The sequence below is a fragment of the Salmo salar genome, chromosome ssa16, assembly GCF_905237065.1.
Source record: "Salmo salar chromosome ssa16, Ssal_v3.1, whole genome shotgun sequence".
Classification (NCBI taxonomy): domain Eukaryota; kingdom Metazoa; phylum Chordata; class Actinopteri; order Salmoniformes; family Salmonidae; genus Salmo; species Salmo salar.
Window position 1 is genome coordinate 75311495 of NC_059457.1, and position 70273 is coordinate 75381767.

The 70273-nt window shown below is 43.6% G+C and overlaps 2 protein-coding genes and 1 pseudogene across 2 annotated transcripts; all 3 read left to right on the forward strand.

Moving 5' to 3' along the window:
* The first annotated feature begins 531 nt into the window (after nt 1–531).
* Nucleotides 532–25248, forward strand: LOC106574725 (uncharacterized). The gene is made up of 8 exons (XM_045697846.1): nt 532–758; nt 11505–11792; nt 11914–12180; nt 15918–16187; nt 16332–16406; nt 16718–16744; nt 16858–16914; nt 23595–25248. Exons 1-8 carry the CDS (start codon nt 533–535, stop codon nt 23642–23644), a joined length of 1260 nt encoding a protein of 419 aa, XP_045553802.1. The 5' UTR covers nt 532; the 3' UTR covers nt 23645–25248.
* Nucleotides 25249–30800: 5552 nt separating this feature from the next.
* On the forward strand, nt 30801–34591 carry LOC123723872 (uncharacterized; annotated as a pseudogene).
* A 1424-nt stretch (nt 34592–36015) lies between these two features.
* On the forward strand, nt 36016–41689 carry LOC106574726 (CD48 antigen). The gene is made up of 11 exons (XM_014150741.2): nt 36016–36368; nt 37090–37377; nt 37464–37715; nt 37884–37982; nt 38083–38103; nt 38452–38472; nt 38665–38697; nt 38772–38807; nt 39085–39141; nt 39388–39441; nt 39567–41689. The coding sequence occupies exons 1-10, from the start codon at nt 36311–36313 to the stop codon at nt 39435–39437; spliced, it is 915 nt and encodes a 304-aa protein (XP_014006216.1). The 5' UTR covers nt 36016–36310; the 3' UTR covers nt 39438–39441; nt 39567–41689.
* Nucleotides 41690–70273: the final 28584 nt, after the last annotated feature.

The window sequence follows — 70273 nt, forward strand, 5'->3', positions numbered from 1 at the left end:
CAGGCTCTTAAACATCCTAATGTTGAGATGATACTGTCAATCAGTAAAGCAGAAGCCAGGGGATTAATAAGAACAGTGGTTAAAAATAAGTGGCAAGAGTTGTGGAACAGGGAGAGTAAGGGAAGACACCAGAATAAGATCCAGGAAAAGGTGGGGGCAGGGAGGTCCTCAGGCCGAGAGAGAAGGGAGGAAAGTTTAGTCACAAGGCTAAGTCTGGGACACACAAGGCCAAATAGTACATTGAAAGTGGTGGGGAAACATCTGACTGGGAGGTGTGATCATTGTCAGAAGGACATGGAGACAGTGGAAGATGTTCTATTTCAGTGCCAGAAAGATGTGAGAGAAAGGGAGCGATTGTTATTAGATTTGAGGAGTAATGCGGTTGAAGAGAGAGGATTAAGTTAACTTTTGGGGAAATCTTCAGGGGATGTAGTATTTAATTATGTATTTCGTTTCCTTAGGGAGACGAGATTGTGTAAGATTTAGACCTTCACTGTCTCTGGTCCACACTCCAGTCCAGTTGGTGGCGGTAATGCACTTAAAGTTGGTTGCCAACCGCTATATAAAATCCACAGAACAAGAAGTTACTTTATTTTCAACCAAGCGGTCACGACGCATGCAGAGGGAAGAACTAAACCACATTTCACTTTCACAGCCTTTGGAAATAAAGATCAGAAGTAGGCTAGCGCATATGCCTAAACTAACGCTCATCAGATTGTGTTTCTGGCTTTGTCTGGCGCGAACGGTGGTCTCCCGAGGTAAGTTGAGTCCACTGCCGCACTGAAAAAATAACATGGCACTCTGAAATCAAACTTGTACAGCGAAATTATGGATGGACAACAGCCTTAACACGCTCTTCATATTGATTTTCAACATGGAAAGTTAGAATGCTTTTAAACGAAGCACCCTTCTTATTCCGTTTAGCTACGCACACACAGGCCCTTCTTCAGGAAGCGATAGAATACTTAAGACACACCCTCTCAGTGTTGCCAACTAATTTTCTGGGTAGGCTGCTAGAGGCAGGAAGATTTGTTGTTAAAAGTTGCTCATTGCGTGAGAACGTAAATCTGCGTCATTACGTAGAATACACAATAACGTTACTCAAATTGACTGGCCATCTCGGCAAAAAATATGATTTGACATTTGTTCAGGTACAGACACCCACTCTTTTCTGTACATTTTTGATTGAGACATGTTTGATGTTGTAAGGTCTGTTCAAGATCAAACATTCGTGACCAACTATATTCATTGGGTTTGACTCGTCGAGCCCGTGCTGCTGCAGTCAGCCAACAATGATTTGCAATTTGCTGAAATTTCTACTGGCCTGCTGCTGACGTCACTCACAACGCACTTTTGCAGCCAGGCACGTGTGTTGTGACTGTGTGACAGAGAAAATCGTTTTTGTGTCATTTAGAGGGAAAATGCGTGCATTTTAGCGTTTGAGTCACTTTTCAAAAGTTGCTAAAAGTTCCAAATACATTTTTTAAAGTAGCTAAATGTGTTGCTAGATGCTGTTTGAAAAAAAAGTTGCCAGGGTAGTCTGAAAAGTTGCTAAATCTAGCAACAAAATTGCTAAATTGGCGTCACTGCAGCAGCTACGTTTGGCTACATACAGACCGTTAGTGGAATTCCCGCGAGATAGTAACGGTTAATGTGATTGGAGGTTAATTGTTTGACTAGGCTACCTGTATTTGACATTGTGTTGTTATTCCGCTGAACACTAGATGGTTTAATTTTATTTGGCAGTGAAACGAGGCTACTCAGGCGAGAAAAAAACCTCACCCAAATGTATAGCACCATGGGAAAATCTAAATGAACTGTTTGAAAATGTACCAAAAAAAAGTGGTTAATTTAACATCTTTAAAAAAAATGTGAATCACATTTTTATTTGGCATACCCCAGTTTGGGAATACCTGAGCTACAGTATGTGTAGATCATGTATCTGATGCTGTCTGGACCAAAAGAGTATGGCGCCAGAAGCAAAACATTTATTAACTTTACTTTGTCATTTAGAGCAGCGCTCCCCAACCTTTTTTGGGCCACGGACCGGTTTAATATCAAACAATATTTTCACGGACCGGCCTTTAAGGTGTGGCGGACAAATACACAAAATAAAATGATACGACCGGCATAAAAACTGGTATTTTTTTTCAATATAATAATAAACGTGAATCCACTGTGTACTCGTATGCAACTTTATTAGCAGCGTCCTCGTAACATCGCACCAACAACATAACATGAGTAACATCCTCTCTGCCCCCTAAACACTCTCTGGTCGCTATGGTAACGGTTAAACAGGCCTTAAAAATAAGATGCAACACAAAAACAAATATAAAGTGCATGGAAAATACAACTCACCATAACGCTAAATCAGTGGGAGCCCTGAGCTTGTTTCTCTGCAACGAGAGGTAATGGGAGACAATAACATCCGAAGTGTGTTGCTTATGTCCAGTCTACTCCGTAATTTTGTTTTGGTTGCTGTCACTGCAGAAAATCCCGCATCACACAAATAGGATGTCGGAAATGGCAACAGGGTTTTCAGTGCTGTTGTGGCGATCTCAGGGTATTCTGCCGTGACTTTAATCCAGAACACCGGCAGAGTTGTTGTCTCGAACATACTGTAGCGACCCGCACAGACAGTTGTGGGTTATGTGTTAGGCTATTAGTGGGTTGTGTCGTACTCGCCAGTGTTCGCGGGGTCATGCCAATCAACCTGCTATCTGCCAATCACGGGATTGCCTGGAATGTTCTGATGCCGGGCAGCCTGGTGGTTGGCGGAGTGGCGTGGAGGGGGGTTGGGCAGGGGGATGGAGCATTGGAAGTTAAGACCGGGTTTAGCCATTGTTCTCTCTCTTACGTCTGGGCTTCACAAGAGAAGGTCACGGTTGGTTTGTAGTGTACCTTTAAATTATTTGGCGTGGGCTACGGCCAAACAGTAGCCTGTGTTAAGTTGGGTTAATAAACCGTCCATTCGTTAACTCCATCCTCTGTCTGGACAATTGTTCCTTCATGATCTAGTCAGGTCATTACACTGGTGTCAGAAGTAAAAACGTGTATAAAAGTTAGCCAGCTAGCTGACTTCGGTGGCTAGCTAACATAGGTGAGAACGGGGTTGAAAATGCTTCAAGGGAATCCAAAAGTGAAGGTGGAGGTAGGGGACGATTATGGCCAAGGAGGTGCGTGTGCATGGACGTCGGAGGATCTGGCTGAGGAGATCGCCAGGGCGTCGGATCCCAGAGGCCGCTTGAGGGAGGACGTTAGAGTGATGGCGGCTGAAGCGGGCATGATTGCTTCGTCTAATGTGTTTCGCGCGGATTCTGGTGGGCGGACCGAAGGGGTGACGTCGAGGCGGCGGGACGAGGAATCTGGGGCTCAGGATGTAAACAAACATGGCGGCGCCCAGCCCCCGGCTGCGTCCGTATCCGTTAAGACCCCAAAGTATTCCGGTAAGGCGGATTGGGAAGCTTTTCATGCTCAGTTTGAACTGTTAGCTCATTTTAGGGGGTGGTCGAATGAAGATGGGGCACTGCAGTTGGCTTTATGCCTGACGGATGATGCTCTGGCCTGTTTGATATTGATTAGCCCCGAGGACAGACGCGATTATGGTGCCTTAGTGGGAGCACTGAGGAGGCGCTATGGACAGTGTGTACAGCCCGGGCTGCTGCGCTCCGAACTGAGTAATAGACGCAGGCAGCCTGGAGAGCCTCTACGGGTGCTAGCTAATGACATTGAGAGCCTCTCTCGGCGGGCATATGCTCACATGCCCCCCTACGTGCAGAGCGAGCTAGCACGGGACCAGTTCATACAGGCGCTTTCTCCTACGGAGCTGCGCATACAGACCCAGCTGGTTCATCCTGAGTCATTGCAGATAGCCTTGGAGATGGCTTTGGAGAGGGAGCTGGTGTGGGCTGGGGCTTCAGCTGGGTCTTTGGTGGGGGCGCAGGGAGGCAGAGCAGCCCAGAGCCGGAAAAGCCTGCATGCGTGGCTGATATGACAGAACTCATTCGTGCTGTGTCGCTACAGGTGGAACGAAACACACGCCGTGGTCCCCGGGTCTGCTGGGGTTGTGGCCAGACAGGCCATCTGCGCCGAGATTGCCCCAAGTCCCCCGGAGCTCAGGGAAACGGCTCGGGGTCCGCATTGACCGGGTAGTGCGGACCCCTGGCTTTCTATCCCAACCACCACCATCTTCTTCAGGAGGAGCACACCGGCCCAGACGGGGAAGCAAGGCTCCACTTCCCCCAGAAGCAGACGTGGGCAAGCGGACGGAGCCTGTTGTCATGGTGGGCCGGACCTGTGTTGGGGACTTTTGTCATGTCCCTGTCACTGTGGAGGGGGTGCCCTGCTCTGCCCTGGTGGACACTGGGTCCACAGTAACCCTGGTGAGGCCAGATATTGTACCAGGTTGGATTCAGTGTGAGCCCACAACTGTGCAGCTCCGCACAGTCACAGGTGAGCTGGCACCCATGAAAGGGAAGGGAATAATGACTCTGACATTAGGGGGCAGGACTGTGCGTCATCCTGTGTGGGTGGCGGCTGTGCAGGAACCTTGTATCCTGGGGTTGGACTTTCTTAGGAGCACAAGCTGCCAGTTAGACCTAAATGGGGGCACACTGAGCTTCCAGGGAGGGCCTGCAGTCATGGCCCCCCCTAATATCACATACACTCAACCCAACAAACCCTTTACTCCAACAGTTAAAGCAGCAGAGACTCATGGCTGCCCCCCCTCCTCCACATCTGTGTGTGACTTTTCCCCAGCCCCCCTGTCACCTACAGCTGTGTGTTACATTCCCCCAGCTACCCCCACGACACAGCCCTCCGTGAGCCCGGGCCGCACCCCCCCAGCCCAGCTACCCCAGATGGGAGAGGAGAGGACACTGTCTGCAGTGAGGGAGATATGGGGGAGGAACTGTGTTGGTCTTGACCCTGAGCAGCAGGAACGGTTGTGGCAGTTGCTGTTTGAATTCAGAGACAGCTTTGCGCTGAGTGAGGGAGAGGTGGGTCAGACTCATCTGGTGCAGCATGAGATCGACACAGGTGATGCTCGACCCATCAAGATGCATCCCCGCCGTATCCCGCTGGCACGCCAGGAGGCGGCAGACAAGGCTGTGTTGGAGATGCAGTGGGCAGACTTCATCGAGCCCTCAGACAGCCCCTGGGCGGCGCCGGTTGTCATGGTTCCTAAGAAGGGGGGCAAGCTGAGGTTCTGTGCGGACTACAGGCGGCTGAATGAGGTAACCAGGAAGGACTCATACCCCATACCACGTATCGATGAGTCGCTGGACCTGGTTAGGGGGTCCTCCTGGTTCTCCTCACTAGACCTCCGCAGTGGCTACTGGCAGGTGCCCCTCTCCCCAGAGGCCAGAGCCAAAACTGCGTTCTCCACTAACAGAGGACACTGGCAGTTCAAGGTCCTGTGCTTCGGCCTGTGCAACGCTCCAGCTACTTTTGAGCGTTTGATGGACAGGGTGCTGGATGGCATCCCCCGACAGCAGTGTCTGGTATACCTCGATGACATCCTGGCCCATAGCAGCTCCTTCCAGTCAGCTCTGGTGGCGCTACGGAGTGTGCTGGAGCGGGTGGCTGCCGCAGGTCTGAAGCTCCACCCCGAGAAGTGCCACTTCATGAGGAGAGAGGTGTCCTTCCTGGGCCACCGAGTGGGGAAGGAGGGGATCAGCACCATGGAGGACAAGGTGGGGGCTGTCCGAGACTGGCCCACCCCCACCGACCAGCGTCAGCTGAAGAGCTTCCTGGGCCTGGCCTCGTACTACAGGAGGTTTGTACGGGGCTTCTCAAGTGTCGCTGCTCCCCTGAACCGCCTGCTGCCGAAGGACAAGGCCTTCACTTGGACAGGGGAGTGTGAGGAGGCCTTCAACACCCTCAAATGTGCACTGATCGAGGCCCCTGTGATCGCCCCCCCCTGACCTCACCTTGCCCTTTATCCTGGACACAGACGCGAGCAATGTGGGCATGGGTGGGGTGCTGGCCCAGGTGGGGCCAGAGGGGGAGAGAGTGGTGGCGTACTTCAGCAGAACATTTAACAAACATGAGCGCCGCTACTGTGTCACCCGGCGGGAGCTCTTGGCTGTTGTGGCTTCCATCAAACACTTCAAGTACTACCTGGGTGGCCTGCCATTTACTGTGAGGACTGACCACTCTGCTCTCCAGTGGCTCATGTCGTTCAGAGAACCAGAGGGGCAGGTGGCACGCTGGTTGGAGGAGCTTCAGCCGTATGACTTCACAGTGGTGCACAGGGCAGGGGCACGCCACTCCAACGCCGACGCCATGTCCCGTCGGCCCTGTACTGCAGATGGCTGCCGCCACTGTGAATAGAGAGCGGGACGGGAGAGAGCGCTGAGTGCAGAGGAGGGGGTCTGTGCCACGGTGTGTCGGGTGAGCGGCCCTGTCTGCTGTGAGCTGCAGACTGTCGACGTGGCTGAATGGGGGCAGCAGCAGGGACGGGACACAGACCTACAGCCAGTGCTACAGTGGGTAGAGGCACAGGTGAGGCCACCATGGGAAGAGGTGACAGCGCTCTCACTCGCGACCAAAGGGTTGTGGTCAAAGTTTGAGAGACTGCGGCTGGCTGATGGCGTGCTACAGCGGGCATGGAAGGAGTCAGCTACGGGAGAGGAGAGGTGGCAGGTGGTGGTCCCAAAAGCACTGCGGGAGGCGGTGCTCCAGAGTACTCATGGGGGGGTGGGGACTGGACACGTTGGGGTCACAAAAACACTCCGCCGCCTCCGTCAGGGCTTTTACTGGGGGCAGCACAAGAGGGATGTGGAGGACTTTTGCCGCCGCTGTGACAACTGCACAGCGAGAAAGGGCCCCCCAGGCCGCTCTCATGCTCAGCTCCAACAGTTCCCGGTGGGGGCTCCCATGGAGAGGGTGGGAGTGGATGTAGTTGGGCCGTTCCCCACCACAGACAGTGGAAACTGGGTGCTCACAGCTATGGACTATTTCACAAAATGGCCTGAGGCCTATGCTCTGCCTGACCAGGAGGCAGAGACCATCGTCGACGCCCTGACAGCGGGGATGTTCAGCAGGTTTGGAGCTGCGGTGTCCATCCACAGCGACCAAGGCAGAAACTTTGAGTCCCGTGTGTTCGCCACCATGTGTGAGAGGCTGGGTATGCACAAGACCCGCACTACTCCTCTCCATCCTCAAAGTAATGGCCTTGTTGTGGAGCGCTTCAACAAAACGCTTGGACAGCAGCTGGCCATCGTCTCTGCCAAACACCAGCGTGACTGGGACAAGCACCTGCCTATGGTCCTCATGGCATGCTGTTCCGCTGTCCAAGACTCCACCTCCTGCACGCCTGCCCTCCTCATGCTGGGGAGAGAGATCCGCACCCCTGCGGAGATGGCGTTTGGTCGTCCCCTGGATAGCCCTCATGTTCCCCCGGGGCCGGAGTATGCCCGGAGACTCCAGGACCGCCTGGAGACAGCCCACAACTTCGCCAGAGAGCAGCTGGTGAATGCAGGTGTGAGGCAGAAGAGGAACTATGACGTGCACACCCGAGGAAGGCACTTTGTGGCTGGGGAGCTGGTCTGGGTCTACAGCCCCCTAAGGAAAAAAGGCAGATGCCCCAAGTTGGACAGTCACTGGGTGGGGCCCTGCAGCATCCTGGAGAGGGTAGGGGAGGTTGTGTACCGGGTGCAGCTTCCTTCCAGGGGGAGAAAGGTGGCACTGCACCGGGAAAGGTTAGCCCCATACAGAGGGGCCGCTTCTCCCCAAACCCCAGGGACCCCCACAATTCCCCTCTCTGGCAAGGACATTCTCCAGGCACCCACCCCCAGGGGCCGTCGACAAGGCTCCAGACGGCCCACTCCCCCTGTCTCCCTCCCTGTGTCACCGCGTGGTTCCCCGGTGCCACGGACTGTATTCCCCGTTCCCGCTTCCTTGTCTCCCATATCCCTTCCTTCATCCCCTGGGTCCCAGAGGGGCAGCCCCCTGCCACGGATGGAGCCCCCTGTTTCACATCTGGACTCTCTGCGACCATCACGGCCACGCAGGCAAAGGAGACCTCAGGGTCGCTTCAGAGACTTTGTTTGTTCCCTTTGTGGTAGGGGGGCTGTGTAGCGACCCGCACAGACAGTTGTGGGTTATGTGTTAGGCTATTAGTGGGTTGTGTCGTACTCACCAGTGTTCGCGGGGTCATGCCAATCAACCTGCTATCTGCCAATCACGGGATTGCCTGGAATGTTCTGATACCGGGCAACCTGGTGGTTGGCGGAGTGGCGTGAAGGGGGGTTGGGCAGTGGGATGGAGCATTGGAAGTTAAGACCGGGTTTAGCCATTGTTCTCTCTCTTACGTCTGGGCTTCACAAGAGAAGGTCACGGTTGGTTTGTAGTGTACCTTTCATTTATTTGGCGTGGGCTACGGCCAAACAGTAGCCTGTGTTAAGTTGGGTTAATAAACCGTCCATTCGTTAACTCCATCCTCTGTCTGGACAATTGTTCCTTCATGATCTAGTCAGGTCATTACAATACTTTTAAGGCCGCCGTCATTTGCGATCTCCAGCAGTTGATCTTCTTCTTGCATAGAGATGCTGGATTCACCTGGTTTGTTGACAAATGGGTTGACAAATCCATTCCTTGGCAGTTCGTGGGTCTTTTGTGGTTGGGAAGTAGCGCTCAAACTCGTTTAAAAGCAAAGACAGGTGATCGTGCACCAGCTGGGACAATGAAGGCTCAGGCTCAGTCTCTTCCAAAATCCCCGCGAATGTTTGAAACATGTCAAATATACCTCTGTTCACGCGCCGTCCCCACAAATCCAGTTTGGCTTTAAATGCAGCTACTTTATCTGCCAACTTGAAGACAGTTGTCATTTTCCCCTGAAGTGACCGATTGAGTTCATTGAGCAGGTTGAATATGTCGCACAAGTAAGCGAGTTTTGCGACCCATTCCCCGTCACTGAAATGTGACTTTTTTTTTTCTGAGAGAAATCTCTGCAGCGGCTTCCAAAGACATTTTGTTTTTTTACTCATTTTGTTAGCTAGTGGGTTTAATATTAGCGGCAACGTATCACGTGACCGAGACAAGCGTCAAGAGTGAGTCATAGACGGATGTAACAGAGGGAATCCGGTCATTTTTCAAAATAAAACATAGTTCAGACTATGATAATAAATAAAACGGAAATAATGTAAGTTATTTATTCCTTCTCTGTGGCCCAGTACCAAATGACCCACGGACCGGTCCGCGGCCCGGGGGTTGGGGACCGCTGATTTAGAGGGAAAATGTGTGCATTTTAGTGTTTGAGTCACTTTTCAAAAGTTGCTAAAAGTTCAATTTTAAGTAGCCAAATCTGTTGCTAGATGCTGTTTTAAAAAAAAGTTGCCAGGGTAGTCTGAAAAGTTGCTAAATCTAGCAACAAAATTACTAAATTGACATCACTGCACCCTCTCCCCACAAATTAAGTGGACACTTCTGATGACATATCATGACGTCTGACGAATCTACACTTGCAGGGGGAGGGAGGAAGGAATGAATTTTAAATGAACCGCCCTTGCCCGGAAATGTGTCACTTTTTCGTCCCGTGATGATGATTATTTTCAGCCACCGGTAGCTTGTGGGTACTTTAAATGCGCTACAGTCAATTATGATTGCATGTCTACCTATTAACTATATAATTAGTAATATAAGCCTACTGTATGATAACTAGCAAATGAATTAGGTAACTAGCATTAGCCTGCCTAGCTGGAATTTCTGAAGAAGGAAAAATGTTTTATTTATACAATTTCCAAAAGCTAACCAAACAAACATCATTACTTTTACGATATGTGTTTGTGCCATCAGGTGCATTAGTAGCACAATTTCTAACTTTACATTAGTTTTTACATATATATATATATATCTCTCAATGATGTCGCTCTTGCTGCGGGTAATTCCCTGATCCACCTCTACGCAGATGATACCATTCTGTCCTTGGACACTGTGCTAACTAACCTCCAAAGGAGCTTCAATGCCATACAACACTCCTTCCGTGGCCTCCAACTGCTCTTAAACGCTAGTAAAACCAAATGCATACTTTTCAACTGTTTGCTGCCCGCACCCGCCCGCCCGACTAGCATCACCACCCTGGACGGTTCTGACCTACAATATGTGGACAACTATAAATACCTAGGTGTCTGGTTAGACTGTAAACTCTCCTTCCAGACTCATATTAAACATCTCCAATCCAAAATTCTCACGCACTGATTTGTATCTGCAACAAGTACATTGGGTGGAAACGCACCACTGGGTGCATTTTTGAATATTTGCATTAAAATCTGTTGCCAATTGGATGGTAACCTAGCCTCTAACCAGGTTTCCATCCAACCTTTTTAATGCGAGTAAAGAAGTGTGATTACAGGCCTGATGGAAACAGAACATTTTTCGGTAAACTTTCCAAATGTCTCCAAAGTACACTAGACAAGGTGGGATCTTTTTGTGTCTGTAAAATGAATTATGCGAGAAATGTCAGCGTAACCGCTTTTATACGCAAATATTGATATAATAACCATATTGAAGTAAACTTGGAGTCACGCGATGATATGCTGTGTGCTCCTCCCACTACGACTCGGGAAAACATGAAGTTTATTAGGCTACAGATGAAATAAATGATGATGAAATTCACAAGGTGGTGAAAGTGCAAGGTGTTGAGTTTGATGCTCCTTTCCAATAAATATTGAGGGTCTTATTCTGGTGACATGATGATTGATGCTTTGCTGCCGTTTGACAAATAAAAATAATATCATGCATATCCATAATAATGTCAATGTAAATAGTTTACCCGCACTGTAGCTGTTGGCTAGAGCGCATGTGTCAAGACCAGATTGGGAACAGTTGCTATATAATGCAACAGTTTTTGTGACAAACCATCAGTAGTGTAAAATTCAATGGAAACCCATTTAAACTTGTATTACTCATTTTAACAGCAAAAGTAATTTTTTATGTTCACTACGTCATCACACACAGCCTTTTGTCCGCAAAAAGTCAGTTTGATGGAAACATCTCTCTGGAGGGAAAACAAATATTGTTTTATGCAGATTTTGAATATTTGCATGAAAATAAGTCGTAAATTGGATGCAAACCTAGCTAGTGATATAATAGTGAACAGGGTGTAGACAAAGACTTTAGTCTATGGTGTAGTCTAGATACATTTCTGCTCCAGTGGTGGTGATGAGGGGGAACATACTAGTCAAAGTGGTTAGACTACATAGACCAGATACACCCAGCAAGCAGAATTCTAGACATTTATTTATTTTATTTTTATTTATCTGTTATTTTACCAGGTAAGTTGATTGAGAACACGTTCTCATTTGCAGCAACAACCTGGGGGAATAGTTACAGGGGAAAGGAGGGGGATGAATGAGCCAACTGGAAACATAAACAGTAAAGGTTGATAATAATGTCAGTTCAATGCCAATAGGGTTAGGACTACATATTTATACCCTAACCATAATGTGTTACCCTGGATACATTGATACTCTGATACATGTATGAAATGTCTGCTTTTCCAGGTGATCCTTATCATGAAGTGGGAGGTGTGCTCGTGTTGAAGCCAGACAAGTCCACAGTGACTGACCCCATCACAAGCATCGTATGGAAGCATGGGAAGAACAAGGTGGCAGAGTGGGACAAGGATTTTGGTGGTCTGGACATCTATGCTGCCTTCAAAAACCGTACAACCCTGGACCAGACTACTGGAGAGCTGAGAATCAGTGGATTGATGAAAACAGACAGTGGAGTTTATTCTGTGGAGTTTAACAGCAAACTGCTTGACAAGACATATAAACTATCTGTTATCAGTAGGTGTTTCTGTGTGTGTATGTATGTGTGTGTGTGTATGCCTCTATATGAAACAGCAGGTTATGTAGTGCCTCACAAGCATTTTCCCAAATGATTCCTGTTTCTTTCCTCTATTTACAGAGCCAGTCCCCAAACCCACAATCACTTCTTCCTGTAACCCAGACAAAACCTCCTGCACTCTGACCTGTGAGGGCAACACCCCTGATGCTGAACCAGTCACCTACAGCTGGAAAGTTGGAGAGAGAGCGTGGGAGGTCTTAGACAAACAGATTAATGTCAATAAGAGCGACACTGGCAAATCAACTAATGGTAACAAGTACATCTGCAACCTGAAGAATGCTGTTAGTGAGGAAGTCAGTGAGCCAGTTGGAGAGGTGTTTGTTTCAAGTGAGTGGACATACATACGTGTGTTAGTCTTATGTATTGATATGTTAGTAACACTGCTAGTGTTGTAGGACATTTTGAATGCTGCACTATGTTGAAAACAGACAGTGGGGTTTATTATGTGGAGTTCAACAGCAAAGTGCTTGAGGACATACAGTTGAAGTCAGAAGTTTACATACACTTAGGTTGGAGTCATTAAAACTAATTTTCCAACCACTCCACAAATGTATTGTTCACTAACTATATTTTTGGCATGTTGGGTAGGACATCTACTTTGTGCATGACACAAGTAATTTTTCCAACAATTGTTTACAAACAGATGATTTCACTTATAATTCACTGTATCACAATTCCATTGGGTCAGAAGTTTACATACACTAGGTTAACTGTGCCTTTAAACAGCTTGGAAAATTCCAGAAAATGATGTCATGGCTTTAAAAGCTTCTGATAGGCTAATTGACATCATTTGAGTCAATTGGAGGTGTAAATTGGAGGTGTACCTGTGGATGTATTTCAAGGCCTACCTTCAAACTCAGTGCCTCTTTGCTTGACATCATGGGAAAATTAAAAGAAATCAGCCAAGACCTCAGGAAAAAAAAAACTGTAGACCTCCACAAGTCTGGTTCATCCTTGGGAGCAATATCCAAATGCCTAACGGTACCACGTTCGTCTGTACAAACAATAGTACGCAGTTATAAACACCATGGGACCACGCAGCCGTCATACCGCTCAGGAAGGAGATGCGTTCTGTCTCCTAGAGATTAACGTACTTTGGTGCGAAAAGTGCAAATCAATCCCAGAACAACAGCAAAGGACCTTGTGAAGATGCTGGAGGAAACGGGTACAAAAGTATCTATATCCACAGTGAAATGAGTCCTATATGGACATAACCTGAAAGACTGCTCAGCAAGGAAGAAGCCACTGCTCCAAAACCGCCATAAAAAAGCCAGACTTCGGTTTGCATCTGCACATGGGGACAAATATTGTACTTTTTGGGGAAATGTCCTCTGGTCTGATGAAACAAAAATAGAACTGTTTGGCCATAATGACCATCGTTATGTTTGGAGGAAAAAGGGGGAGGCTTGCAAGCCGAAGAACACCATCCCAACGGTGAAGCACTGGGGTGGCAGCATCATGTTGTGGGGCTGCTTTGCTGCAGGAGGGACTGGTGCACTTCACAAAATAGATGGCATCATGAGGTAGGGAAATTATGTGGATATGTTGAAGCAACATCTCAAGACATCAGTCAGGAAGTTAAAGCTTGGTCGCAAATGGGTCTTCCAAATGGACAATGACCCCAAGCATACTTCCAAAGTTGTGGCAAAATGGCTTAACCTCTTACATCTAGACGTTCCGCTAGCGGAACACCGCTCCAATATCCAATGATAGGGCGTGGCGCGAAATACAAATTCCTCGAAAATCCGAAAACTTCCATCTTTCAAACATATGACTATTTTACACCATTTTAACCTCTCTAGGGTATGTGGGACGAAATCGTCCCACCTACTCAACAGCCAGTGGAATCCCGTGGCGCGATATTCAAATACCTTAGAAATGCTATTACTTCAATTTCTCAAACATATGACTATTTTACACCATTTTAAAGACAAGACTCTCGTTAATCTAACCACACTGTCCGATTTCAAAAAGGCTTTACAACGAAAGCAAAACATTAGATTATGTCAGCAGAATACCCAGCCAGAAATAATCAGACACCCATTTTTCAAGCTAGCATATAATGTCACATAAACCCAAACCACAGCTAAATGCAGCACTAACCTTTGATGATCTTCATCAGATGACACTCCTAGGACATTATGTTATACAATACATGCATGTTTTGTTCAATCAAGTTCATATTTATATCAAAAACCAGCTTTTTACATTAGCATGTGACGTTCAGAATTAGCATTCCCACCGAACACTTCCGGTGAATTTACTAAATTACTCACGATACCCGTTAACAAAAAAATAACAATTATTTTAAAATTATAGATACAGAACTCCTTTATGCAATCGCGGTGTCCGATTTTAAAATAGCTTTTCGGTGAAAGCACATTTTGCAATATTCTGAGTAGATAGCCCGGCCATCATGGCTAGCTATTTTGACACCCACCAAGTTTGGCACTCACCAAACTCAGATTTACTATAAGAAAAATTGGATTACCTTTGCTTGCTGTTCTTCGTCAGAATGCACTCCCAGGACTTCTACTTCATCACCCAATGTTGTTTTGGTTCCAAATAATCCATAGTTATATCCAAATAGCGGCGTTTTGTTCGTGCGTTCAAGACACTATCCGAAGGGTAACGAAGGGTGACGCGCCCGGCGTGTATCGTGACAAAAAAATTCAAAATATTCCATTACCGTACTTCGAAGGATGTCAAACGCTGTTTAAAATCAATTTTTATGCGATTTTTCTCGTAAAAAAGCGATAATATTCCGACCGGGAAACCCTGTTTTCGTTCAAAGTTGAAAATGGAGTCGTCTCGTGCATGCGCGCCCCCGTCTCATTGTTCTCAGATCGACCACTATCCAAATGCGCTACTGTTTTTCAGCCTAGGACAGCAGAGTCATCATTCAACGTTCTGGCGCCTTCTGAGAGCCTATGGGAGCCTTAGAAAGTGTCACGTTACAGCAGAGATCCTCTGTTTTGGATAGAGATGACAAAGAAGGCCAAGAAATGGTCAGACAGGGTACTTCCTGTACAGAATCTTCTCAGCTTTTGGCCTGCCATTTGAGTTCTGTTATACTCACAGACACCATTCAAACAGATTTAGAAACTTTGGAGTATTTTCTATCCAAAGCTACTAATTATATACATATTTTAGTTTCTGGGCAGGAGTAATAAGCAGATTAAATCGGGTACGTTTTTTTATCCGCCGTGAAAATACTGCTCCCTATCCATAACAAGTTAAGGACATTCATTGCTTTGTTCTTAGGCAAAATTGTGAGTGAGCCCACTCCCTTGGCTGAGACGCAACCCCACACATGAATGGTCTCAGGATGCTTTACTGTTGGCATGACACAGGACTGATGGTAGCGCTCACCTTGTCTTTTCCGGACAAGCTTTTTTCCGGATGCCCCAAACAATCGGAAAGAGGATTCATCAGAGAAAATGACTTTACCCCAGTCCTCAGCAGTCCAATCCCTGTACCTTTTGCAGAATATCAGTCTGTCCCTGATGTTTTTACTGGAGAGAAGTGGCTTCTTTGCTGCCCTTCTTGACACCAGGTCATCCTCCAAAAGTCTTCGCCTCACTGTGCGTGCAGATGCACTCACACCTGCCTGCTGCCATTTCTGAGCAAGCTCTGTACTGGTGGTGCCTCGATCCCACAGCTGAATCAACTTTAGGAGACGGTCCTGGCGCTTGCTGGACTTCCTTGGGCACCCTGAAGCTTTCTGCAGAAATGCAGTGGAAATGTTTTTTGGGGATTCAGTTCATTTGCATGGCAAAGAGGGGCTTTGCAATTCATCTGATCACTCTTCATAACATTCTGGAGTATATGCAAATTGCCATCATACAAACTGAGGCAGCAGACTTCGTGAAAATTAATATTTGTGTCATTCTCAACTTTTTGCCACGACTGTATTTGGCCAAGGTGTATGTAAACTTTAGACTTCAGCTCTATACATTATCAGTAAGTGTGTGTGTGTGTGTGTGTGTATTTTAAATAGAAGATTATGCAGTGCCTCACAAGCATTTTTCCCTGCTTTGTCTTTCTCTCTCCTGGATTTACAGAGCCAGTCCCTAAACCCACAATCACTTATACCTGCAACTCCAACAAAACCTCCTGCATTCTAACCTGTGAAGGTGACACCACTGGTGCTGAACCAGTCACGTACAGCTGGAAAGTGGGAGAGGGGGCCTGGGAGGTCATAGGAAAACAGCTGATTGTCTCTAAGAGTGACACTGGCAAATCAACCAACAGTTACAAGTACTTCTGCAAGATGAAGAACTCTGCTGGAGAAGGGGAAGTCAGTGAGCCAGTTGGAGAGGTGTTTGGTCCAGGTGAGTGGACACTCAAGTGTGTTAGTCTTATGTGTTGATATGTGAGTAACACTGCTAGTATTGTAGGACATTTTGAATGCTGCACTATGTTGAATACCTGATAAACTCCTGTCAAAGTATCAATACAAAATGTTTTCATTTCAGAGCCTTCCAATACCGGTGCTGTTGTTGTTGGTGTTGTCGTTACCATTGTAGTGCTTGTTGTCATCGTCATAATAGGTAAGAACAGCACATCTCTAGTAACAGAACACTGTACATGTACATAGTTCTGAAGCACAGATTGACATAACAGCAGCAACAACAGTGAGCTATACCCCCTGAAGGGGATACCTGTTCTACCTGTATTTACAGTAGTGTTCAGATGTGCAGGTACTGTATGCAGGTTCTTTATTGGTGCTCTCAGAAAAGATGGCTTCTAATTGCAGCTTAAGTGTGTAATTGTCGGTGAAGTCATAATAAGTAGCTGATAGAATATTAAGGCAGACTTGTACTTTAAGAAGTTATAAAATATTAGTATTTTTACTCCCCAGTTTGGTTGGTGTTGAAGAAAATAAAAGGTAGGTTCAACTCTTCATACTCACTGCTTCTCCAAAATGTTACACAATGTGAATTAAATTTGAATGACAGTCTTAATAATGTCTTACATTTGAGTCTCTCTTATTCATTTCAGGATATCCCCAAGACACCTGGATTTACTTTTTGAGAAAGTATTGTGGTGGAATGTTTGGTAAGTTTTACACTAACTTTACTCTGATCCATATTCAACCTGCTAACAGGGTCCCCAAAGTTAAACAAACAGGACCCAGCACAGGACAGTAGTGTTGTTTATGGCCCATCATAGATATGTTTTAATAAAATTAGGGACCTTTACACACTGATGTTTGTTTGTGTGTGTGCATTGGTGGAAAAAATACTAAATTGTCATACTTGAGTAAAAGTACAACGTAAAAGAGAATTTTAAACATAATTCCTTTATATAAAGCAAATCAGACGGCACAGTTTTCTTGTTTATTTTTTACGGACAGACGGGCACACTCCAATACTCAGGCATCATTTACAAATGCAGTATTTGTGTTTGGTGAGTCTGCCAGATCAGAGGCAGTAGGGATGACAACGCATTATATTGATAGGTGCATGACTTGGACCATATTGCTGTCCTACCTGAGCATTCGAAAGGGAACAAGTAATTTTGGGTTTCAGAGAAAATGTATAGAGTAAAAATACCATTCTTTTCTTTAGGGATGTAGGGAAGTAAAAGTTGTAAAAAAAAAAAAAGGGGGAAAAAAGAATATATATTAAAGTGAAGTACAGATACTTGAAGAAATAAATACAAGGGTGTGTGTGAGAGTGCGAGTGCACAGCAGTAATTTCGTCATAACCTTATGCAACTGAAAGGGAAAGTGCATCCTAAATTCAAGGAACTTCTACTCATTTTGCTGTAAACCAATGTTGAGGACAGTAAGGGAGAAGATGAGGAGCATTAACTGTTATTATAAGCAATTTGTACATTACTTTTCACAATGCATTTCTCAAAATAATAATAATAATAATAATAATAATAATAATAATAGGCCTTTAATTTGTTACATTCACTGCTAAAGTTGACCGCTAGACTATTTTATGTAAAAAACAATCTTTGTGAATGGTGGTCCTCGAGCTTTTGATGGTGATTTGTTTTGTCCAATCATAAGCATGCGTGCAGAATATGTCATGCAATCCTTTCATTGGCAGAATTGACATCTTTCAGTTGTGCGATCGGATTGAGCTGATCTGTGTGGTTCTCCCACACAGCTCCCAGGTGGTAGCCTAAAGGGTATGGCCATATCAAGGATATGGCGCCGACAGAGATGGTCGCCTCGCTTCTCGTTCTTAGGAAACTATGCAGTATTTAGTTTTTTCCCCCCGATCCACATCGACAGGACAGTAGTGGAGAAGGTGGAAAGTTTTAAGTTCCTCGGCGTACACATCACGGACAAACTGAAATGGTCCACCCACACAGACAGTGTGGCTTGTCACCAAAAACACTCAAACTTTTACAGATGCACAATCGAGAGCATCCTGTCGGGCTGTATCACCGCCTGTTACGGCAACTGCTCCGCCCATAACCGTAAGGCTCTCCAGAGGGTAGTGAGGTCTGCACAACGCATCACCGGGGGCAAACTATCTGCCCTCCACAACACCTACACCACCCAATGTCACAGGAAGGCCAAAAAGATCAAGGAAAACATCCACCCGAGCCACTGCCTGTTCACCCCGCTAACATCCAGAAGGCGAGGTCAGTACAGGTGCATCAAAGCTGGGACCGAGAGACTGAAAAACAGCTTCTATCTCAAGGCCATCAGACTGTTAAACAGCCATCACTAACATAGAGGCTGCTGCCAACATACTGACTCAAATCTCTAGCCACTTTAAACAATGCCACGTTATATAAAGTTTACATACCCTACATTACTCTTCTCATATGTATATACTGTACTCTATACCACCTACTGCATCTTGCCTATGCCGTTCGGCCATCGTTCATCCATATATTTATATGTTCATATTTTTATTCATTCCTTTGCACTTGTGTGTGTGTGTATAAGGTAGTTGTTGTGAAATTGTTAGATTACTTGTTAGGTATTACTGCACGGTTGGAATTAAAAGCACAAGCATTTCCCTACACTCGCATTAACATTACATTTACATTTTAGTCATTTAGCAGACGCTCTTATCCAGAGCGACTTACAGTAGTGAATGCATACATTTCATACATCTCATTTCATGCATTTTATTTTATTTTTTTGTACTGGCCCCCCGTGGGAATTGAACCCACAACCCTGGCGTTGCACACACCATGCTGGCGTTGCAAACACCATGCTCTACCAACTGAGCCACAGGGAACACCTGTGCTAATCATGTGTATGTGACCAATAAAATTTGATTTGAAATATAAATTATTTTATAGAAAATAAGGCACTGACTATTATGTGACTTAAATGGGACTAAGGGAGTGGATAGGTTTGTATGAACTTGTTAATAAAACAAAAGAAAGTTACAATTACTAAAATAGGACTAAAATGACTGACTAAAACTAAACTAGAATCGTCCAGAGTCCATTGATAATAATTAAAACTAAGGATGAAATTACTTAAATGGGACTAAGATTAAAGGTATTTTAGTCATAAAGACTAAATCTAAAATGGCTGACAAAATTAAGACCAACACTAACTCAGGTACAGTAGTAACACTAACACACCTGAGGCCATTTAGACAATGCAGATATGTGGAGATGTTGCCAGAAATGTGTTTCTCATTATTTGTGGTGGCATTTATTTTAATAATATGTTATTGTGACATGCAGATACAGTTTAAGAAGGTGACGATTTATTCATGTGAGTTTAAATGTAGCTTTGTGTGGGCTAGCATACAGTGGGGAGAACAAGTATTTGATACACTGCCGATTTTGCAGGTTTTCCTACTTACAAAGCATGAAAAATGTCCTGGATGATTTGATTCCTGTAACATTATACTGTGTACTATACGTATAGAGTGTTAATCTAGAACAGGAATGTCAAACTCATTCCATGAAGGGCTTAGTGTTGTGGAAATTCTAATCAAGTAAGGGAGAAGAGACTTTCCAATTTCTTCAAACAATCATACTTTAATATTGATTTAATTATTGCAATAATGGAGCTGGTCAACGACCACCCGTAGGTGATGCAGTGGTCTTATATAGTAGACCTAAAAATCCTTCGTCATGGCTGGTTCCACCCCTCCCTGGATTAGTTCTCGGAAGCAAAGATGATTAGAAACAATAACAGGTTGTTCAGCGACTCAAGCTCTCTCCATCTTGAGTCGCACCATGTCCTTGACAAGACGCACCGACCAGCTTCAGCGAGCTAGAGGCAACCATCCTTATGAAAAGCACAGCATTGGTAGTTATGAAATCCTCCGGCAATAGTAAGATATCTCTCACCCCTGCCAAGCACATAATTGTCAACTATCAATATTCACACAGCTATAATCAACAAAGCAGGTAAATATGTAATTTTTCCCACAGTGTCTACAAGTTTTTGGGTTCTCCTTTCAATTAAGACCTAGACAACCAGATGAGGGGAGTTCTTTGATGAATTAAGGTCACTAATTAGTAATCAAGTACAAGGGAGGAGTGACAATCCAGACACTCGGCCCTCCGTGGAATGAGTTTGACACATGATCTATTCCCAAACTGGGGTTGGGGATATGCGCAATGCCGTCGGGGGTACGCCAAATAAAAATGTGATTTGTGTATATATATATATATATACTGCTCAAAAAAATAAAGCGAACACTTAAACAACACAATGTAACTCCAAGTCAATCACACTTCTGTGAAATCAAACTGTCCACTTAGGAAGCAACACTGATTGACAATAAATTTCACATGCTGTTGTGCAAATGGAATAGACAACAGGTGGAAATTATCGGCAATTAGCAAGACACCCCCAATAAAGGAGTGGTTCTGCAGGTGGGGACCACAGACCACTTCTCAGTTCCTATGCTTCCTGGCTGATGTTTTGGTCACTTTTGAATGCTGGCGATGCTTTCACTCTGGTGGTAGCATGAGACGGAGTCTACAACCCACACAAGTGTCTCAGGTCGTGCAGCTCATCCAGGATGGCACATCAATGCGAGCTGTGGCAAGAAGGTTTGCTGTGTCTGTCAGCGTAGTGTCCAGAGCATGGAGGCGCTACCAGGAGACAGGCCAGTACATCAGGAGACGTGGAGGATGCCGTAGGTGGGCAACAACCCAGCAGTAGGACCGCTACCTCCGCCTTTGTGCAAGGAGGAGCAGGAGGAGCACTGCCAGAGCCCTGCAAAATGACCTCCAGCAGGCCACATGTGCGTGTCTGCTCAAACGGTCAGAAACAGACTCTATGAGGGCCCGACGTCCACAGGTGGGGGTTGTGCTTACAGCCCAACACCGTGCAGGACGTTTGGCATTTGCCAGAGAACACCAAGATTGGCAAATTCGCCACTGGCGCCCTGTGCTCTTCACAGATGAAAGCAGGTTCACACTGAGCACATGTGACAGAGTCTGGAGACGCCGTGGAGAACGTTCTGCTGCCTGCAACATCCTCCAGCATGACCAGTTTGGCGGTGGGTCAGTCATGGTGTGGGGTGGCATTTCTTTGGGGGGCCGCACAGCCCTCCATGTGCTCGCCAGAGGTAGCCTGACTGCCATTAGGTACCGAGATGAGATCCTCAGACCCCTTGTGAGACCATATGCTGGTGCGGTTGGCCCTGGGTTCCTCCTAATGCAAGACAATGCTAGACCTCATGTGGCTGGAGTGTGTCAGCAGTTCCTGCAAGAGGAAGGCATTGATGCTATGGATTGGCCCGCCCGTTCCCCAGACCTGAATCCAATTGAGCACATCTGGGACATCATGTCTCGCTCCATCCACCAACGCCACGTTGCACCACAGACTGTCCAGGAGTTGGCGGATGCTTTAGTCCAGGTCTGGGAGGAGATCCCTCGGGAGACCATTCGCCACCTCATCAGGAGCATGCCCAGGCGTTGTAGGGAGGTCATACAGGCACGTGGAGGCCACACACACTACTGAGCCTCATTTTGACTAGTTTTAAGGACATTACATCAAAGTTGGATCAGCCTGTAGTGTGATTTTCCACTTTAACTTTGAGTGTGACTCCAAATCCAGACCTCCAAGGATTGATAAATTGGATTTCCATTGATTTATTTTTGTGTGAATTTGTTGTCAGCACATTCAACTATGTAAAGGAAAAAAGTATTTAATAAGATTATTTCATTCATTCAGATCTAGGATGTGTTATTTTAGTGTTCCCTTTTTTTTTTTTTTTGCTGTGTGTGTGTGTGTGTGTGTGTGTGTGTATATGTGTATATATATATCTCTTCAGTTTTCTGAGTAGAAAAGTAGCCTCGTTTCACTGCCAAAAATAAAATTAAACCATCTCGTGTTCAGCGACAATAACAACACAATGTCAAATATAGGTAGCCTAGTCAAATAATTAACATCCAATCACATTAACCCTAACTCTCTCGCGGGAAACCTTCACTCTTGCGCAGACTTTTAGAAACAAAACATGAAAAATAAGCCACAGGAGTTTTTTGAGCGATAATAAAGACGACTTTCGAGTAGTAAGACATGTATAAAAGCAACAGATACCATTAATAAGAAGGTGCTAGAAGCATCTTATATGGTGAGCTACCAAGTGGCTAGGACAGGCAAGCCCCATACTATTGTGGAGGACTTAATTCTTCCTGCTGCCTCAGATATGCCTCAGACAATGCTGGGGGAAAAGGCCAGAAAAACTATACAGACAATGCCTTCATCAAACAACACTGTTTCATGATGCATCAGTAACCGGGCAGGAGATGTTTTGAAACAATTACTGCTTCGCATACAAGCCAGTGAATTCTATGCGTTACAGCTGGATGAATCAACAGACGTGGCGGGCCTGGCACAGCTCCTGTTATATGTCTGTTACCTTTTATAGGAGGTCAATTAAGGAAGACATCCTCTTCTGCAAACTACTGGAAACCAGGACAACAGAGGATATTTTTAACTTCTTTGGGATAGGTGGCAGTATTTCTTACGGCCGGATAAAAAACGTACCCGATTTAATCTGGTTACTACTCCTGCCCAGAAACTAGAATATGCATATAATTAGTAGATTTGGATAGAAAACACTCTAAAGTTTCTAAAACTGTTTGAATGGTGTCTGTGAGTATAACAGAACTCATATGGCAGGCCAAAACCTGAGAAGATTCCATACAGGAAGTGCCCTGTCTGACAAATTGTTGTCCTTCTGTTGCATCTCTATCGACATTACAGCATCTGTGCTGTAACATGACACTTTCTAAGGCTTCCATTCGCTCTCTAAAGCCGCCAGAAAGTGGAATGGGGTGTCTGCTGTCTCTGGGCAAAGTATAGCAGCTCTGTTTGTGAGTGGTCAGCCTGGGGACAGTGAGACTGGAGATGCGCGGTCACGAGACTTCTCCATTTTTTTTCTTTCAGCCTTTGAATGAATACAACGTTGCCCGGTTGGAATATTATCGCTATTTTACGAGAAAAATAGCATAGAAATCCAATACAACCCAACATTGCAGAGTTATGTGCATCCTTTCAAGCACACCCTCATTAACCTGTGGTGAGGTATTGACCATTTTTGAAGTGCTCACATTGTTATTACATTATTATGTTAGTGATGATCAACATGTGGTATTTTAATTTGGATCCAATGAAAGAAACAATGAACTAGTCAGATTGGTGTTGGTATTCTTAAAGGAAATGAATAACACCTGTTGTATTTATAACATAAGACCAAGAGTTTTTCCAGACCATGTGACCTAGTCATTAGTAATGTTTTGCCTCATGAGCTCTTTCCTCTATTGCTTCCTTCCAGCTGGTGGTCTTCCTGGTGGGGTAACTGAGGACCAGAAACATGGGGTTTGAAGGCTCTCAGTACATGCCTTCATATGTTATACTGAGACAAACAACCAAGAGAGAAACATGTTTGAACCGTTGGAGATGTTTTTAATGAAATGTAAAATGAAGAGAAACGACAAGCAAATATTGCACAAAGTAACATGCATTCAATCAGATGAAGTACATTGAGCTACAAAGTATTGGCACAGAGACATCTTTAACCCGATATGGATGAGAATACCCTCAAATTAAAACTGGCAGTATGCACTTTAACCTCAGTCATTGTATCATTTCAAGTACAAAGCCAAAACAACCAAAAAATGTGTCACTGTCCCAAAACTTTTGGAGCTCACTGTATAATGTTTGAATTTTCTGTACTTCAGAAATATGAGGGCAATATTTGTATCTCAGAACATTTGATGGACAAAAACAAGAGATGGTCTTATACTTTGAGGTAAATAGCTTTGAATTCTTACCCTTTCTCAGTATTCATGTCTCATCTTTACAAATCTCAATCAATTTGTGGATGTTTTTTTTGATTGAAGCCATAGTATCAATCACTTTGTGGTTGTATGATTCCTTTTCAGGTATTTTCCCCAGAGTGCTTTATGCCAACCCACTGCACTTTTTGCTTTTAATCGTAGATTGTGAATCTCTTATATAATTGAATAATTTGGCAAAGTCTAGGTGTAGGGGAAAAGTCTAGGTGTAGGGGAAAAGTCTAGGTGTAGGGAAAAAGTCTAGGTGTAGGGGAAAAGTCTAGGTGTAGGGAGAGACTGTTGGTTGATAGGAACCAGGCCTGAGAGGTAGCGCTCATCCTCATCTGCCTTGTAAAGAGAGAGCTCTGCAGTACTGAGATGTTTTATTACTAAGAGAGAGCTCTGCAGTACTGAGATGTTTTATTACTTAGAGAGAGCTCTGCAGTACTGAGATGTTTTATTACTTAGAGAGAGCTCTGCAGTACTGAGATGTTTTATTACTTAGAGAGAGCTCTGCAGTACTGAGATGTTTTATTACTTAGAGAGAGCTCTGCAGTACTGAGATGTTTTATTACTTAGAGAGAGCTCTGCAGTACTGAGAAAAGAACGCTTTACTTGTATAATCATTATATGTATCGCTGTTTAAACTCCAGACCTCCACATTGTATTGATTTGTTGTTGACTGAATGCTTGTGTTGTACATTCATCTGAACACCAATTCTGTTTCAGCACTTTGTCTTAAGAATGTATTTTTTCCAAACTTGATTGGTGAAAGCAATACAGAGGAAGGTCCATATAGGGCTGGGCTGGGCTGAACCATCACCAACATACATATCCCTATCTGAACCCTTTCAGATCTGTGAAAACTGACTTGGGGAATGGGACTAGTTAACACTAGACTTAGAGATCAGTCTCGTTGCATGTACTGGATGACTTCTCAGCCATGTTCACTAAACAGATCACACCACAGGACTGATGATTCCGAAATCAAGTGTCAACTCTTTCCTTCTGAGACATGCAGCTGTGCAAAACAAATGCACTTCAAAGGACAATGTGACATCTATCTGCAATGACTGAATCCCAGCCTGTATATACTGCCAATCCTTTGTGAGTTTGATATTTATATTTTTTTCAATAAAGGACTTTTCTATATTGGATTTTATTATTATGACCTCTGAAAGTGATACAGTCAACTTTCTTTTGAAACCTGATTGGTGAAAGCAATATACAATGCCATACCACTGCCACCCCGTGACAAGGAGGCGCCAAAGAGTTATACACGACTGGGCAGGGACTTTGGGAGAAGCATGGAGAATCTAGTGGCCACATTGTATCAATTAAGAAATGTGTGTAGCCTGTAATCTAAACTGCATTGTAACAATGTAAATTTGAGCCATTAGCCAACAAATTCTTAGCCACAAGACAGTCCAGTTTCATTATCTAGAAGTTATCTAGTAGCAAGCTGACTTTCACTTCACAGAGTAACGAACCTGTCAGGCCACTGAAACTCGCACGTTGTTTGTTGACTAGCGTAAACATTCTAGGACACTGATTTCCCATGAAATAATCAAGTTGTATTTTTATTTGGATAAACAGACAGTGCAGCCCAGCACTGACCCGCCGCACAAAACACCTTCCCAAAAACTTTCTCAGCATGCCTCCCGCCTCCTCACATACAGCAATCTCATTTGCATAACAGTGTGTGATAGGCTGAGAGACTGAACACACCCTGTGTTTAATAAAACAGACCTAATAGTTATTTGGGGTCTACCCCCCCCTGACCCATGTGATCTTCTGCTGCAATTGACTCAGGTGCTTGACCCGTCTCAAATGAGTCACTTTCTCTTGCAGGTGCACAGGGAAACTCCGTGTTCACGTCCGTTTGTGTGGCATGAGTCTCTGTGTCTTCGACTGAGCTTTCAGTTCTGACAGTGTCCAGTTCCCGTTCCACTGAGACATTAACATCTCTTGGAGCCGACAGTCTCACAATGTCCCTCACCCTTATCCTGAAGGGTAACCTAGGCAACATTGGTTGCTTTTTCCTCAGAGCACCCTGTTTCCTTGAGGAGTAGTATGTCTGACTAGGCACAAATGAGTCGGTGCTCAACTCAGTTTCTTGTCCCGTGCCAGTGACCTCATGCTCTGAAACAACCCCAAAGTCAGGTTTGATCCTGTTGTAGTGTACCACGGCATGATAAGGTCCATTACACTGAACTACTTCATACAGCACCTCTGACAGTTTCTTTGTCATTTTGAAAGGACCCTTGAATTTCTTTCTCAGTTTGGGTGACAACCCCTTTTCCCTCTGGTAGTCTCTAAGCCACACATATTCATTTTCCTCATACCTCTGGGATGTCACCTTCAGATCAAAGTATTGCTTTTGTTTACCTGTGGCTTTTAGGAGATTTCTCTTTACAGCTTCCCTTACAGGGCTTAAATACCCTTGCACCTTTTGCACATACTGAGAAACATACTGTTTCCCTTCATTTTGTGGTGTTCCCATAACCACATCAACCGGTAAAGTCATTTCAGCACCGAACAGCACCCTGTATGGTGTGAACCCCGTGGAAGATTGAACACTACTCCTGTATGACATCATCACATATGGGAGTATCTCATCCCAATTAGGTTGATTGTCATCAAATTAATCAGAGTTCTGTTCATTCTTTCCACTAAACCAGTGGTTCCCAAACTTGTTATAGTCCCGTACCCCTTCAAACATTCAACCTCCAGCTGCATACCCCCTCTAGCACCAGGGTCAGCGCACTCTCAAATTTTGTTTTTTGCCATCATTGTAAGCCTGTCACACACACACACACTATACAATACATTTAATCAACATAAGAATGAGTGTGTGTTTTAGTCACAACCCGGCTCGTGGGAAGTGACAGAGCTCTTATAGGACCAGGGCACAAATAATAATAATCAATAACTTTGCAATTTATTTAGCCATCTTACATATAAAACTTTATTTGTTCATCGAAAATTGTGACTACCTCACCACAGGTTATTGAGAAGGGTGTGCTTGAAAGGATGCACATAACTCTGCAATGTTGGGTTGTTTTGGAGAGAGTCTCAGTCTTAAATCATTTTCCACACAGTCTGTGACTGTATTTAGTTTTCATGCTAGTGAGGGCTGAGAATCCACTCTCATATAGGTATGTGGTTGCAAAGGACATCAGTGTGTAAACAGCGCGATTTTCCAAGGCAGGATACTCTGAGCGCAGCCCTATCCAGAAATCTGTCAGTGACTTCTGTCAGTGACTTCTGATTAAATTACATTTTCACAGAACCACTTGTTGCAATTTCGATGAGGCTGTCTTGTTAAAATATCGGTAAGTGGACTGGGGGCAGGGCATGAAAGGGATAATGAATCTAGTTGTTTGTGTCATCCGTTTCGGGAAAGTACCTGCGTAATTGCGCACCCAACTCAGATGCTTCCCTATATCACATTTGACATTGTCCATAAGCTTGAGTTCATTTGCACACAAAGAATCATACAATTATGGAAAGACCCGTGTGTTGTCCTTGTTAATATTGACAGAGAAGAGCTCCAACTTCTTAATCATAGCCTCAATTTTGTCCCGCAGATTGAATATAGTTGTGGAGAGTCCCGGTAATCCTAAAGGTAAAGGTAACGGACATATACCAGGAGCTGTGCCAGGCCCGCCACGTCTGTTGCCTCATCCAGCTGTAACGCATAGAATTCACTGGCTTGTATGCGAAGCAGTAATTGTTTCATAACATCTCCTGCCATGTCACTGATGCGTCGTGAAACAGCTGTATGATGAAGTCATTGTCTGTATAGTTTTTTGGCATTTTCCCCCAGCATTGTCCCAGCCTCCACAATAGTATGGGGCTTGCCTGTCCTAGCCACTCGGTAGCTTGATGGTGTAAGATGGCACAGTGATCCCATCTGTTGGTAAATGTTAATTACTGCAACCCCAGTGTTTTTATCGGTGTGCTTGAGATACCTGGATGTATTGCAATGTACTGAACAAGACTGGTTACTCGCATCAATGCCTCTCTCTCGTCATTTAACATTCAGACAAATGGTCCAACGTCCCTGTCTGTTGTTCGGTGCTTTCCCTGGTAAGGGGGCAGTAGCTCTTCGGCTGCATCAGTTTCACAACTGTCAGTGTCCATGCTAGCTGGGCTAACAACAAATGTACAATTACTGATGCTAGCATTGGATGTGCTCATGGAAGCAGAACAACTTGTGTCGTCGACAGGTGCAGGTGTAGTACTGCTGGTAGTAGCTGTACTTACTACCAGTAGAGCTGGAATGTGTATCTATGGACGCGAGCCATACTTTTTTTTTTTAACCATTTATCATTTTTCGAGAAAACTGAATGAGCAGCAGCCAGTGTTGCCAACTCATTTTCAGGGTAAGTTGCTAGAGGCAGGAAGATTTGTTGCTAAAAGTTGCTAAATGACGTTGTGACGTCATTACGTAGAATACACAATAACGTTACTCAAATTGACTGGCCATCTCGGCAAAAAATATAATTTGACGTTTGTTCAGGTACAGACTCCCACTCTTTTCTGTACTTCTGGCTGTACATTTTTGATTGAGACATGTTGATTGATGTTGTAAGTTCTGTTCAAGATCAAACATTCGTGACCAACTATATTCATTGGGTTTGGCTCGTCGAGCCCGTGCTGCTGCAGTCAGCCAACAATGATTTGCAATTTGCTGAAATTTCTACTGGCCTGCTGCTGCCTGTGCACGAGCTGAGCGTCTGCTGCTGACGTCACTCACAACGCACTTTTGCAGCCAGGCACGTGTGTTGTGACTGAGTGTGTGACAGAGAAAATCGTTTTTGTGTCATTTAGAGGGAAAATGCGTGCATTTTAGCGTTTGAGTCACTTTTCAAAAGTTGCTAAAAGTTCCAAATACATGTTTTAAAGTAGCTAAATGTGTTGCTAGATGCTGTTTGAAAAAAAAGTTGCCAGGGTAGTCTGAAAAGTTGCTAAATCTAGCAACAAAATTGCTAAATTGGCGTCACTGGCAACAGCTACGTTTGGCTACATACAGACCGTTAGTGGAATTCCCGCGAGAGAGTAACGGTTAATGTGATTGGAGGTTAATTGTTTGACTAGGCTACCTGTATTTGACATTGTTGTTATTCCGCTGAACACTAGATGGTTTAATTTAATTTTTGGCAGTGAAACGAGGCTACTCAGGCGAGAAAAAAACCTCACCCAAATGTATAGCCCCATTGGAAAATCTAAATGAACTGTTTGAAAATGTAAAAAAAAAAAGTGGTTTAATTTTTAAAATCTTTTTTAAAAATGTGAATCACATTTTTATTTGGCATACCCCAGATTGGGAATACCTGAGCAACAGTATGTGTAGATCATGTATCTGATGCTGTCTGGACCAAAAGAGTATGGCGCCAGAAGCAAAACATTTATTAACTTTACTTTAGCCAGCAACATTTTTCCTTTCTAATTCGCAAGTGGCTGAAACCAGAGATCTGTATATAATGACGAGATGCTCAGGTCTCCGCCATAACAATGGGAGTCGTTGTCCCAAAGGCGGGACTGCAGGCTACAAGCTTAGGTCTGCATATTATGCCCATAGAAACACATCGGGACGCACAGATTTTGCGAGAGTGCGAAACAGCGCTCCTCTGTCTTACTAGCCCATGTATCTGATGCGAAAAAAGTATGACATGTCATATTCCCTTTGTCCAGACAGCATCAGATACACGGTCTACACATACAGAGACAGAGGGGCGCTGTTTCAAGCTCTCGGATGCTTTATCTGACATTGATGCGTCTTGCTATCGGCCCCCCTAGGGCCCGCCCATAACATCTGCCCTGCTTAACTCATCATATCGAAGTACATTTGGAGTCACGAGATAATATGGTGTGTGAACCTCCCACTATGACTCGGGAAACCATGCAGTTTATTAGGGTACAGTTTAAATAAATGATGAACTTCACACGGTGGTGAATGTTCACTGTGATCTTGATGCTCCTTTCCAATAAATATCCAGGGTCTTATTCTGGTGACATGATCATCAATGATTTGTTGCCCATTGACAAATACAAATAATATTGCTTTTAACCATATGTAACCGATGTGAAATGGCTAGTTAGTTAGCGGAGGTGCGCGCTAATAGCGTTTCAATCGGTGACGTCACTCGCTCTGAGACCTGAAGTGGTTGTTCCCTTTGCGTTGCAAGGGCCGTGGCTTTTGTGGCGCGATGGGTAACGATGCTTTGTGGGTGTCAGTTGTTGATGTGTGCAAGGGTCCCTGGTTCGAGCCCAGGTTGGGGCGAAGAGAGGGACGGAACCTACACTGTTACACATACACATCTCATAATGTAGATAGCTTACCACCACACTGAGTTTTTGGCTGAAGCAACAGTGCGAAGACCAGGGTGGGCACATTTGCTATATAACACAACAGTTTTTGTTACAAACCATCAATAGAGTTGAAAATCTGATGGAAACCCATTTAACTTGTTTTTTTTCATTTGCTACATAACACAGCAGTCTATATAACACAACAGTCTATATAACACAACAGTTTTTGTTACAAACCATCAGTAGAGTTGAGAATCTGATGGAAACCCATTTAACTTCTATTTTTCATTTTCTACATGGGAATTTTAACTACAAAAGTCTGCTCCAGTAGTGGTGATGAGGGGGGACATACTGGTAAAGTGGTCAGACTACATAGGCCAGATAGACCCAGCAAGCAGAATTCTAGACATAAACAGTAAAGGTTGATAATAATGTCTCTTTCAATGCCAATAGGGTTAGGACTACATATTTATACCTTAACCATGATGTGTTACCCTGGATACATTGATACTCTGATACATGTATGAAATGACTGCTTTTCCAGATGATCTTTATCATGAAGTGGGAGGTGACCTCCTGTTGACACCGGACAAGTCCACAGTGACTGGCACCATCACAAGCATCGTATGGAAGCATGGGAAGAACAAGGTGGCAGAGTGGGACAAGGATTTTGGTGGTCTGGACATCTATGCTGCCTTCATAAACCGTACAACCCTGGACCAGACTACTGGAGAGCTGAGAATCAGTGGATTGAAGAACAGACAGTGGAGTTTATTCTGTGGAGTTTAACAGCAAACTACTTGACAAGACATATACACTATCTGTTATCAGTAAGTGTTTCTGTCTGTCTGTGCCTATATTTTAAATAGAAGATTATGCAGTGCCTCACAAGCATTTTTCCCTGCTTTGTCTTTCTCTCTCCTGGATTTACAGAGCCAGTCCCTAAACCCACTATCACTTATACCTGCAACCCAGACAAATCCTGCATTCTAACCTGTGAAGGCGACACCACTGGTGCTGAACCAGTCACCTACAGCTGGAAAGTGGGGGAGGGGGCGTGGGAGGTCATAGGAAAACAACTGATTGTCTCTAAGAGTGACACTGGCAAATCAACCAACAGTTACAAGTACTTCTGGAAGCTGAAGAATGCTGTTAGTGGGGAAGGGGAAGTCAGTGAGCCAGTTAGAGAGGTGTTTGGTTCAGGTGAGTGAACACTTATAAGTGTGTTACAGTCTTATGTATTGATATGTGAGTAACACTGCTAGTGTTGTAGGACATTTTGAATGCTGCACTATGTTGAATTCCTGATCGATTTCTTTCAACATATCAATACAAAATGTGTTTTCATTTCAGAGCCTTCTGAAGTTGGTGTTGGGGTTGTTGTTGGTGTTGTCGTTACCATTGTAGTGCTTGTTGTCATCGTCATAATAGGTAAGAACAGTACATCTCTAGTAACAGAACACTGTACATGTACATAGTTCTGAAGCACAGATTGACATAACAGCAGCAACAACAGTGAGCTATACCCCCTGAAGGGGATACCTGTTCTACCTGTATTTACAGTAGTGTTCAGATGTGCAGGTACTGTATGCAGGTTGTTTATTGGTGCTCTCAGAAAAGATGGCTTCTAATTGCAGCTCAAGCGTGTAAATGTCGGTGAAGTCATAATAAGTAGCTGATAGAATATTAAGGCAGACTTGTACTTTAAGAAGTTATAAAATATTAGTATTTTTACTCCCCAGTTTGGTTGGTGTGGAAGAAAATAAAAGGTAGGTTCAACTCTTCATACTCACTGCTTTCCCAAAATGTTACACAATGTGAATTAAATTTGAATGACAGTCTTAATAATGTCTTACATTTCAGTCTCTCTTATTCATTTCAGGATATCCCCAAGACACCTGGATTGACTTTTTGAGAAAGTATTGTGGTGGAATGTTTGGTATGTTTTACACTAACTTTACTCTGATCCATATTCAACCTGCTAACAGGGTCCCCAAAGTAACACAACATTATTCATGTACTGCACTATATACACATACTTCCAAGTGTGTGTGTGTGTGTGTTGGTGTGTGCATTGGTGTAAAAAAATACTAAATTGTCATAAAAGTAAAGATATTTTCTATTATGGTGACTCAAGTAAAAGTGAAAGTCGCTCAGTAAAATAGTACTTGAGTAAAAGTCTAAAAGTATCTGGTTGTAAATGTATTTAAGTACAGTAGTGGAAAAAGTGCTCAATTGTCATACTTGAGTAAAAGTACAAAGTAAAAGATAATTTTATACATCAAATTCCTTATCTAAATCAGACCAGACAGCACAGTTTTCTTGTTTATTTTTTACGGACAGACGGGCACACTCCAATACTCAGGCATCATTTACAAATGCAGTATTTGTGTTTGGTGAGTCTGCCAGATCAGAGGCAGTAGGGATGACAACGCATTATATTGATAGGTGCATGACTTGGACCATATTGCTGTCCTACCTGAGCATTCGAAATGTAACGAGTCATTTTGGGTTTTAGGGAAAATGTATAGAGTAAAAAGTACATTATTTTCTTTTGGAAGGTAGAGAAGTAAAAGTTGTAAAAAAAATTATATATAATAAAGTTCCAGCCTTGTGTAGGTCTACAATCTTGTCCCTGACATCCTCGGAGAGCTCTTTGGTCTTGGCCATGGTGGAGAGTTTGGAATCTGATTGATTGCTTCTGTGGACAGGTGTCTTTTATACAGGTAACAAACTGAGATTAGGAGCACTCCCTTTAAGAGTGTGCTCCTAATCTCAGCTCGTTACCTGTATATAAGACACCTGGGAGCCAGAAATCTTTCTGATTGAGAGGGGATCAAATACTTATTTCCCTCATTAAAATGCAAATCAATTTAAACATTTTTGACATGCGTTTTTCGGATTTTTTTGTTGTTATTCTGTCTCTCACTGTTCAAATAAACCTACCATTAAAATTATAGACTGATAATTTCTTTGTCAGTGGGCAAACGTACAAAATCAGCAGGGGATCAAATACTTTTTTCCCTCACTGTATTCAGCTGTTTGAAGCTGGTGTACAAAACCGAAACAGGAAGCATAGAAATAGCACACATAGAACAGATCCACCGCTTCTTATGGGAAGCTTGTGCTTTTAATGGGAATGAAACATTTATAACTCACATTTATATGTGAATTTGGTTGGATCGCCCCAAAAAGTTACATATTGTAGCTTTAAGTTTGATGCAGTAGGAGAGAGGCTGTAGTTGATGTTTTCCTTCTGTGTGATTCTGCAGGGGTTACGGTTCCACTAACGCCAACACCAAAACAGAGGAAGATGGTGCAGACAAAGCTGGAAAGGGGCAGGGGAATGGAGTTGTGTATGAGACTTACCGTACCCTCAAACCATATTTGTCCTGGATGATTTGATTCCTGTAACATTATACTGTGTACTATAAGTATAGAGGGTTAATCTAGAACAAGAGTGTCAAACTCATTCTATGAAGTGCTTAGTGTTGTGGAAATTCTAATCAAGTAAGGGAGAAGAATTTCTTCAAACAATCATACTTTAATATTGATTAATTATTACAATAATGGAGCTGGTTAACGACCACCTGTACGTAGGTGATCATTGAGAGCCCAACAATACAAAAAAGGCAGACAGCACTTTATGCCAACCCACTGAACTTTCTGTTTTCAATCGCAGCTTGTGAATTTCTTTTCATTCCATAATTTAATAATTCTTCGAGCCTTCACTTGACTTGTCAAGGAATTTGTACAGGTTATTGTTTTTAGATATTTTTCTGAGTACTTTATGCCAACCTTCCCCCACTAGGCAATGTATAGTGTAGGGAGAGACTGTTGGTTGAGAGGAACCAGGCCTGAGAGGTAGCGCTCATCCTCATCTGCCTTGTAAAGAGAGAGAGCTCTGCAGTACTGAGATGTTGTATTACTTAGAGAGAGCTCTGCAGTACTGAGATGTTTTATTACTAAGAGAGAGCTCTGCAGTATTGAGATGTTTTATTACTAAGAGAGAGCTCTGCAGTACTGAGATGTTTTATTACTTAGAGAGAGCTCTGCAGTACTGAGATGTTTTATTACTTAGAGAGAGCTCTGCAGTACTGAGATGTTTTATTACTTAGAGAGAGCTCTGCAGTACTGAGATGTTTTATTACTAAGAGAGAGCTCTGCAGTACTGAGATGTTTTATTACTTAGAGAGAGCTCTGCAGTACTGAGATGTTTTATTACTTAGAGAGAGCTCTGCAGTACTGAGATGTTTTATTACTTAGAGCGAGCTCTGCAGTACTGAGATGTTTTATTACTTAGAGAGAGCTCTGCAGTACTGATATGTTTTATTACTTAGAGAGAGCTCTGCAGTACTGAGATGTTTTATTACTAAGAGAGAGCTCTGCAGTACTGAGATGTTTTATTACTAAGAGAGAGCTCTGCAGTACTGATATGTTTTATTACTTAGAGAGAGCTCTGCAGTACTGAAATGTTGTATTAGTGGTGCATGTGTATTTGTTTTAATACCTTAATATTTTAAATTGACAGAAACACAGTGTTTGTCTTCATCAAATTCCTTCAAATTCCCCTCTGGTATATATCTGAGCATATCTGTTTTCACAATAGAATTTTGTCACCTGAATTTTAAGATTTTTTTTCTCAAATATATCTGTACATCAGTCTGTGATGGACCAAAGTAAGGGGTAACAGCAGTGTACACTAGTTACCACCAGATTGGTGAGAACATTTGTTGGTCAAGACCACTAACCTGGTATATCCCAGGTTTTAGTTCTGTTACTGGTATGTCTCAGGTAATTATGTTACAGAAGATGTTATGAATTAAGACCAGCTCACATTAATTTATTTTGGGACTGGACCAAGACTCTTCTAAAATGGAGTCCTGGCACATGCAAAAACCTGGACTTGTACAGTCATTGTCTGTATCGCTATTTAAACTCCAGACCTCACACTGTAGTGATGTGTTGATGACTGAATGATTGTGTTGTCCATGTACACACATCTGAACACCAATTCTGTTTCAGCACTTTGTCTTAAGAATGTATTTTTTCCAAACTTGATTGGTGAAAGCAATACAGAGGAAGGTCCATCATAGGGCTGGGCTGGGCTGAACCATCACCAACATACATATCCCTATCTGAACCCTTCAGATCTGTGAATAGTGAGCTGGGGAAAGGGACTAGTTAACACTAGACTTAAAGATCAGTCTCGTTGCATGTACTGCATGACTTCTCAGCCAGGTTCGCTTAACGGATCACACCACAGGACTGACGATTCCAAAATCAAATGTCAACTCCTTTCTTCTGAGACATGCTGCTGTGCAAAACAAATGCACTTCAAAGCATAGTGTGACATCATCTATCTGCAACGATTGAATTCTGGCCTGTATATTCTTTGTGAATTTGAGGTGTTTGATATTTACATTTTTTCAATAAAGGACTTGAGTTCTATATTGGATTTTATTATTATGACCTCTGAAAGTGATAAAGTGGATTTTTTTCCCCCAAACCTGATTGGTGAAAGACATTGTCATCCCGTCACAAGGAGGAGCCAAAGTGTAAAATGCACGACAAGGCAGGGACTCTCCAGGAGAAAGGTGGAGAATCTAGGGGCTACATTGTAGCAATTAAATGTGTGTAGCATGTAATCTAGGATACATTGTAACAGTTATTTATATATATATATATATATATATAAATGATAGTTGACAAATTCTCAGCCACATGACAGTGCAATTTCATTATGAAGAAGTTATCTAGTAGCAAGCTTCATTTCACTTCATAGGCTAAGAAAAGGGGAAACAGGAAAAGGAGAACATCTTTCCCAGAAAGATAAACACGTAATATAACCCAGGCAACTGCAATAGCAGCGGTAAACAGATTTTACGAATTATCAATGTCGACCGCACTTCTGGCTGTCTTTCTGGCGGAAGCAATGCTTTGCGCTGTTTCAGGTAGGTTATGTTACGCATGTATTATCTATGGTTTTCGATTGTCATTATGGGTGGCGGCAAATTCTCTCATTTTAGTTTTTTTTAGGCAATTGTGTGCGTCTTACAACCAAGGTGCATATGTCAACAACAAACCACAGAAAAAATAACGTGTGTACTACACAAGCCTCAAAAGTTGAAAGCATCGGGGTGAATTGAAGCTTTACAACGTAAAATAGGCTACCTACAACCAACATGATCTTATGAAGGTGGTAACAAGACGCTTTCTTAGGCCTATCGATAACAAAAACGACCGCACCCTTCACTGTAGGTTACATCCACTGGACAATTCAACGTCTCGTCCAAGTTGGTTTGACGTAATTTCATTGAAATGACGTGGAAACAACGTTGATTCAACCAGTGTTTCCAGTGGGATAGCTAGGCATGTGTGTGCTCAGTGGGATAGATGGGCTTAGTGCGAGCTGGTTACCTAGAGGCCTAACCAAAGTAATGATCAAGAAAATATTTTTTTAATGAAGTACAACTTCTCTCTCATTTATAAATATGTGTCAGAAAACAGAACAATATGGTTGGAATGTGTTCATGCAACGGGAAGGCCACACTAATCTGCAGGCCTTGTGTATACCTGTATAGATAGATACAGGCTGTCAGATATAGGCTACGTTTCCTTGGTTCACCTCCTTGGTTCTCCATTACCAGTATGAGATATTGTCTTGTTTTCCAGGTGAACACCTCTACAGAAAAGTGGGAAAGGATCTTGTGTTGACGCCGGACAAGTCCTCAGTGCCTGACTCCATCACAACCATCCTATGGAAGCATGGGAAGAACAAGGTGGCAGAGTGGGACAAGGATTTTGGTGGTCTGGACATCTATGCTGCCTTCATAAACCGTACAACCCTGGACCAGACTACTGGAGAGCTGAGAATCAGTGGATTGATGAAAACAGACAGTGGAGATTATTCTGTGGAGTTCAACGGCAAACCACTTAAGACATTTACACTATCTGTTATAAGTAAGTGTGTCTGCCTGCCTGCCTGTCTGCGATTATAAACATTTTCCCAAAATTAGATTTTTTTCTGTCTTGATCTTCTTTTACAGAGGCAGTCCCCAAACCCGCAATTACATCCTCCTGTAACTCCAACAAAACCTCCTGCACTCTGACCTGTGAAGGCAACACCACTGATGCTGAACCAGTCACCTACAGCTGGAAAGCGGGAGAGGGGGCGTGGGAGGTCTCAGGGCAACAGAAGATTGTCTCTAGGAATGACAACACTAACAGCTACACGTGTCAGCTTACGAACCCTGTGAGCGAGGCCAGTGAAGACTTTGATAAAGACCTTTTTGGTCCAGGTGAGAGGACAGGACACTGCCCAGTATGATGTTATACTAGTAGTAATGATATGTTTGGGAATGAATCAGGGATGTCGTTGATAGGTGAGGTATTTGGGTGGATAAAAGGAAAGCATCTGGAGTGGAATGTTTTGTTAAATGTTGAAATGTATTCCTTCCTCACTGCAGATGGCTGGTTGACCAAGGCCAGGTTATTTGGTATTTCTGTTTTTGTTCTGGCTGTTGCTGGAGTTCTATTGTTCATTCTTGGTCATAGAGCTAAAACAGGTAAGGACAAATTATATTTAGTTTCATGTTTACTTATTTACACCAGTAGGAAGTGGATTGTCTTGGACAATAAATGTATTCTTCTTTTTCTACACCACAGGAGTTTGCTTCTATGAGAAAGGTAGGATGATTGTCTGTTTTTCAAGTTTCAACATTGTGTTAGTCGTATGTACAGGATACACATGGTATACACCGTCGAACGAAATGCTTACTTGCAGGTTCCTTCTCGACAATGCAACAATAATAAAAGATAAGAAAGCCAACAAAGTAAATGGCTCAGTAGAATAGAATAAACATTTTAGTATAAAAGTGTAATACAGGAATGCACCATTTATGGGCCAGTGTTCTGGAGGGGGGGTTTGGGGAGTAAGTGTTTAAATTGGAGTATTTAACAATAATAAAATATTGGGTAATAGTTGTGATTTGATAAAAGTATAGTAATTACTTTTTGCTTATTTTTTTCCCCCAGAATCAATGCCATGGGAAGGAGGTAGGAAACATCCATTACTTTTGTTTTGTAGTAATGTTCATTTAAGTTCCATTCATTGTTTTTGCTGCCGTCACGATTCCTCACGATCATGTCCCTTTGCTTCGGTGAAAGGGAGATGAACATGTTACATGTGTATTACTTGCACTAAGTCACTATTGACCTAATTGAATCTCTTGTGTTTTCCATTACTAGAATTTTGGAAAGACCAGGGAGAAGTGAGACCTGGTAAGTGTTTCCTTTACTTGACCTCAACAAACAGGATCTATGTATGATAAACTAATCTCTCTTCCTCTCTTCAGCCACTGATGCATCAAATGGAGTTTCTGCATCCACAGGCAAGTCATAGAGCTACTTCTGGACTGCATGATGCGGAAATAGCATCAGAAGTATTGTTAGATGCATATCTGAAAATCTTGATTAGTCTATTCCGTCATAATGGGATGTCTACAGTATTACACCAAGTACTGAGTGTAAAAGTCACCAAGCAGACATGATTTCTTTATCAATTAGTGCTTTTTAGCTTGTTTATTGATCGTTTATAGACTTCTAGATGTTTCTAGATGCTTTATAGAGGGGCTGTAGTCGATGTGTTTCTTCTCTGCATTTCCTCAGGTGTTTCCTACTCTGCTGTTAACACACCCACTGCTGAAGAGGGGCGGGGGAAGGAAGGTATGATGCCCAGCATCTTCCACTTCCATGTTTGATCTGAAGGGACCAAGTTATATTCCTATAGCTTTAACCTCCTGGGCCACCCGTATGAAAAATGTATGCACGCATGACTAAGTCGCTTTGGATAAAAGAATAAATGGAATATACAGCATTATATTTAGGTGTTAGCAATATGGTGGTGGCTCTCTGGCTTGGCAATGGGATTTTGAGCTCTCCAACTATCCTGTTTTGTGTGTTATTTTGCAGAGGAAGCCCTGGCGAGGAATAATGATCATCAAGATGATAAAGTATGGTAGGATGGTAAGTTTGACTGTAAAAATAATATATACTGCATCTACCTCATTCTCTTAATTGTGAACCAATTTCGGCCCGGCTCTGGCAAACTACCAGTGTGTTAAACTCTTGTTCCTACTGATGTGTTTTAGCTGTGGATCTGTGGGCCAGAGGATCACTGTGGATCAAGAGAAACAAACATCTAGACAACGAGCACTGGATGACAAAGGGAACGCTCTAACACTTTATTGTACCATTAAAAGAATGTTACATCCCGATCTGAGGAATAGAGGTCAATTTGAGTTAGATGTAGGATCTTAATTTGAGCTAGTTTGTTACTGCAGGAAAATAGTCCTGCGGCAACAGGGAATGTGAATTAGAATTGGAAAAAAATTGTAGGGGTGATTTTCGTACAGGAATATCAAATCAAATGTCAAAGAGAAAATTAAACTTCAGAAGCCTTTTCAATCCTTGAGTACACTACAAGTTTTACATTTCCTGCAATACGATGATCAAATTAAGATTCTACATCTGTAAACTTAAAACAATTTGCAAACTCAATTACCAGTTGCAAAGTAAATTGCTAAGCCTTATAAATTATCAGGATCATAGACAAACCTATGACACCAATGACTACTACACTGACTGTTTACATGCCACTAATTATTCAATATTAAGATAATTAGGGCAATACTCTTGAGTTTGGGATTAGTCATGTCAACACCTTACTCGGATTAAGGTCATAAACGACGAAGTAAGCATATGCCGATTAAAACACTTACACAGATTTTTTTTTTTTGTTGCAATTTTCCGAACTATAATGGCATGTAAACACCTTAATCTGAGTTTCAGTGGTGTATTAATGGCATGTAAACACCTTAATCTGAGTTTCAGTGGTGTATTAATGGCATGTAAACACCTTAATCTGAGTTTCAGTGGTGTATTAATGGCATGTAAACACCTTAATCGGAGTTCCAGTGGTGTATTTGATCTGCGCATGTGCTATCGCGAGCAGCGTGAGCCACCCTCTATGGCACAAGTAAAGTGAGTTTGGAAAATCTGAAAGTATGCATTTTATGTCCAAACTTTGAATCAAATAGGCTTCCCAAAAATTAGATGATAGAACGTTTATTTTGATTGGTGATTTTCAGGTTGCCCGATTATGACCTGTCCATGTAAACCGGATTGTAGGGGGAATCGTTCTCGCAAAGCACGTAAACATGAATCAAACTATAATAAGAGTATTCACACTAATAAAATTGAATGCATATGAACATACCCTGTCACATTGTATAAGGATCGGAGACAGGCGCAGGAATATGTAATAGGGGGTTTTATTACTCCACCCAAAATACAACATGTCATGAAAAGGCACGGGGACAAAGCCCAAAACAAACAGGTATATAAAATACACAGGGATGTAACCCCCAAAAAAGAGCGAGGTTTAAACCTCTAAATATTACACGGGACAAGACCAGAAATAACAAGTGCACAATACGCGTAGCACGAACGCCAGCACAGGTACTCACTAGACTAACAGACATGGGAACAATAACCGACAAGGACAATGGAGAACAGAGGGCACATATAAAAACATACTAATCAAGGGGAATGGAACCAGGTGTGCGTAATGAGACAAGACAGTCTGGGGTTGATGATAATGAATCCAGTTCAGTGACGCCTAGAAAGCCGGTGACGTAGATCTCCAGAGCTGGTGCACTGAATGAGCAGCAGTACCGGGGGAATCAGTGACATACCCATTGTTACATGAAATACAGTAGTTTGCAAAAAGATTTAACTTAAAGTTTGTGCTTATATAAAAATATGCAGTTGGTGTAGTGCAATTGCTCAAACTAAAGCCGTGTGCCTTTTAAGCCTGCCCACACTTCTACTCTGCCAGTGTGTATCTCTGTGTGTATCTGTGCTTCCATCTCTGTTCTTTATTAAGCTATGTAAGAACAAGTTTACTGCACTACTAGCAAACTTTACAATGACAATCTTAAGATGAGTGATGTGATTGCAAGATCACTGCCTTACCTTTCATAGTCAAAGTGCTGTCTAATTGGAACGTCATTTTACATGTTTATTTCCTGCAGCTTAAACCAATTTTGTGTTGAACGAATGTACAAGTATGTTTTATGTATATATTTCCTTAGAGACCACGGCCTCAGTTTTGTACATGCATTTTGTGAGTGTGAAGGCTGTCTTTTTAACAGAATTGTAAAACTGTCACTCTTAGAACTTAGTAGTAATAAAGCATTGATTTTATTTTTAATGATTTTAATGTGCCTGATACCATAGACATCCTACAGGCCTGTATTGTACCTGGCATTGCGTGGTATACCAAAGATATCCCATCGGTGTCGTTTCTAATGTGAGCACATTTTAAGCATAGTGGACAGAACGAGGTGGGCAGAGCCAAGCACGAACTAGAAAGATCGTATTGGCACGTGTTTGCAAGCATTTGCATATTTCCGTTAGGGAATTCCTTTTCTCAAAATGGTGTTTTGTGCAATAACTCAATTCGGCCTTGCATTCCTAAACAACAACAACATTTGAAACTTTGGCGAAGGGTAAAGTCTACAAAACGTGAGTGGAGGTTCTACACGGATGCTTCAAATGTATACATCCGGTGAGACATCTGGCTCTTTCTATCTGTGGTGCACTTTTGTGACAGTTGAACAAAGGAGTCTCTATTGCACCACCTAGTCAACTCACACGATCACTGCATCATAAAAAGAGGAAAGGTGTGGCTTAGTTGTTACAATCTGATCATGCTAGAAACGACGGAACATTACAACCACATAGTCCATTTAACCGCTCCCCTAACCTTAACCATTACCCAAACCTTAACCCTAATTCTAAATTGAGTACCAAAAATGTACGTAGTTACACATTAGTTCGGACAAAATCGTAACTTTAGTTCTTTCTAGTATGGCCATCTACAGTAGTAACTACAGAGTTGTTTTTCGCTGCACTCTTTCAATTACTCACAGATGCCCCCTTCTGGATGTACAGCCAAAAGAACAATGGACACCGTTATGGCCAGTTTGTGCTGTTAGAATATGTCTAGTTGTGTGCGTGTTTGTGTGTGTACCCACAATGCCTGCATGTGAGTTTGGAGCCCCACCTGTTCAAGTCTCTACCCTTGAATGACACTCACCTTTAGGTTCCGTTTCCTGCTCTCGGCTATCGATGAATAAACTACAAATGTCTTGATCTTCTGAAACTTCGGTTTCACCACACCTCCTGTTCAGTTTTAATAGTAACCCTTGTCAAGTGATGACCCATCTCATTTACCCTTCAAAGCTAAACGACACAGTGTCCCAGAGTCCACTTGTTTATGACATCCTTCATAGTTAATCCTAGACTAAAGAACAATGCTTTTCTGGACCTTTCCTGTCTAGGTTGATGAACAACCAACCTTCACAATTTGTGCAATCGTTGCGCTAGGACTAGTGTCAGAGTCCTTATAGTGATCTTTTCAAACTGGCAGAATCACGGAACAGAACCCTACTAACGGAATGTTCATTTCGGAGTAGATTTCACTGTTAAATGGAACAGATCCCTCTCTCAAACATAACTGTAGACAGCTCAGACTAAATTATTCAACTGAAAACATTTTCATTTGAAGGACTAATAATACTTAATATGGACTTGTTAATAGATGAATAGATACCAGATGAGTTCTGGTCCGACAGACAGTATAGCCTACTATTGTACCACGTTACACTGTAAGATCAAGATCAAGATCATGCTGTATGCTTCACAGCCTCACACATTGACCTAATGTTCTAAGGTAACTGACTTCAGGGTGAATATCCTTCATCTCTGTGACATGGTTTATGACCTGGTAGTAATGGTCTTTATTAATGTATAACTATGGCAGAGGGATCGTCAGGTTGGCTACTTTTATGGTACGTATTTCCACTGACCCTGTTACAATAAAGATAACCTGGTACCCAGGCTGGAATTACTGGTGACAGAGAGAGAGAGAGACAGAGAGACAGAGATAAAGACAGAGAGAGAGACGGAGGGAGAGAGAGAGAAAGAGGGAGAGAGAGAGACAGAGGGAGAGACAGAGAGAGAGAGAGGGAGAGAGAGAGAGACAGAGGGAGAGACAGAGAGAGAGACAGAGAGAGAGACAGAGAGAGAGACAGAGAGAGAGACAGAGAGAGAGACAGAGAGAGAGAGACAGAGGGAGAGACAGAGAGAGAGAGAGCCGGCTGGTGGATGAGACTACAATAAAGAACTTGATGATAAGACTGAAAGAGCTTAAACAAGCGCTGTGTGTGTGTGTGTGTGCTTTAAGCCCTGACAGTGCTGCCCACTCACAGAACAATGCGTGCCAAGTGTGTGTGTGTGTGTGTGTGTGTGTGTGTGTGTGTGTGTGTGTGTGTGTGTGTGTGTGTGTGTGTGTGTGTGTGTGTGTGTGTGTGTGTGTGTGTGTGTGTGTGTGTGTGTGTAAAGTCCTGCCAAAGAGCACAAAGTGCTGCCCACTCACACAACCATGGCATCTGGTAGCTCTCTTGAGCAGCAATAATAAAGCGAGATATAGGGGGGATATTCAGGAATGGGAGAGCCCAAACTGCACAGTTGTATCGTTAGTAATGCCAAGAAGCAGAGAGAGAGAGAGAGAGAGAGAGAGAAGGATGAGAAACAGAGACAGAAGTGTATTTCTTTTTTCTACCAGGAGGAGGCAGTACTAAGCCAAGCTTTTGCACTGCTGGCTGCCCCCATCAGTATGCACAGTGACTGGGAGTAGCATGTCAAACACACCACAGAAATTAACACGTTTATTTACCCCCATACAAAAAGCACGAATAGATTAAATCTAACCATTAATATTGTATACTGTAATGTTTTGTAATGATCATAGGATTTCCTGGAATCAGTCTAGACTCTAGAGACATAAACAAGGATTATGGAAAGATTATGTCCTGTAAGAAAGCAGGAAGTACACATGGGAGCCAACTGATCCATTTGTGTCACTCAGTGGGAGTTGATGTCTAATCCCTCTTCCATTTGTCATTATAGGAATCAGTATGAGAGCTATGAGCCATTGACCAACTCATCATTTTCAGCTATTGACACCACAAAATCAACACTGGTGTCGACGTCACAGTTCCACATGAATGACTGCCATGTCCACTCTGTCTCAAAATGTTTAACCCAGACACTGCATTTTAACTTGCTTATCCACTCAAAATGTTGTTTCTTCAAACTGTTTTGTATATATTTAATGTAAATATTATCTAGATATTAAACTGTCTTTAATGACATCTCTCGTTTCCTTATTACCGTAGTGCCTCCATGGTAACAGCGTGAGCAGCCTTAGATTATTCCACAGCCCACTAGTGAGCTAATCTAAAACCAGCATGGGAGAGACATACCTCCTATTATAACCCTTTGTAGAGGGAGTTTTTTAATGTTATTCTCCGAATTCTACCCCACTCACAGAATTCTGCATTCTACCTCCCCCTTCTAAGTGAAGCAAGATAAATGAATGCAAGGCATTCTCTTTCCAAAACTGTCAGGTTCCCCCACCTCCTCAACATCATATGTATGCTGTTAAAAGCTGGTGTTTTTATTCTGTGTAGCCGTGGAGCTCACATCTGACCATGGTCACTGAGCGATGGGCTGTACCTGCCATGGTGATATAGGGGGACCATGGTTTGGGGGAATGGTATTGGAGCATTTGATGTATTGGAGTTTGCTTTATGATGAGTGGTGAAATGATTATCCCAGACGGTGTGGAAATGTAATACCAGATACCTGTAAATGAATCATTGATATGCACATTTTTCATACCAAATAATTAATTAAGCTTTCATTATGTGTGAGTGTGAGTGTGAGAGAGAGAGAGAGAGAGAGAGAGAGAAAAGAGAGGGGTGAGAGAAATAAGGAAGAGAGAGGGAGATAGTTTAGAGATGATGAGACCATTTCCCACACATTTGGAGTGGCCCTAGTTATCACCCATAGCCACCACTTGCAGTAGTGTTCATCTCTCATAGAATGTACTGTATGTATCTAGATATCACTTAATTGTTAAATCAAATTGTATTGGTCACATGCTTCGTAAACAGGTGTACACTAACAGTGAAATGCTTACTTGCGGGCCCTTCCCAACAATGCAGAGAGGAAGAAAATATAGATCATGGAAAAATAATAACACGAGGAATAAATACACAATGTGTAACAATAACTTGGCTATATACACAGGGTACGAGTTGAAGTGCAGGGGTACGAGGCAATTGAGGTAGATATGTACATATGGGTAGGGGTAAAGTGACTAGGCTACAGGATAGATAATAAACAGTAGCAGCAGCATATGTGATGAGTCAAAAGAGTTAGTGCAAAAAGGGTCAATGCAGATACTCCGGGTAGCTATTGATTAACTATTTAACGAACTATTTAGCAGTCTCATGGCTTGGGGATAGTTGTTTAGAGTTTTGTTGGTTCCAGACTTGGTGCATCGGTACCGCTTGCCGTGTGGTAGCAGAGAGAACAATCTGTGACTACGGGTGGCAGGAGTCTTTGACAATTTTTAGGGCCTTCTTCTGACACCGCCTGGTATAGAGGTCCTGGATGGCAGGACGTTTGGCCCCAGTGATGTACTGGGCCGTTCGCACTACCATCTGTAGCACCTTGTGATCGGGTGCCAAGCAGTTGCCATACCAAGCAATGATGCAGCCAGTCAAGATGCTCTCAATGGTGAAAGTGTAGAAGTTTTTGAGGATCTGAGGGGCCATGACAAATCTTTTAGCCTCTTGAGGGGGAAGAGGCATTGTTGTGCCTTCTTCACGACTGTCTTGGTGTGAGAGGACCATCGTAATTCCGTAGTGATGTGGACACCGAGGAACTTGAAGCTCTCGACCCCATCCACTACAGCCCCGTGGATGTGGATAAGGGGGCGTGCTCGGCCCTCCGTTTCCTGTAGTCCACGATCAGCTCCTTTGTCTTGCTGACGTTGAGGGAGAGGTTGTTGTTCTGGCACCACACTGCCAGGTCACTGACCTCCACCCTATAGGCTGTCTCATCATCTTCGGTGATCAGGCCAACCACTGTCGTGCTGTCAGCAAATGTAATGATGGTGTTGAAATCGTGCGCGGCTACGCAGTCGTGGGTGAACAGGGAGTACAGGAGGGGACTAAGCATGCAACCCTGAGGGACCACCGTATTAAGGGTCGCATGGCGGATGTGTTGTTGCCTACCCTCATAGACTACTATCTCGCACAGAATGTGCTGTATGTATCTAGCTATCACCTACAGCCACCTCCTACAGTAGTATTCATCTCTCATAGAATGTACTGTATGTATAGAGTTCTGATCTGGCTGAGGGCTGTGGGCTGTGGGATTATGCAACATGACTAGGCCCCAGGAATCTGAGAGAGCCCTCCCATTGTTCACAGCCATGTGACAAAGGTCAGGGTCAACTGCAAAGGCATGCCAACACAGGGGCTTGCCGGACTGTATAAACACAGTGAGGAGGATGGAGAGATGTTTCACATCGGTGCAGCTAAATTGAACGGGCAGGTTGCTCAGAGAACACCAAGACAAGCAACAAGTGATTGAATGTTCTAGAGAGTAAGCCACAGAGATAGAAGTTTGATTGTCAGTGAGAATGTACATTTTCAGGAGGTAGAGAGTGTGGGAGGTAGAGGGGCTGTGGAGAGGGCGAGAGAGAGAGAGAGAGATAGAAGAGGAATGAAGATAAGAAAGTGTGCTCTACATTGCTCATTTATATGAATGGTATTAGGCTGTAGGGGAGAGTAGGAGGAAGAACGAGAGAGAGAGAGAGAGAGACAGATAGACAGAGAGAGAGAGACAGACAGAGAGACAGAGGAGAAAAGGAGAGAGAGTGAGAGAGACAGAGGAGAAAAGGAGAAAAGGAGAGAGAGTGAGAGAGGGAGAGACCGTGAGAGACAAAGGAGAAAACTAGAGAAAGAGAGTGAGAGAAACAGAGGGAGGGAAGAAGGAGAGGGTCCAAACTCCACAGAGCTTTGTTGTTAGTGTTGCCAAGGTCAGGTCATTTAGAACCCAACCTCCCTCACCAGGCACAAATGGTTAACCCTTTCCTTGGTCCAGTTCCAACTTCCCAACCCTGCCTATGGCTATAGGCCTGGCAATGATATGAAGGTGGAACTCGCTCAACTACTTTCTAGACAAAAAATATAATTATGGCTGGTTGCTAGGAGCTAAGATACCTTCAGTTATGTCCATATACAATTGTAAGGGCCAGCACCCATTGATATAGTTGGAACAGTTTGCCCTTTTTTACACAGCATATAAAAGGCTATCTCTATCCCTCCCTCTCCTCGCCAGCCATTTTGCAACTTGCCACCATCTATCAACAGGTTGTAGATCAGCAAAGAGACGTTAGCTAATTGCACTAACGGGTACAGCGACCCTTGCATCAGGGCGACAGAAATCATAGTGTGGCGTCAACAGCGTACCATGGTTGGCACTCAACTGCTACAATATGATATGTATGGTGTGTGTGTGTGTTTGTGTGTGTGCGTGTTTGTGTGTGTGTGAGTGTGGTGGTGAATTCAGCAGCACTGGAGAAAGTAATCTGATCATATAATGTTATCATATAATGAAAAGTCTTTCTAAATAGATGTCGCTCTACTTAAAGCTCTCTTCAAAACTCAAGAAACATTATGATTGACAACACAGACTCAAATAAAATGAAGATGAACAAGTATCACTTCTTTCCCTGTGGGTGCAATATAATGGTTCCTACATGGAGCTCGGGCCAGCTCGACCTTTCTCTGATAAGCGTTCAACTAAGAGTCTGCAGTATCAGAACACTTTGAGTATTTAATTATTAATCTTTAATGTCCATAACAGCCTTAGCTCAGATACACATACAGGTGTTTTAGCTACACTCTCCCTGGCTCTGGAGCCACTCAGCTCACTGGAAAACATGGCACCGGAATCTAGGCCCTGAGTGGGTGGAGACTGGAGAAGGCAAAATATGGCACTGAATTCTAAGACCTTGAGTGGGTGGAGACTGGAGAATGTAAAACATGGTACTGGAATCTTGGCCAAACTGGATCAGGTATCAAGTCTGCTGGATCATAAACAAAAGTGAATGATTGGTTCAGTTGGCAATGGGATGGGAAATGGGAGCGGGTCCACTGGGTTTGCAATAAAGGCCTTTATTATGGCTAGCTCAGCATGTTAGCAACAGGACAGTTCTGCATTGGACTCAGATGGACTTTATGGCTTTACTGCTACTATTGTATATCAGCTGCAGCTAGATTCACCACATGTTGCAGGGCCAGTGTTGCTGGATCATTAAGGATGGTTAACGACTGGCTAACGACTATGTTCCAGAGACAGCGATGGGGATGGAGGGTTGAGAGTGGAAGCAGAGTTAGCAGTTAAAGGCTTGATTACAGCTGTATTAGTAATTGAGTACAGGGGCGGTGGTTGGCGTTGATGAGTTCGTACATCACCAGACTTGCAGCAGCTGCACTGTTTCTCTGTCTCCTGATGTCTTCAACAACTCTCAGGGGAGCCCCTAGCCCTCCTAGCTAGACTTCTAGCGACAAAACGCATGATGTAAAACAACGCCCCTCTGCTCCCCTGTTGCACTGCTCTAATGTCTGAAAGTTGCGAGTCTATTTGAGAGTTAGTGGATGGTAGATGGAGGGAAGGGACCCGAGGGGTTAGTTCAAGCGGGGGAAAAATTACCATCCGCAAGATTCAGTTGATTGGCTATTTAATATGCTGTTTGTTGGACAATAACATGCTTTTAGGGAAATAGGAGACGATAAAAGGCCTATCAGGACCATTATTGATGGAAGTTATAATATTTGCTTCTGTTTAGAGAGACTTGAGGGAGGTGAGGTTGTGAAATTAAAAAGTATACTGTTGATATCTCACAGTTCAATGAAGGTGCATGATGAAATGAAGAACAACTTTGATCTAGAAAAGATGTTCAGCTGTTTTCCTCCAAGAGAGGCAACTGGAAGTATTTTCTTCTTGATCAAGTGAATGAGGATGGAAATGTAAGAGTCCCCACCTTTCTGAATCCATTCATTCTTTTCTTACATTTATTTTGTATAATATTTTATTTCAGCAGGAAAGATATTACAATTCATACATCTCCCAGTCAACTTTCTTTTTTTTTTAAAGTAAAGGTAATCCACCTCGCACTGAAAACGAGACTTTAGAATCTGAGTTATCCCTCTTACCCATGATTGTTGTTTAAAACTGAAAGACAACAACGGCCAGATATAGCCAGCCTCAGTGTCAGTCTTATGTTGCATAGAGAAGCCACATTAACTTTAAGGTATCCTCTTGACATGGAGGTTGTTCCCCACCCACCCTGTCTCTCTACTCCCACCAAAACAGCCATTAGCACTAATGATAGTAATTGTTGAAATACGTGGGAATCCTAACGATACAGGTACAGCACCCAACACACAGCATCATAATTCCTAACGCGAGGGGTCTCTGTGTGTGTGTGTGTGTGTGTGTGTGTGCCTGCGTACTTGCGTGTGTGAGCTGTGTGTGTGTGTGTGTGTGTGTGTGTGTGTGTGTGTGTGTGTGTGTGTGTGTGTGTGTGTGTGTGTGTGTGTGTGTGTGTGTGTGTGTGTGTGTGTGTGTGTGTGTGTGTGTGTGTGTATGTGTGTGTGTGCAACTGTGCTTTACACAGGGCAATAAATCTCCACAGCCCAATATTTTCTGATGAAGTAGCTATTGATTACCCTCAGCGAACAGCACCACATAATTCAGGTGATTTACATTATGAATGGGTGAATACTGATCATCACCTCAGTGGAAAACTCCCAGTTTGGTCAAACACACCTCTTTGTGATTCCTTCTGAAATGAGCCAGTGGTGGGTATAGACGGTGGTGTGGAAGGGCTCAGCTGTAGCCTTCACCGTCCATTATCTGATCCTTTCATCCACATGGCGAGGACACCTGTGCCATCTCAGGAATACAATACAGGAGATAGGGGTGTTAAATGCAGACGTTATGGCTCTATATCAATGCCTTGTATGAAAACTGAATAAGTAGGAAATGGTGAGATGTTTCTTTTCTTTTTCTTACATCCCTCATCCACTCCATCTCATTCTGCCTCTCACTTTCAGCTCGTTACGTTCCTTCGTTTCTTCTCTCTCTGTCTGCTTCCTCTTTAATCTCCATCTTTCTTCTTTTCATCAACTGAAATGTTCTTCCTCATCACCATACTTATCCAACTGATGGGGTGTAAATAGAATGTTGATTGAGCTGATGATGTGTTCCTCACCATTTACAGAGAATAGAGGCGAACAGAGGCGTGGGCTTGTCCCCCACCCCTGAGAAATAGAGTCTGGTTTGTACTAATTTCCAGAAGAGCGGGAGGGCAAGGCGTCTCATTTCCAGAAGAGCGGGAGGCCAAGGCGTCTCATTTCCAGAAGAGCAGGAAGGCAAGGCGTCTCATTTCCAGAAGAGCAGGAAGGCAAGGCGTCTCATTTCCAGAAGAGCGGGAGGCCAAGGCGTCTCATTTCCAGAAGAGCAGGAAGGCAAGGCGTCTCATTTCCAGAAGAGCAGGAAGGCAAGGCGTCTCATTTCCAGAAGAGCAGGAAGGCAAGGCGTCTCATTTCCAGAAGAGCGGGAGGACAAGGCGTCTCATTTCCAGAAGAGCAGGAAGGCAAGGCGTCTCATTTCCAGAAGAGCGGGAGGACAAGGCGTCTCATTTCCAGAAGAGCGGGAGGACAAGGCGTCTCATTTCCAGAAGAGCGGGAGGACAAGGCGTCTCATTTCCAGAAGAGCGGGAGGACAAGGCGTCTCATTTCCAGAAGAGCGGGAGGGCAAGGCGTCTCATTTCCAGAAGAGCGGGAGGGCAAGGCGTCTCATTTCCAGAAGAGCGGGAGGGCAAGGCGTCTCATTTCCAGAAGAGCAGGAAGGCAAGGCGTCTCATTTCCAGAAGAGCAGGAAGGCAAGGCGTCTCATTTCCAGAAGAGCGGGAGGCCAAGGCGTCTCATTTCCAGAAGAGCGGGAGGGCAAGGCGTCTCATTTCCAGAAGAGCGGGAGGGCAAGGCGTCTCATTTCCAGAAGAGCAGGGAGGCAAGGCGTCTCATTTCCAGAAGAGCGGGAGGCCAAGGCGTCTCATTTCCAGAAGAGCGGGAGGCCAAGGCGTCTCATTTCCAGAAGAGCGGGAGGGCAAGGCGTCTCATTTCCAGAAGAGCGGGAAGGCAAGGCGTCTCATTTCCAGAAGAGCGGGAGGGCAAGGCGTCTCATTTCCAGAAGAGCAGGAAGGCAAGGCGTCTCATTTCCAGAAGAGCGGGAGGGCAAGGCGTCTCATTTCCAGAAGAGCAGGAAGGCAAGGCGTCTCATTTCCAGAAGAGCAGGAAGGCAAGGCGTCTCATTTCCAGAAGAGCAGGAAGGCAAGGCGTCTCATTTCCAGAAGAGCGGGAGGACAAGACGTCTCATTTCCAGAAGAGCGGGAGGGCAAGGCGTCTCATTTCCAGAAGAGCAGGAAGGCAAGGCGTCTCATTTCCAGAACAGCGGGAGGGCAAGGCGTCTCATTTCCAGAAGAGCGGGAGGGCAAGGCGTCTCATTTCCAGAAGAGCGGGAGGACAAGCCGTCTCATTTCCAGAAGAGCAGGAAGGCAAGGCGTCTCATTTCCAGAAGAGCAGGAAGGCAAGGCGTCTCATTTCCAGAAGAGCAGGAAGGCAAGGCGTCTCATTTCCAGAAGAGCAGGAAGGCAAGGCGTCTCATTTCCAGAAGAGCAGGAAGGCAAGGCGTCTCATTTCCAGAAGAGCGGGAGGCAAGGCGTCTCATTTCCAGAAGAGCAGGAAGGCAAGGCGTCTCATTTCCAGAAGAGCGGGAAGGCAAGGCGTCTCATTTCCACAGTAGAGGTGTGTAGGTGGAGATGGGAGACAATGGGTATATCACAATAGTTCCAAAAGGTTTCCTTTATGATCACGCAGAAGGAAAGGAGATGAGGATACAAGGAGAGGAAGCCACTGTGGACTATTGAGAAGCACCCTAGACTACTGGTGTCTTGGCCCTATATGACAACACACCAACACACTGGGATCATCCAATAGACTAGACTACTGGTGTCTTGGCCCTATATAATAACACACCAGCACACTGGGATCATCCAATAGACTAGACTACTGGTGTCTTGGCCGTATATGATAACACACCAGAACACTGGGATCATCCAATAGACTAGACTACTGGTATCTTGGCCCTATATGATAACACACCAGCACACTGGGATCATCCAATAGACTAGACTACTGGTGTCTTGGCCCTATATAATAACACACCAGCACACTGGGATCATCCAATAGACTAGACTACTGGTGTCTTGGCCCTATATGATAACACACCAGCACACTGGGATCATCCAATAACACACTCTCCTGGGCTGCTGCTGTGCTTCAATCCAGTTTGCCTTCGGGTGGGGAGAGAGAGCGAGAGAGAGAGAGAGAGAGAGAGAGAGAGAGAGAGAGAGAAGGAGTGACAGAGAGTGAGAGAGAAAGAGAGAGTGAGAGACAGAGAGAAAGACAGAGAGAGGGAGAGAGAGAAAGACAGAGAGAGAGAGACAGAGAAAGGGAGAGAGATGGCGAGACAGAGAGAGTGAGAAAGCGAGAGCGAGGGAGAGAGATAGAGCCCACTCTCCTGGGCTGCTGCTGAGCTTCAATCCAGTTTGCCTTCGGGTGGGGAGAGAGAGAGAGATAGAGAGAGAAAGCGAGAGAGAGACAGAGAGAGGGAGACAGAGAGAGGGAGAGAGATAGAGAGACAGAGAGAGCGAGAGACAGAGAGAGCGAGAGACAGAGAGAGAGAGAAAGAGAGAGGGAGGGTGTCACACTGTTCTACACCCTCTCTCTCTCTCCATTTCCTCTCCTATTACCACCTTTCTATCTTTCTGTCTGTTTTCCTTCTCTCTTTCTGACTCACTTTCTCGCTCTAATCTTTTTGTCAAATTACTCTGAGAACACAGACTTTGCATCGTTGTGTTGTGAGAAGAGAATGATGACCCAAGAAGTCCAGATTTGGAGGAATATTTCATGTAAAGTAGGAATGTAAAGGGAACACAAGACCAATCCTGTCTGTTTATCAGAGAGCACACACGTTGTGGTGAACTATAACATAAAGCCTCACTGCCAGTGCATGTTTACTCCAGAGAGAGAGCGTGTGAATGAGAGAGAGATAGAGAGTGAATGAGATATATACAGTGTATATATAGATATATCAGTGGAGGCTCCTCAGGGGAGGAAGGGGAGGAATGAATTTCATAAAAATAAAAATGGTAAAACATTGAAAAAGTATACTAAATACATTCACGTCTCCAAATAATTGATTAAAACACACTGTTTTGCAATGAAGGTCTACAGTTGCCTCAACAGCACTTTGTAGGGTAGCACCATGGTGTAGCCGGAGGACAGCTAGCTTCTGTCCTCCTCTGGCTACATTGACTTCAATACAGAACCTAGGAGGCTCATGGTTCTCACCCCCTTCCATAGACTTACACAGTAATTATGCCAACTTCCCGAGGATATCCTCCAACCTATCAGAGCTCTTGCAGCATGAACTGACATGTTGTCCACCCAATCAAAGGATCAGAGAATCAATCTATTACTGAAAGCATAAGCTACAGCTAGCTAGCACTGCAGTGCATAAAATGTGGTGAGTAGTTGACTCAAAGAGAGAGAAAGACAATAGATGAACAGTGAAGAGGCGACTCCGGGATGCTGGCCTTCTAGGCAGAGTTGCAAAGGAAAAGCCATATCTCAGAATGGCCAATAAAAAGATTAAGATGGGCAAAAGAACACAGACACTGGACAGATATGGCTTTTTCTTTGCAACTCTGCCTAGAAGGCCAGCATCCCGGAGTCGCCTCTTCACTGTTGACGTTGAGACTGGTGTTTTGTGGGTACTATTTAATGAAGCTGCCAGTTGAGGACTTGTGAGGCGTCTGTTTCTCAAACTAGACACTCTAATGTACTTGTCCTCTTGCTCAGTTGTGCACCGGGGCCTCCTACTCCTCTTTCTATTCTGGTTAGAACCTGTTTGCGCTGTTCTGTGAAGGGAGTAGTACACAGCGTTGTACGAGATCTCCAGTTACCTGCCAATTTCTCACATGGAATAGCCTTCATTGCTCAGAACAAGAATAGACTGACAAGTTTCAGAAGAAAATTATTTTATTCTGGCCATTTTGAGTCTGTAATCAAACCCACAAATGCTGATGCTCCAGATACTCAACGAGTCTAAAGAAGGCCAGTTTTATTGCTTCTTTAATAAGGACAACAGTTTTCAGCTGTGCTAACATAATTGCAAAAGGGCTTTCTAATGATCAATTATCCTTTTAAAATGATAAACTTGGATTAGCTAACACAACGTGCCATTGGAACACAGGAGTGATGGTTGCTGATAATGGGCCTCCGTACGCCTATGTAGATATTCCATTAAAAATCATAAAAAATTACAATATGAACAATGTCTTCACAGTATTTCTGATCAATTTGATGTTATTTTAATGGACAAAAAAAATTGATTTTCATTGAAAAACAAGGACATATCTACGTGACCCCAAACTTTTGAACGGTAGTGTACGTTGTAAACTTTCATTCATAGGCTAGGTTGTAGCAACCTCATGATGGGTATAGGGACAATTAGAGTATCATGTAGTAGCCTAAACCTATCAATGTTACATTGAACTGGGTGAATGGAATATGAATGACAGTCATCCAACATGCTGTAATAGACATAAGGCCATGCTCATGAACAAAATAATCTGTCCTCCCTCGTCATAAACGTCACCGACCACCACTGCTATATATATATATAGAGAGAGAGAGAGAGAGAGAGAGAGAGAGAGAGAGAGAGAGAGAGAGAGAGAGAGAGAGAGAGAGAGAGAGAGAGAGAGAGAGAGAGAGAGAGAGAGAGAGAGAGAGAGAGAGAGAGAGAGGATTTTCATTTAGTGAGGAAAGAAGGGGATTGTCAGGGATGACTGGGTAGGGATCAAACTCTGTGTGGCGCCGGGTTTGGAGCGAGGTGAGTGGTCTGGCCTAGCAGCAAACAGCCCAGGGTAATAACCCAATCAGAGCCAACTATGACTGTATGATAGAAGCAAATTCTAATCTATTCTGTTTTGGGACGTATCTGGGTTTAAGCATGCAATACTGCACAATGGTATGCAACAATTCCCACTTCACTGTTTCGATTTCCACTTCACTGTTCCACAAGTGTTTTGTATCCACAGAGCCAATCCCAATTCAAAATAATTTTGTTTTAAAATAATTTACAGTTTTTCAGCGATGCTAAACAGAGCCCAGAAACCGGACTGTCAGCAGAACCTGCAGCAAATAAACTGCAGCCAAAATACTGCAGCCAACATACTGCAGCCAACGTACTGCAGCCAACATACTGCAGCCAACATACTGCAGCCAACGTACTGCAGCCAACGTACTGCAGCCAACGTACTGCAGCCAACATACTGCAGCCAACGTACTGCAGCCAACATACTGCAGCCAACATACTGCAGCCAACATACTGCAGCCAACATACTGCAGCCAACGTACTGCAGCCAACATACTGCAGCCAACGTACTGCAGCCAACGTACTGCAGCCAACGTACTGCAGCCAATGTACTGCAGCCAACATACTGCAGCCAACATACTGCAGCCAACATACTGCAGCCAATGTACTGCAGCCAACGTACTGCAGCCAACATACTGCAGCCAACATACTGCAGCCAACATACTGCAGCCAATGTACTGCAGCCAATACTGCAAGAACAAAGATATATCAATGGAGATATTCATGGCTGCGTTTAGACAGGCAGCTCAATTCTGATATTGTGTTCACTAATTGGTCTTTTGACCAATCAGATCCGCTCTGAAAATATATGATATGATTGGTCAAAAGACCAATTAGTGGAAAAAAGATTAGAATTTTGCTGCCTGTGTAAACGCAGCCAATGAAGCCTGGAGACTGTCACAGAACAGCAAGATGAACAAAAAAGGAATAGGATGGTCAGTCAAAAGATAGATGAGATGGCTATTAAATGAGAAACGTCTCAGAGGACAATAAGATAAGAAAACTATAGCCTACAGTTACTATCCTGCAGTGGATGAATTCAAGAGATTCAATTCTCTCAATTTGAATGTGCAAAGAGATATTCACTCAGCCATTCTTGGAGGAAAATAAAAAAAAGTGTATTTGTCATTAAAAACCAATCTGTTTCAGTATTGCACACGTCATCAGCACGTGATGGATCCTAACACTTGCTGAACTGACCTGAGCGGTGTTGCGTTGAGCGCTAACTGTCAGAACCATCAGTGGTGCCACTCAGCCAGCAGGGAGCTATCCAAGCACATTACATGAAACAAGCAGCAACCAAACTCTGACGTTGCTACAACGATGTCATAACCATCTGTGTTGCCACTCAGCCAGCAGGGAGCTATCCAAGCACATTACATGAAACAAGCAGCAACCAAACTCTGACGTTGCTACAACGATGTCATAACCATCTGTGTTGCCACTCAGCCAGCAGGGAGCTATCCAAGCACATTACATGAAACAAGCAGCAACCAAACTCTGACGTTGCTACAACGATGTCATAACCATCTGTGTTGCCACTCAGCCAGCAGGGAGCTATCCAAGCACATTACATGAAACAAGCAGCAACCAAACTCTGACGTTGCTACAACGATGTCATAACCATCTGTGTTGCCACTCAGCCAGCAGGAAGCTATCCAAGCACATTACATGAAACAAGCAGCAACCAAACTCTGACGTTGCTACAACGATGTCATAACCATCTGTGTTGCCACTCAGCCAGCAGGGAGCTATCCAAGCACATTACATGAAACAAGCAGCAACCAAACTCTGACGTTGCTACAACGATGTCATAACCATCTGTGTTGCCACTCAGCCAGCAGGGAGCTATCCAAGCACATTACATGAAACAAGCAGCAACCAAACTCTGACGTTGCTACAACGATGTCATAACCATCTGTGTTGCCACTGAGCCAGCAGGAAGCTATCCAAGCACATTACATAAAACAAGCAGCAACCAAATGTAACCGGTGCTGAACTGCACCGCTGTAACTCTGCGTTGTGTGTGGTTGATTGAGACTATAGACGTGGACTTTGGAGATCAGGTAGTTTTAATCAAGCAGAATTCACTCTCTGCATCCTGCATCTGCATCCAAAAGAAAATAAAACATTTGTAGAGCACATATGTTCTGCGAATCGTCGCCTCTTTCTACAACCGACGCACAATACAAGGGACTGGGATCATTCTAGGAGCTAGCCATCGTTCACACATACCATAGCCTGCTAATACCTTAGCTAGCTATTAACCACATGTTGAATTCAGAATGTTGACATCATCCTAAAAAGTACAATTACAAGTGCATCTTAACAATACCATCCACTTATGAGTAACCTCGAAATATACAACATTATTCATGAACAAAACGCTGTGTGTATGACTTTGTGCTTAAAAGAATCAAACTTTTCTGAAGACGACAGAAAAATCATGCCTACCTCTCATAGTGCATCAAAATGATGTGAGCACGAGCACGCAGGGCAAAACGTAAGTACACACTCCCCTACTCCCAGGATGCAGGCATGCATAATAACAAATCAACATGACATATTAATATATGAACCTGGTGAAATTCACATAGTACTTTAACAACTGTCACACAAACTCTAACGTTGCCACAACGATGTCATAACCATCAGTGGTGCCACTGAGCCAGCAGGGAGCTATAATAAAGCCACAATAAAGACTTTTTGAGCTCCACTACTCTACCACTGAGCCATCTGTCTCTTTGTTTGTTTCCTGCTACGTTACGTGCCTGGGAACCACAAAGAAGGCAACGGAACCAAACGCGGAGGGACCTACCCCAATTTGTCCAAGAGAAACGCTTATTTTTGTTGCACATTACATGAAACGAGCAGCAACCAAACTCTAACGTTGCCACAACGATGTCATAACCATCAGTGGTGCCACTCAGCCAGCAGGGAGCTATCCAAGCACATTCACATTAAATGAAACGAGCAGCAACCAAACTCTAACGTTGCCACAACAATATCATAACCATACAATAGGGAGATGGGGGAACAGATCTACAATGCAACGTAACTGTGTAAATGTTGGCAAAGTGAAATTGTCAGATTGGATTACCTGAGTATTCTTTATGTAGCTGTTCTCTGTCTTTGTCTAGCTCTCTTTCTGTCTTTCCCCCTCTCTCTTCATCTCTCTGTCAAACTGCTAAAAATGTCTCATAACAAAGTCATGTAATATTGATGATGTAGGATCTTAAAATGTGATAAGTTGATTTACCCCCTCTTCTCACTCTGTCTCCTTTCCCATTTCTCTCTTTGCACACACGCACGCACACCCACACACATAGACACACACACGCACATGCACACACACACAAACACACAATCACAAAGAATTATCGCAAAACAATCCAATCAGAACCAGTACCAAAGCCCTGGCAGCCCAGCTTTTCCAGTCCAGACATCAGCCAGAGTTATTGTATTATTCCCATTAGTGAGGAGTCTAAGGATGTTTTATTGTGCCTCCACATTGGACATCAGGAGGATTTAAGACAGTGGTGCCGCCGACAGAGAGACGGATGGAGAAAGAGAGAATGTTTTAACGGATGCTTTCATCAGAGGGAGAAAGCAAAGCAACACACCATAATACCAGTCTACATACAGATTGGTATTTCCTTGTTGCTGTATGTTAATGATTTTTTTCCTCTCTGTGTGTGCAGGCTGATACACTGTGCTGCTTCTCTGGTTTTTACTCTATTTTTTTGTCTCTTTTCTCAATCTTTTTACTTTCTATGTTTCCCCATTAGTTTTATTTTTCTCTTTCCATTATCGGTCACCCACTTATTGTTCTCTAAATCCATATTTATCTTGTTCTCTCTCTATCTCTCTCCCTCTCTGTCCCTCTCTCTCTCTCTCTCTCTGTCGCTCTCTCTCCCTCTCCCTCTCTCTGTTGTTGTCATGGGTGCCACCGAGCATCTTATTCAAATCAAATCCAATTTTTCACGTGCGCCAAATAACAATAACGATGCTATATACAGGGGGTGCCAGTACCGAGTCAATGTGCAGGGGTACAGGTTTTTTGAGGTAATTTGTACATGTAGGTAGGGGTGAAGTGACTATGCATAGATAATAAACAGCGAGGAGCAGCAGTGTAAAAAACAAATGGAAGGAGGGGGGGTGTCAATGTAAATAATCCGGTGGCCATTTGGTTAATTGTTCAGCAGTCTTATGGCTTGGGGGTAGAAGCTGTTTAGGAGCCTTTTGGTCCTAGACTTGGCGATCCGGTACCGTTTGCCGTGCGGTAGCAGAGAAAACAGTCTATGACTTGGGTGACTGGAGTCTTTCACAATTTTTTGGCCTTTCCTCTGACACCGTCTAGTATAGAGGTCCTGGATGGCAGGAAGCTTGGCCCCAGTGATGTACTGGGCCGTTCGCACTACCATCTGTAGCGCCTTACGATCGGATACCAAGCAGTTACCATACCAGGTCGGTGATGCAACCAGTCAGGATGCTCTCGATGGTGCAGCTGTAGAACCTTTTGAGGATCTGGGGACCCATGCCAAATCTTTTCAGTCTCCTGAGGGGGAAAAGGTGTTGTCGTGCCCTCTTCACGACTGTCTTGGTGTGTTTGGACCATGATAGCTTGTTGGTGATGTGGACACCAAGGAACTTGAAACTCTCAACCCGCTCCACTACAGCCCCGTTGATGTTAATGGGGGCCTATTCGGCCAGCCTTTTCCTGTAGTCCACGATCAGGTCCTTTGTCTTGCTCTCATTGAGGGAGAGGTTGTTGTCCTGGCACCACACTGCCAGGTTTCTGACCTCCTCCCTATAGGCTGTCTCATCGTTGTCGGCCTACCACTGTTGTGTCGTCAGCAAACTTAATGATGCTGTTGGAGTCATGTTTGCCACGCAGTCGTGGGTGAACAGGGAGTACAGGAGGGGACTAAGCATGCACACCTGAGGGGCCCCAGTGTTGAGGATCAGCGTAACAGACATGTTGTTGCCTACCATTACCACCTGGGGGCGGCCCGTCAGGAAGCCCAGGATCCAGTTGCAGAGGGATGTGTTTAGTCCAATGGTCCTTAGCTTAGTGATGAGCTTTAGTCAGATGCCTTCTTCCACCAATCATGTATTATTCATGACTCTGGCACTCATCTCTATGGTAGTAGAGCATGGAGTCTAGGTTGGATGAGACTGGGTATCAGAGCTGTTGTGGCTCTGTTGTACCCTGCTGCTATGTGGGCGGTGCTCACAGGCGCTCAGATCCACAGGAGGCCCTTGTGTGTTGGTAGGAAATCAATTTGGTAACACTTTACTTAAAGCCAGCATAGATAATGCAGTATTACAGTGTATATGGCCAATTATAATGTTTTTAGTATCAATGCAAATGCGCCTTTCTATCTGGCAAAGGTCCAAAATACTAAAAATGGCCTCCAATGGATTATGATTGTATACTATATCATTAAACATGTTACAACTTTAATAGCAAAATATGAAATTAATTCTCAATTTGTAAATGATTGCCAGACTCAACAAAGTAACATAATATGAGAAATGGGAGGCACATTTCTTTGATTATTTTCTCATTTCATTTTAAAACAGATTCAGTCTGCCAGTTGGGTGTAGGCCACACACAGTCCCAGCTCCTGCCGTGCTGGCATGCCGTTAACTAGCGACCCTGTCCAAAACTAGACCTCCCATCACCACACTGGGCACACAACAACACACACACACACACACATCAGATGGCCTGGTATAAACAAAGGTCTATATAGTAGCTTCTACAGTATGTGGAGGATGGATGTGATGATCCTATTGATAAGCCCTTCTTTTGGTGCCTGAGGAGATTGATCTATGGTATTCTATTGTATTGTCTTGTATTGTCTCATGAGTGTGTGAGCTGAGACGCCAATACAGAATATCAGTTATTTTATGTGTCCTTGTATTTCCCTGTTATTCCTCATCTATACACCCAGCCAGACAAGGTGAGCTCCCTGGGCAGGCCATACAGAGCTAAAAATAACTTGATTTCTTTCTCTCCCTACTCGCTCTCTCTCCTACACGTTCACAACAACCAAGCACAGACGTGCGCACGCTCACACACACACGCACTCACAGACACTCCCCTCTTCCCCTTCCCCCCTCACAAATAAACACACACTCCCCACTCACTCTCTGTGGAACATAAAACAGTTCCACTGCCACAATCTCTCAGCTTTGGCCCAGATACTCTCTCTCTCTCTCTCCACCTTATCATATGCTTGATGGTAACAGATGGTGGAAGTGATAATTACCAAAAGGGAAAGTCTCTGCGGACCCGCTCTCTAAAATAGCACTGCATTCAACACCATGTCTGCTCCTAGGCTCTAAGAAGCATAAAGCGAGGACACTTCTGTCTCTTAAACCAAGCTGATTTATGCCTGCAAGACCACTGGCTGGTGACGGGCACTGCTGTTCGGGGAGGGTTATTAAGGCAATGGAAACATGCACGTGCACACACACACACACAGCTACACACATTCGCAGACACACGCGCGCAGAGAAACAGAGCGTAAAAGCTGGCCCTCCTCCTCGAAATTCAGCTGCCCTCTTCACAAACACAGAAATGTATCCGCATCCCTATACAACCATCCTTCAGCTGGTGGAGGGGTCTTAAGAACCACCTACTAGCACACAGGTCATAGGCTCCAGAGGTGCTTCTCTAAATCAACAAAAATATGTCCCCTGAGAAAACACTGGTTACTTAAAGCCTCTACAACAACACGGTTAAAACCCATTCACCTGGAATACGTAACGTGATGTCTTGTGTTGAATCAGCACAGTGCAACATCGTTAACCCGTGACTGATACATGTGGAGTTGCCTCACTGACAGCGTAATCCAGCATGGTGAATTACACCAGTGGGCTATATATATCATCATTATAGCATAACTAATAGGAAAACTCCTGTATAATACAAATGAGGTAAGAGTTCCTCCTCCCATCCCCCTGAGCAGTAGCCACTACGCTATCAACATTTCCTTCATCTATGAGAAATGAGCACCAGTGTGTGTGTGTGTGTGTGTGTGTGTGTGTGTGTGTGTGTGTGTGTGTGTGTGTGTGTGTGTGTGTGTGTGTGTGTGTGTGTGTGTGTGTGTGTGTGTGTGTGTGGTGTCTACGTGTGAGTAGTGTGTGTAGTGTGAGTGGCCCCGGGGGCTGGTTTACCTGCCTGCTGTCTGCGCCTCTGGCTCAGTGCCATTTTGAGCCTCCATTTGAATACAGTGATCCATCCCATCTCGCCACTCCCTCACACAGTCACCTACATACACATTCACGTGTTTCTGTGGGTGTGTGTGTGTCGATTTGTATTGTGTGTTTTCCATTTACAGGGGCAAGGAAGGAACACATCTGAATAAATGACCTGTTTGACTCCACGCAATCCTTATTTTGACAACGTAGCATCAACAACATACCGATTTGCTTTCAGCTAGAAGCACATTGCTGTCTTTTCAAACATCTAAAGTAAAGTTATCTCATTATCATATAATCATACATTATCATTGTGGTGACATTTTGTCAAGGGAACTTTTTGCTTTCTAATGGCCCTTGTAGATTGCCGTTTTCTGGTTCTATACAGCCTATAATGAACAATTAGTAGGCTAAGCAATACCATGAGCTGGCCTACATCAATAAGGTGTGATTCTTTTTATGATGTGGGATTACTTGTCTTTATGTAAAGCCTACATATGAGGTGATATGATAGGCAATTTTCCATAGAAAAGGCTATATCCTATTCTATCCATGTGATGTTGTTATTACTTAGGCCTACTTGAATTTCAGTTTTTATTCTCCATTCTCTGTATGTGGTCAGCTGCTTCCATGACTTGCGTCCTGTCCAGCTGTTGATTACACTAGCTATCCATCTCTCTTTCCCTCTCTTCACAGGTTCGGTCCTTAGTAAACCCAGCTGCGAGCCTCAGAGGATTCCTGCCGAGGCGAGTGGGGGAGCTTGGACGATTCAGGTGACTCACAGCGAGGGGTAAATACAACGAAAACACCCTCACTACAACGGTATCACTGCTATTACTACGAATTACGAAAATGTAATGGATTTGTGTAGCCTAGAACGGTCAAATCAGCGTACGCGCAATTAGATATATATTTTTTCTTTATTTTAAATGGAACCTTTATTTAGCTAGGCCAGTCAGTTAAGAACAAATTCATATTCATATTTACGGCCTACCGGGGAACAGTGGGTTAACTGCCTTGTTCAGAACCACAGATTTTACCTTGTCGACTCGGGGATTCGATCCAGCAATCTATCGGTTACTGGCCCAACGCTCTAACCACGAGGATACCTGCCGCCCCCAACGTACCATCAATAACAACCCGCCACATGAACCCACCAAACTCATACATTTTCACCTCTGCTCTGTTAAATGTTAGTGTCTGACTTCGAAGGTGTCTGACTTTTTGAGCTTCAGACTTCATGATGGATGAGTTAAGAAAATAATACCCCGGCATGACATGAATTATGTGAAGTGAGTCCGCTCTACATTAAACGTGACTATATTCATATTTTAACATAAGATAAGAGGCCTATAAAGGAGATGTCGGCAGCTAGTTAGCTAGCAGTATGCTAGCAACAGTGGTAGCTAGCTGGCTAACCTCTATCTACTAACTAACATTAGCTAGCTATATACTTTCCCAGAATAGCTAGGTGGCTAGACAGAGCTAATGTATTTCATTTGACACCCTCGTTTTATAAATGGTCAAAACAATAGTTAACCTGTTGGGTCTAGGGGGCAGCATTTGCACGTCTGGATAAAAAAAATGTACCCGATTTAATCTGGTTACTAATCCTACCCAGTAACTAGAATATGCATATACTTATTATATATGGATAGAAAACACTCTAAAGTTTCCAAAACTGTTTGAATGGTGTCTGTGAGTATAACAGAACTCATTTGGCAGGCAAAACCCTGAGACATTTTCTGACAGGAAGTGGATACCTGATGTGTTGTATTGACTTTAAACCTATCCCATTGAAAAACACAGGGGTTTAGGAATATTTTGGCACTTCCTATTGCTTCCACTAGATGTCACCAGCCTTTACAAAGTGTTTTGAGTCTTCTGGAGGGAGATCTGACCGAACAAGAGCCATGGAACGGTGATGTCCCATTAGACACCTGGCGCGCTACTTCATGTTGGGTACCCTCGTTCCAATACGTTATAAAAGACTATGCATTCGTCCACCTTGAATATTATTCATGTTCTGGTTAAAAAGGCCCTAATGATTTATGCTATACAACGTTTGACATGTTTGAACGAACGGAAATATATTTTTCCCCTCGTTCATGACGAGAAGTCCGGCTGGCTTACATCATGTGCTAACGAGACGGAGATTTTTGGACATAAATGATGAGCTTTTTTGAACAAAACTACATTCGTTATGGACCTGTGATACCTGGAAGTGACATCTGATGAAGAGAATCAAAGGTAATGGATTATTTACATAGTATTTTCGATTTTAGATCTCCCCAACATGACGTCTAGTCTGTATCGCAACGCGTATTTTTCTGGGCACAGTGCTCAGATTATTGCAAAGTGTGATTTCCCAGTAAGGTTATTTTTAAATCTGGCAAGTTGATTGCGTTCAAAAGATGTAAATCTATAATTCTTTAAATGACAATATAATATTTTACCAATGTTTTCTAATTTTAATTATTTAATTTGTGACGCTGACTTGACTGCCGGTTATTGGAGGGAAACGATTTCCTCAACATCAATGCCATAGTAAAACGCTGTTTTTGGATATAAATATCAACTTGATAGAACTAAAAATGCATGCATTGTCTAACATAATGTCCTAGGAGTGTCATCTGATGGAGATTGTAAAAGGTTAGTGTATCATTTTAGCTGGTTTTATGGTTTTGGTGACCCTGTCTTTGACTTGACAAAACATTACACACAACTCTTGTAAATGTACTGTCCTAACATACTCTAAATTTATGCTTTCGCCGTAAAACCTTTTTGAAATCGTAAAACGTGGTTAGATTAAGGAGATGTTTATCTTTCAAATGGTGTAACATAGTTGTATTTTTGAAAAATTTGAATTTTGACATTTATTTGGATTCAAATTTGCCGCTCTTGAAATGCACCTGCTGTTGATGGAGTGCACCACGGGTGGCACGCTAGCGTCCCACCTAGCCCCAAGAGGTTAAACAACAATTTCTCAACTTTTCCTAATAATACTAGTAAGCCGGCCTGTCTAATTCCATTTGATAACTTCAAATTGTTCTGTCCAAATTGTTCTGCTTATCAAAACGTTGGAAATGTGTGTTTTGCATTCATAGACTTTAGAAGTCTGCCAAAAAGAATGGCAGTATCTCACACAGAATACACCCCATTTCTTTGAAACCCATTTCTATCAAATCAGTTGCTACCTTTCAGATGGGTCCCTTGCCAATAGACCTATTATCCCCTGGCAAAATCCAGAAATCTAATTTCATCTCCCCTCATACAATCTAATGAAGGTTACTACCAGGAAACCACAGTGATGGTTCCAAGAAACTCAGGAAGCAAAAGATGATAATGTGAACAGAAGACCAACTTTCAAAACCGTCTAATCCTTTGATAGGTTTGTGCTGCTAACAATCACAAGCCTTGTCAAATCAGTTATAATGGCTGTAATAACATACTGCATGTCTATTACCATATCAATTACATGAAATACGTCAGACATGTTTGTTAATAGCCACTCAGGGTGAATACATTGTCCGTGTGCACCATTGTGGATCATCAATCTGCTGAGCAACTACAGTAGATTGCCTTGTTGTTTTTCTCCGCTCATTGCTAGTCACAGAGAGAAGCCCCGCTCGCATGCAAGGCCTCTTGGTGGGAGAACGAGACCAGCACTGCAATAATGAACAGCTCCAGAAAGACAAACGCTTCCAGTCCGGGAGAAGTGAACCCTGTTCCCCCTACTGCCGCTGGTCAGAGCTCCACAAGAGCTCCATTGTTTTGGTGCAGCTCCCCTTTGCCATGGTTCCGCTGCCATTGCCAGCCGGCTAAAGCTACGTTTAGCCAGGAAACAACCAACAGAAGCTCGCCTTCCACCTTTGGAAGCAGAGCTGTGCTGTGGCTCAGTTTTTTTCGATGAAAGGCCTGCTTGACCAAGAGCTTTGGCGAGCACATTGGAAAATGTTTGGGCCAGCAGGGATGACGTCTGTGTAATTAAGATGAACAACTCGTACCGAGATCCTATTCATCGCTCCCACCAGTGTCTCTCCAGATAGACGCTACACGCTACTAGAGGATCTTTAAGATACAGCTGATGTTTTTTCACCATGGAGGTAACCATGGAGAACAAAGTCTAAAAGCTTGTTTATTCTGCCTGTGTTACGATTTCCAATCCATTTCAAATGTGACGCTCTCGTTATAGGAAATTAGACATTCAAATGGACTGCAGGCCAGGTAATTAGCAGCAGCGGGGGAAAAAACCAAGCTAGCGTTAATTTAATCATTTCTCCAAACCTCTCAGCTGCAGGAAATATAAGACCCTCCAGCTTTTTGGGCTGGCATCCTTCTCTCCTTTCCATCTCCCCTTCTTTCTTCTGGGCCTATTTCTTTCCTTCCTGACGTTTTTCACATCCAATTTAATATGGTCTGGAGGACCGTGATCATCTACTTCTTAGTTCCTGTGCTCCATCATTGACTGGTTCTGTCCCTCTAGGGAAGAACGCCTGCTATGTTGCAATGGGATGGATGTGGATTCATTCTGTCTTTCTGTCTTACAGTCTGATCCAGGGAGATAGCTAAAACCCTGCTCTGATAGAGGCTATGTCCGAGGCAGGACAGTCCAGAGCCCGACAGGGATTGTGTTGATTCAGTGAGGCATAGCATAGAAAGAAATTTGGTCGTCCCAGTTTACATATTGTAAACATGTCCCATTGGAATAGACCTACTTAAAATGAATCCTTCCTTCCCCTTCTTTGAATGAATGATTGATCTGACATGACTGGATGGATGAAAGCTATGTAGTGGAACCTGTCCAGTTAGTCATTGCTTTCACCTATCCAATTAGTGATAACTTCAAGGAAGGAAGTTGGGAACGAAGGATGAGTTTTTAAAGTATTCAAACAGGGCCCTTGAACACTTTCTATGTTGGAGCTTATTTGGGGCACAATAACATTTACCATCCATTTCCCTTTGTACCGTGTACTTAAAACACCCTTAGAGAGATTGTCTACGGTGCTCATTTGGCACAGAAACGGTGTCAGTTTCTCTTTAAGGTTTCAGCTCTATTTTCTTTTCTGAGTGTAGAGATGAGAGCAGTAAGCCCTATCTCCTCCCTGAAGACGCACTACAGCCCATTAGCACCACTGTCTCCACAGTAAAGAGAGCTCTGAAGAGTGGAGGGAGAAAGAGAGAGAAACACATCCACAAACACACTGCCTGTAAGATTGAGATCTCTTTATTGGTCAATTGCACACATGGTCTCATCGAAATTTGGCTTCCGCTTTTATCCCAATCCCGCCGAAAGACACATGTACACGTACAGGTTTTGGAGATAGCCCCCTGGGTAACCACAGAACAGGGACCAGTGCTCATCAGTGCTCCCTCATCATTTTCTGCCTCATTTGAGCCTTTTAGAAAAAAACAGTGGACACTCAGTCTGTAGGTCGACTGCAACAGGAGACAGTGTTGTTAGCTACAGCCACTTCTTGTCTCACTACACTTTCATCTATAGTTACCTTATGGCTCAGAGCTGTTACACCTAAAACCTGAGCGCTGGCTTCTTGCACTTGTCAAATAAAAAGCTTTGTATGTTACAGGAGGCTGCTGAGGGGAGAACGGCTCATAATAATGGCCAGAACAGAGCAAATGGAATGGCGTCAAACACCTGGAAACCATGTGTTTGATGTATTTGATGCCATTCCACTGATTCTGGTCCATTTATTACCACGAGCCGGTCCTCCCCAATGAATGTACCACCAGACTCCTGTGTTGTACATTGTATGTAGCCACGTAGTGTCTGTTTGAAGACCACTTACAGCTGTAACAATAACAAACAGTTAGCGCAGCACGGCAACCGCAAAACCGTAAAGAAAAGCTACTAGCGTGCCTCAGGAAACAAATGGGTGTTGAACTTCAGATTGTTGACTCAAGACTGCATTAGCCCATTGAGTTAAAGCCTAGGCATTAGCTTTGGGAGCTATAACTAAACTTAATTTTCCAAGCAAGGCGACTCATCACGCAAACTGAACCTGCTCCACTATACATGGAACAAGGGTGGCTGTCTGTGCAGCATGGCAGCAGGCTATATAAGGACAGTAGACAGTTTATCTTATCCACAGCGAGGCCCAGCACCAGACAGAGCTCTTTAACAGAGCCAGCTGAGGGGTCTGGATGAACATAATCAGATGGGCCAGGCTACAGAGGGACAGCCAGACCATGCAGTTATTGGATTGGGTTCTAACAGATTTCAGTAACACTTTTAGTCTGGATTGACTTCATATCAATCATATCATAGTCCTAATCATATCATAGTCCTAATCATATCACAATCATATCATAGACATAATCATATCATAGTCATAATCATATCATAATCATGCCATAATCATATCATAGTCATATCATATCATAGTCAATCATGACATAATCATATCATAGTCATAATCATGTCATAGTCATAATCATATCATAGTCATAATCATATCATAATCATGCCATAATCATATCATAGTCAATCATGTCATAATCATATCATAGTCATAATCATGCCATAATCATGTCATAATCATATCATAGTCATATCATATCATAGTAAATCATGTCATAATCATATCATAGTCATAATCATATCATAATCATTTCATCAAATCAGATTGGATTTGATGATAATCATGTCATCATATCATATAATAGTATAATCATATCATAGTCATAATAGTATCATAATCATATCATAGTCATAATAGTATCATAGTCATAATAGTATCATAATCATATCATAGTCATAATAGTATCATAATCTTATCATAGTCATAATAGTATCATAATCTTATCATAGTCATGGTGGTATTAGTCAGGCAGACTAGAGATAGAGGCATGTAAAGGATATTTATATCAGAAGAGGTTTATTTGAATCCTCTTTCTGCTGCCCAGAAGTCAAACAGTGATTAGAGAGGCTGAAGCCGCCTTTCCCCTCCAGTAGCCAAGTATTGATTATCACCTGCTGCCTCGACACGCAAACTCCAGGATACGGCTGCATATTTCAACAGGGGCATCGACGGAATCTCTGACTGGGGGTTTCTGGAGAACCGGAACCCCTGTAGATGATGGAAGAGCAGCCAGGCAGGGCTGTGGTTTAGAATGTGATGCAGAAGGGTCAGAAAGAGATTAGGCCCAGTACTCATGGGAAGCCAACTGTTCCAGCTGTACCAATGTGCAATTCCATTGACTGACTGAGTTTCATTTGGGTGTTCAGTCTAAGGAGAAATGTAGGCCTAGCACAGAGGAGGAAGTAGCAGTCCCTCTCCAGACTGAGTGTCTATTGCTTTTTTTAAAAGCCTAAATGAGGCAGAAAATACTGAGGGAGCTCTGATGAGCACTGGTCCCTTTTCTGTGGTTGCTCAGGGAGCTACATCATGTTTGTGAATGTGTTTCACTCTTTCGCCCGCCACTCTCCAGAGGTCTTCACTGTGGAGCCAGTGTCGTTAATGGGCTGTAGGGAGGTGATATGGCCCACTGCTCCGATCTGCACTCATTAAAATGAAGCTGAAACGTTAAAGAGAACCAGACAGACACCATTTTTTAACAGCACACACCTTAG

Excerpts from the sequence above, each read along its gene's own strand:
- LOC106574726 (XM_014150741.2), top strand. The coding sequence starts at position 36,311 with ATGTCGACCGCACTTCTGGCTGTCTTTCTGGCGGAAGCAATGCTTTGC. Across the intron at positions 37,378-37,463 it reads ATTTACACTATCTGTTATAA|AGGCAGTCCCCAAACCCGCA; the intron begins GTAAGTGTGTCT and ends CTTCTTTTACAG. Across the intron at positions 37,716-37,883 it reads TAAAGACCTTTTTGGTCCAG|ATGGCTGGTTGACCAAGGCC; the intron begins GTGAGAGGACAG and ends TCCTCACTGCAG.
- LOC106574725 (XM_045697846.1), top strand. The coding sequence starts at position 533 with ATGCACTTAAAGTTGGTTGCCAACCGCTATATAAAATCCACAGAACAA. Across the intron at positions 11,793-11,913 it reads ATATAAACTATCTGTTATCA|AGCCAGTCCCCAAACCCACA; the intron begins GTAGGTGTTTCT and ends CTCTATTTACAG. Across the intron at positions 16,407-16,717 it reads TGTTGTCATCGTCATAATAG|TTTGGTTGGTGTTGAAGAAA; the intron begins GTAAGAACAGCA and ends TTTACTCCCCAG.